Below are 64,684 nucleotides of genomic sequence, written 5' to 3'. Positions count from 1 at the left end.
GAGACTGGATGTACAGTAGGAAGGAAGGAGAGAGAAAAAAGTTGGCAATGCTAAACCACAAATCAATGTCCTCAGAGGTTGTAGTTGAGAGATCAGAGTTGAGGGAGTGGAAGGTGAGGCGTACCTGGGCCGTCCCAGCCTGCGGTAACCGCAGCGATGCAGGAGGAGGGGGTCTTGCCACCCGCAGTGTCCGGGGTGGGGAGGCAGGCAGCATTGGTGTGGGGGTCAAAAGTCAAACAGTGACCCTTGGGGCTGGGCACCCTCAGCAGGGCCAGGTCATGACCCCCAGGGCCCTGATCTGACCTGAACTTCCTGTGGACCACCACTTTCTCCAGGGTCAGAGTTCGGTCAGAACCTCCCACACGCACAACGTACTGGGACGGGTCAATACCAAACCTAGAGGATGAAGGGATGGGGATGGAGCGAGAGAGAGAGCGAGAGAGAGAGAGACGAAGGAGAGATAGGGGAGTGAGTTTTTTAAAAAGGTGTACAGATAATTGGATGGGGAGAAATGTAAGCAGAGAAAGAAGACGTGAGCAACAAAAACTAGTGAGCAAACAAATGTCAGGAAAAGAGCGGAGAAAAGACAAAGGAGAAGTGCTCTCACCTGGTGAAGCAACAACAGGCCCTCCGATTTGACATACTGAACTCTATCAGAGAAGTAGTTGGTGAACCAGTCGAGGCAATCATTTGAGAATCCAAGGCTGTTGAGTCTGCCAATAAGAATGTTTTGATTGACAGAGTCGAAAGCCTTAGCCAGGTCGATGAATACGGCTGCACAGTAATGTCTCTTATCGATGGCGGTTATGATATCGTTTAGGACCTGGAGCGTGGCTGAGGTGCACCCATGACCAGCTCTGAAACCAGATTGCATAGCGGAGAAGGTACTTTGGGATTTGAAATGGTCGGTAATCTGTTTGTTAACTTGGCTTTCGAAGACCTTAGAAAGGCAGGGTAGAGCAGATATATGTCTGTAGCAGTTTGGGTCTAGAGTGTCTCCCCCTTTGAAGAGGGGGATGACCGCGGCAACTTTCCAATCTATGGGAATCTCAGACGATACGAAAGAGAGGTTGAACAGGCTAGTAATAGGGGTTGCAACAATTTCGGCAGATAATTTTAGAAAGAGAGGGTCCAGATTGTCTAGCCCGGCTGATTTGTAGGGGTCAAGATTTTGCAGCTCTTTCAGAATATCAGCTATCTGGATTTAGGTGAAGGGGAAGTGTGGGGGGGTTTGGGCGAGTTGCTGTGGGGAGCGCAGGGCTGTTGACCGGGGTAGGGGTAGCCAGGTGGAAAGCATGGCCAGCCATAGAAAAATTTGAAATTGAAATTCTCAATTATAGTGGATTTATCGGTGGTAACAGTGTTTCCTAGCCTCAGTGCAGTGGGCAGCTGGGAGGAGGTGCTCTTATTCTCCATGGACTTTACAGTGTCCCAGAACTTTTTTGAGTTTGTGCTAAAGGATGCAAATTTTTGCTTGAAAAAACTAGCCTTAGCTTTCCTAACTGCCTGTGTATATTTGTTCCTAACTTCCCTGAAAAGTTGCATATCACGGGGGCTGTTCGATGCTAATGCAGAACGGCACAGGATGTTTTTGTGCTGGTCAAGGGCAGTCAGGTCTGGAGAGAACCAAGGGCTATATCTGTTCCTGGTTCTACATTTTTTGAACGGGGCATGCTTATTTAAGAGGGTGAGGAAGGCACTTTTAAAGAATAACCAGGCATCCTCTACTGACGGGATGAGGTCAATATCCTTCCAGGATACCCTGGCCAGGTCGATTAGAAAGTCCTGCTCGCTGAATTGTTTTAGGGAGCGTTTGACAGTGATGAGGGGTGGTCGTTTGACCGCAGACCCATTACAGATGCAGGCAATGAGGCAGTGATGGCTGAGATCTTGGTTGAAGACAGCAGAGGTGTATTTGGAGGGCAAGTTGGTTAGGATGATATCTATGAGGGTGCCTGTGTTTACAGATTTGGGGTTGTACCTGGTGGGTTCATTGATCATTTGTGTGAGATTGAGGGCATCAAGCTTAGATTGTAGGATGGCCAGGGTGTTAAGCATGTCACAGTTAAGGTCACCTAGCAGCACGACCTCCGAAGATAGATGGGGGGCAATAAATTCACATATGGTGTCCAGGGCACAGCTGGGAGCACAGGGCGGTCTATAGCAAGAGGCAATAGTGAGAGACTTGTTTCTGGAAAGATGGATTTTTAACCATAGAAGTTTGAATTGTTTGGGTACAGACCTGGATAGTAAGACAGAACTCTGCAGGCTATCTCTGCAGTAGATTGCAACACCGCCCCCTTTGGCAGTTCTATCTTGTCAGAAAGTGTTATAGTTAGGGATGGAAATTTCCTAAGCCAGGATTCAGACACGGCTAGGACATCCGGTTTGGCAGAGTGTGCTAAAGCAGTGAATAAAACAAACTTAGGGAGGAAGCTTCTAATGTTAACATGCATGAAACCAAGGCTTTTACGGTTACAGAAGTCAACAATTGAGAGTACCTGGGGAGTAGGAGTGGGGCTAGGCACTGCAGGGCCTGGATTAACCTCTACATCACCAGAGGAACAGAGGAGGAGTAGGATGAGGGTACGGCTGAAGGCTATCAGGACTGGTCGTTTAGTGCGTTCAGAGCAGAGAGTAAAAGGAGCAGGTTTCTGGGCATAAGAGAATAGATTCAAGGCATAATGTACAGACAAGGGTATGGTAGGATGTGAGTACATTGGAGGTAAACCTAAGCATTGAGTAATGATGAGAGAGATATTGTCTCTAGAAACGTTTAAACCAGGTGATGCCACGGCATATGTGGGAGGTGGAACTAAATGCTAGGTTAAGGCATATTGAGCAGGGCTAGAGGCTCTACAGTGAAATAAGACAATAATCACTAACCAGGACAGTAATGGACAAGGCATATTGATATTAGGGAGAGGCATGCGTAGCCGGGTGATCATAGGGGTCCAGTGAGTGGTTGGGCTGGCTGGAGACACGGTGATTCAGACAGCTAGCAGACCGGGGATAGCAAGCTAGCAGACCGGGACTAGCAAGCTAGCAGAAGGGCCTTAAAGGGACGTCTTGACGGAGGAAAGTCTGTTTTGGCCTCCGCGTGCGGTGACGTCGGTAGACCAGTCGTGATGGATTAGTAGGGTTCCGAGTAGCAGAGGAGTCCAAGTCCAATTGTCATAATAGTTATAGTGGCCCAAGAAATTGGCCGATGGATCTATACAGCTAACAGTCCAATATGCTCTAGACAGCTAGCAGCTAGCGGGCCACGGCTAGCGGGTAATCAGGGGTGGTCGCGATGTAGAGGCCAGTTGAGTACCCCCTCGAGCAGATTATGTCGTAGTCCATTCGTGAAGGATCGGCGGGGTTCCGTGCCCCGTACCGGCAGTAGAAGGGGTCCGGGTATTTTAGCCCAGGGGTGGCTGAAGGGCCTCTTTAGCTAACCGGGAGAAAGGGCCTAGCATGGGCTAGCTTCAGGCTAATTGATGCTTGCTCCGGTACCGACGTTAGCCAATACTCGGATAGCAGCTAGCTAGCTGCGAAGATCCAGGTGAAAATGTCTAGAGCTTGCGGTAGGAATTCGGGGATATGGAGAGAAAATAGGTCTGGTATGCTCTGGTTTGAGTCGTGTTGTACAGACTGGCGAGAGCTTTCTGAGCTAAAAGTTAGCTGCTGACTACTAGCTAGTAGCTAGTGAGCTGGCTAGCTTCTGTTGGGGGATTTCGGATTCGAGGTGAATAATAGTTTAGAAAAAAACAGATCCGCACCACATTGGGTGAGGCAGGTTTCAGAGAGTGTTTTGAAGTTGAGTTTTAGAAAGAATTTTAAAAAGATATGCGAAGAAAAAGATATATACACGGGACACGACAAGACGAGGACAAAAGACGTCTGACTGCTACGCCATCTTGGATAATTTTTTTTCTGTCATGCTTCTTACACATCCTGTCTTCCAGGTTCTCCACAGGGTCAATTAGCTTGTGTCTCTTCATGCTTGCGATTCTCTTATGAGGCTGCACGTGCATTTCACAGAAAGAGGTCAGACACTCCAGGTAGGACTTTAGGGCTTTGCACCTTGTTGCAAACGTCACAGGACACTTCTCCAGGCTTGGCAAGGCTTTGGTCCGGGCTACAGGGAGCTTTCAATTACACTTAAACTGACTTCCTGAACTGAGCAGCAATCTCAGCAAAGCAAGTATTTCCACTGAGATCAGGACCCGGTTTCCCAAAAGCATATTAAGTCTATGTTCATCTTAGAACCAAAGGATGGTTTTAACGACAAACTTAGTTTTAAGATGCTTTTGGGAAACAGGGCCCATGGTCTCTTGTTTGAAGGCCACTTACACAGTGGAGACTGGCACAAGTCAGTATCCACTAAAACAGGCCTTGCAGAAGTTGTGTCCACATGTGGTGACTGGTGACAAGTGGTGACTGGCTCAGCGAACACATCCAGACAGATGGAGCACTGGAACTGATCTTCAGACAGGAGACTGCTGGAGGACGTCATTTCTGCTGTGCAGGTTATGACCGTTGCAATAAATGTTACGTAGTCCACCTTGGTTGCTGACAAACAGTCACTGGTGTAGGCTCTACTACCATTGCGTCTTCAGCTCTACTCGCTCCTTCCACTCTTCTCACCGCCTCCAGATAGGCGACACGCTGGACAGCCCTTACTTGTGCCACCTCTGTCTTTTTTACCCTAACAGTGCAATCTGGAAATGTGTGTGCATGTTCGCAGCCACAATTGCAATATCTAACCTCCACTGGCATTCGATTCTCTTCCTGTCTGCATACACTTGACATGTCCAAATCTTTTGCATATATGGCACTGAAGGGGTTTGTGCACGGAGGCTCTTACAGGCTATCTCATTTAGCCCAACATGAGAAGGGAGAGACTCTTCATACAGTTGAAGTGGGACGTTTACATACACAGGTTGGAGTCATTAAAACTCGTTTTTCAACCACTCCACAAATTTCTTGTTAACAAACTATAGTTTTGGCAAGTCGGTTTGGACATCTACTTGTGCATGACACAAGTCATTTTTCTAACAATTCGTTACAGATATATTATTTCACTTATAATTTACTGTATCATAATTCCAGTGGGTTAGAAGTTTACATACACTAAGTTGACTGTGCCTTTAAACAGCTTGGAAAATTCCAGAAAATTATGTCATGGCTTTTGAAGCTTCTGATAGGCTAATTGACATCATTTGAGTCAATTGTACCTGTGGATGTATTTCAAGGCCTACTTTCAAAGAAAAAAAGTTGTAGACCTCCACAACTCCAAACGCCTGAAGGTACCACGTTCATCTGTACAAACAATAGTACGCAAGTATAAACACCATGGGACCACGCAGCCGTCATACCGCACAGGAAGGAGAAGCGTTCTGTCTCCTAGAGATGAACGTACTTTGGTGTGAAAAGTGCAAATCAATCACAGAACAACAGCAAAGGACCTTGTGAAGATGCTGGAGGAAACAGGTACAAAAGTATCTATATCCACAGTAAAACGAGTCCTATATCCTATATCAACAAGGAAGAAGCCACTGCTCCAAATCCACAATAAAAAAGCCAGACTACGATTTGTAACTGCACATGAGGACACAGATTGTACTTTTTGGAGATATGTCCTCTGGTCTGATGAAACAAAAATATAACTGTTTGGCCATAATGACCATCGTTATGTTTGGAGGAAAAAGGGGGACGCTTGCAAGCCGAAGAACACCATCCCAAACATGAAGCACAGGGGTGGCAGCATCATGTTGTGGGGGTGCTTTGCTGCATGAGGGACTGGGGCACTTCACAAAATAGATGGCATCATGAGGTAGGAAAATTATGTGGATATATTGAAGCAACATCTCAAGAGATCAGTCAGGAAGTTAAAGCTTGGTCGCAAATGGGTCTTCCAAATGGACAATGACCTCAAGCATACTTCCAAAGTTGTGGCAAAATGGCTTAAGACAACAAATTCAAGGTATTGGAGTGGCCATCACAAAGCCCTGACCTCAATCCTATAGAAATGTTGTGGGCAGAACTGAAAAAGTGTGTGCGAGCAAGGAGGCCTACAAACCTGACTCAGTTACACCAGCTCTGTCAGGAGGAATGGGCCACAATTCACCCAACTTATTGTGGGAAGCTTGTGGAAGGCTACCCGAAACGTTTGACCCAAGTTAAACAATTTAATGGCAATGCTACCAAATACTAATTGAGTGTATTGCAAACTTCTGATCCACTGGGAATGTGATAAAATAAATACTGAAACAGGGAATTTTTACTCGGATTAAATGTCAGGAATTGTGAAAAAACTGAGTTTACATGTATTTGGCTAAGGTGTATGTAAACTTCCGACTTCAACTGTACATGGATAAAATTAATTTATTTACTCTATCTACCATACGGGTCAGTCAGCATGCGCCAACCACTCCACCTACTTCCTTAGGTGTTTCATCTTCACATTTTATAGGCCGGCCCAGAGAGAACCCCCTTTATACGCGCTCTGCTTTGAAGAGCCATACACAAAACATTCCACTCATATATCTTCTTGAGGCCCAATGTATGATTCTTCTGCTCCGCAGACACACATAAAATCAAAATAAGCCCACTTCTTGTGACCCTCACTGACGTCACGTCACCCAATGCATCAATGACATTTAACTAGACTTCATAAGGATCTCCCAGTTTACATTGGTCCAAAACCATCACTCCGACTAAAAACGAGTCTAGGGGTTTCCTATTTTCCACCACAACTTTTCTTCTCGTTTCCTTTCTTTTTCGCCACTGTAACCCACTCATTCACACTTTTAGCTAATTGGTGTCACTCAGCTCCTGCTCTTAAAGGGACAGTTTTCCCCCCAGGTGTTACTATGAGGTAAGGAACAGTACAGCCACATACAGTTCAACACAGGACCTACCCATCAAGCAGCTGTTTTATTAAAGAAAAGTCCACATCGAGACCAACACAGGACCTGCTCTCTTTTAATAGTCCACCATGTTTCAGTACAGAGACAGACCCGTCAGAGGAACACACAGATGGCTGTAAGACAGTTTTACATTTCTACTGGGTCAGACTCTTCACAGCGTTAAACAGAGACATAAATCCTCTGGCCGGGATTCAATCAAACCCACAAAAGCATTGTTTACACAGTGTCTGCGTTTACAAACTACTGCTGCCTATGTGCGCACACACACTGTGTACAGTATGCAATGCGGGTTTGGTGGAATATGTCCAGCTATGGAAATATTTACATTGACTTAATATGATTCTCTGGACAGTGTTTTATTCAAACATCAGGGAGGAGTTTCATGAAACGATTCTATAGTATACACCACATCATGTTACTGGATAGGTAGGCGTCTGTAGAGGATTCACAAAAGAGGCATAGGAGCATTTCCTGTTTGAGAGAAACAATTAGTTATAGAATACAATATGCTACACAACACCAGGGCACAGCACACGATTGAGGAAGTCCATCCAGTAAAAAAACAAAAACAGAAAACAATCATAGTCATATACTGTCTGGGGTTGGGAGCTATTGTCCCTAACCACTGCTTCTGGGTCATATCTTTTTGTATCCTCCCTAATGGCTAAGCTTTGGAGTTGGCTAATCTGATCCTAGATCTGTGGTTAGGGACAATCTCTCCCTCAAGCGTACGATAAATTATGGCTCTGAATATACGACAATATAGCCGTCTACTGGTTAGATCACACACATTCGCTCAGAGAACAGAGACAGGAACATTCAACTACAGGAAGTCTAACTGTTTGGCCATCGGAATAAGACAATAATTAATGCAACACACAAACAATCAGAACTATTTACAGGCAATGTTAACAACTAGAACAGTTCAGGGAGATCAGTAGAAAATAATGAATATGATCCATCTATCCCTTGGCTCTATGGCTTTGACAGGAGAGAGAAGAACATAGTACATTAGGAATAGAACAGAGTAGAGTACAGTAGCATAGAATTGTATTGTCCTTTTTTTGTGATGTTGCAGTGCGGTTGAGAGGCACAGCGTATGCCACAGTGCAGAATCCCTGGAGCAATTTGATCTAACAGTAAAGTGTCCTGCTCAAGGGCACAGCGACAGATGCAATCTGGGAACAGGAACCATTAAGCTCAGGTTACTGGCCCACACTTCAAGGCTAACTGCTGTCCCCCAAAGAGTCCGGCTTTAGGCCCCCAAGAATGTCCAGTTTATTTGAAAGGAGAGAGAAGAGTTGTCCAGTTCACATTCGAAAGAAGAGAAAGTCCAGTCCATTTCCAAGGTAAATTAAATAGCATCTTCAGAAATACAACCGTGGTATTAGATAGTCCAGAACAGCATTTTTTTTTCACCACTGGTTAAGGAATAACCGATCAGTCTGGATGGACTTTACATTTAAGTAGGGCATCACAAGACCAATCATAAAAAAGCCAACCCCACTGTCAGAGAAAATACATGTTGTCTAGCTACACATGATCAATACAGCATCCCACCTCCCCTCCACACACACACATATGGCACCCATACCCGCACACACACACCCCACACCTAGTGTAACACACACACCACACAGCTAGCGTAACACACACCACACAGCTAGCGTAACACACACACCACATCTAGCGTAACACACACACCCCACAGCTAGCGTAACACACACACCCCACAGCTAGCGTAACACACACCCACAGCTAGCGTAACACACACACCACATCTAGCGTAACACACACACCCCACAGCTAGCGTAACACACACACACCACATCTAGCGTAACACACACACCCCACAGCTAGCGTAACACACACCCCACAGCTAGCGTAACACACACACCCCACAGCTAGCGTAACACACACACACCACAGCTAGCGTAACACACACACCCACAGCTAGCGTAACACACACCCCACAGCTAGCGTAACACACACACCACAGCTAGCGTAACACACACACCCCACAGCTAGCGTAACACACACACCCCACAGCTAGCGTAACACACACACCCCACAGCTAGCGTAACACACATACCCCACAGCTAGCGTAACACACACACCCCACAGCTAGCGTAACACACACACACACACCCACAGCTAGCGTAACACACACACCCCACAGCTAACGTAACACACACACCCCACAGCTAGCGTAACACACACACACACACCCACAGCTAGCGTAACACACACACCCCACAGCTAGCGTAACACACACACCCCACAGCTAGCGTACCACACACACCCCACAGCTAGCGTAACACACACACACACACCCACAGCTAGCGTAACACACACACCCCACAGCTAACGTAACACACACACCCACAGCTAACGTAACACACACACCCCATAGCTAGCGTAACACACACACCCCATAGCTAGCGTAACACACACACCCCACAGCTAGCGTAACACACACACCCCACAACTAACATAACACACACCCCACAGCTAGCGTAACACACACACCCACAGCTAGCGTAACACACACACATACCCCACAGCTAGCGTAACACACACACCCCACAGCTAGCGTAACACACACACCCCACAGCTAGCGTAACACACACACCCCACAGCTAGCGTAACACACACACCCCACAGCTAGCGTAACACACACACCCCACAGCTAGCGTAACACACACAACCCACAGCTAGCGTAACACACACACCCCACAGCTAGCGTAACACACACACCCCACAGCTAGCGTAACACACACACCCCACAGCTAGCGTAACACACACACCCCACAGCTAGCGTAACACACACACCCCCACAGCTAGCGTAACACACACCCCACAGCTAATGTAACACACACACCCCACAGCTAGCGTAACACACACACCCCACAACTAACATAACACACACACCACAGCTAGCGTAACACAGACACCCCACAACTAACGTAACACACACACCCCCACAGCTAGCGTAACACACACCACAGCTAGCGTACCACACACACCCCACAGCTAGCATAACACACACCACAGCTAGCGTAACACACACACCACAGCTAGCGTAACACACCCCACAGCTAGCGTCACACACACACACACACACACACACACACACACACACACACACACACACACACACACACACACACACACACACACACACCACAGCCATGATAATTATCAGACAGAGTTGACATGAATATTAGAGGTTTACATCGTCTGGGTCAGGAGGCAGAGGGAGAGGAGGATCTCTCCTCTTCTCTTGTTGTCTTTTTCCTCTTTCTCCCCCTCCTTCTTTTCCAACATGTCCTCCTCCTCTTCCTCCATTATCATCCATTCTTCCTCCTCTTCCTCGGAAAGTCACATGGCACAGCCGGTGAGCCAATGGCGTGTCCTCGATCAGACCAGGGCGTGTGTGTGGGTGACAGCTTCGCGGGTCTGGGAGTGTTTATCGTGAGTGTGTGTATGTGCATGCTGATTGTGTGTGTGTTTGAGCTCATTGTGAGTGTTGCTTTGCAGATCGTGAGTGTGTTTATGCTCATTGTGATTGTGTGTATGGATATTGTTGTGCTGTGTGTGTATGAATTGATCATCAGTGTGTGTGCTCTGCTCTTGGGAGTGTGTGTGTTGCAGCTTGTCATAAACGTATGTGAGTATGCTTCGCTCCTCCGTGTGTGTGAGCTCCTCGTGCTCCTGACTGTGTGTGTTCTGCTCCCGCTGTTGCGTGTGTGTGTGTGTGACCTCCTCGATCCAGCGCCGGAACCGGCCGACCCGTGTGTAGAGTGCCGGGGTTGAGGGGTCGCTGCAACCGTAACCCCCGGAGACAATCCCAGTCAACACCCATCGTCCCCCGTCTCCCTGGCACACCAGCCCGCCCCCCCAGTTGCCTTGGCAACCGTTGTTCTTGTGGAGACGGCGTGTGTCAGGGGGGCTGCCGGCACATAGCGTGCCGTGGGAAGAGTAACCATCCCCATAACGCTTCTTACACTGCCATGACGACAGGAGGGGTACCCAGGACTGTAGCACAGCATCTGTGAAGGGACAAGGGGAGTGGTTGGAGGAAGAGTAAGAGATTGTGAGTGAATGGAGAGACTGGATGTACAGTAGGAAGGAAGGAGAGAGAAAAAAGTTGGCAATGCTAAACCACAAATCAATGTCCTCAGAGGTTGTAGTTGAGAGATCAGAGTTGAGGGAGTGGAAGGTGAGGCGTACCTGGGCCGTCCCAGCCTGCGGTAACCGCAGCGATGCAGGAGGAGGGGGTCTTGCCACCCGCAGTGTCCGGGGTGGGGAGGCAGGCAGCATTGGTGTGGGGGTCAAAAGTCAAACAGTGACCCTTGGGGCTGGGCACCCTCAGCAGGGCCAGGTCATGACCCCCAGGGCCCTGATCTGACCTGAACTTCCTGTGGACCACCACTTTCTCCAGGGTCAGAGTTCGGTCAGAACCTCCCACACGCACAACGTACTGGGACGGGTCAATACCAAACCTAGAGGATGAAGGGATGGGGATGGAGCGAGAGAGAGAGCGAGAGAGCGAGAGAGAGAGAGAGAGAGAGACGAAGGAGAGATAGGGGAGTGAGTTTTTTAAAAAGGTGTACAGATAATTGGATGGGGAGAAATGTAAGCAGAGAAAGAAGACGTGAGCAACAAAAACTAGTGAGCAAACAAATGTCAGGAAAAGAGCGGAGAAAAGACAAAGGAGAAGTGCTCTCACCTGGTGAAGCAGTGAGCGGAGGCGAGGGCCCAGCAGGGAGAGATCAGAGTACCGCTGCAAATAGGGTGGCCATCTTTCCCCTCAGAACCCAACCACACTGACACCTGCCACGGCCATGACGTGCTAGAGGAGAGGGGGAGATGTGTGTATGTGTTCTCATGTATGATATACTGTACTGCACATCTGAACCGTAGGTAAAGCTTCTCTTACCCGAGTATATTCTCTCCTCCTCCCACTCCACTCTTCCCCTCGTTCCCTTCCTCCACAACCTTCCTCACTCCACAGGTGCGCTCACTTGGCCTGACTTGGCCCTCTGTTGCCTGGGGGGCGGGGTCACAGCTCACCGCTGCATCCTCTCTCTGTCTGCAGCCCTCAGGGCTGCGGCCCAGAGATGGACACTCCCCCAGGAAGTCCTCCTTCCCCCTACACCTCACCTGGTCCAGGTGGACGGGACCCTTTCCCCGACCGAACCCACCCACCACTACCGCATGACCACTGAGGGAGAGGGGGAGGAGAAAGGGTGGGAATGTGAGGATGAAAGACAGAGATAATTGATAAGAAACATTGAAAATGCTGGATAGACTGAATATACACAATTACTTCAACACACATACAGTTGAAGTCGGAAGTTTACATACACTTAGGTTAGAGTCATTAAAACTTGTTTTTCAACCACTCCACAAATTTCTTGTTAACAAACTATAGTTTTGGCAAGTCGGTTTGGACATCTACTTGTGCATGACACAAGTAATTTTTCCAACAATTGTTTACAGACAGATTGTTTCACTTATAATTCACTGTATCACAATTCCAGTGGGTTAGAAGTTTACATACACTAAGTTGACTGTGCCTTTAAACAGCTTGGAAAATTCCAGAATATTATGTCATGGCTTTAGAAGCTTCTGATAGGCCAATTGACATCATTTGAGTCAATTGTAGGTGTACCTGTGGATGTATTTCAAGGCCTAACTTCAAACTCAGTGCCTCTTTGCTTGACATCATGGGAAAATCAAAAGAAATCAGCCAAGACCTCAGAAAATAAATTGTAGACCTCCACAAGTCTGGTTCATCCTTGGGAGGAATTTCCAAGCGCCTGAAGGTACCACGTTCATCTGTACAAACAATAGTACGCAAGTATAAACACCATGGGACCACGCAGCCATCATACCGCTCAGGAAGGAGACACGTTCTGTCTCCTAGAGATGAACGTACGTTGGTGTGAAAAGTGCAAATCAATCCCAGAACAACAGCAAAGGACCTTGTGAAGATGCTGGAGGAAACAGGTACAAAAGTATCTATATCCACAGTAAAACGAGTCCTATATCGACATAAACTGAAAGGCCGCTCAGCAAGAAAGAAGCCACTGCTCCAAAACCGCCATAAAAAAGCCAGACTACGATTTGCAACTGTACATGGGGACAAAGATTGTACTTTTTGGAGAAATGTCCTCTGGTCTGATGAAACAAAAGTAGAACTGTTTGGCCATAATGACCATCGTTATGTTTGGAGGAAAAAGGGGGAGGCTGGCAAGCCGAAGAACACCATCCCAAACGTGAAGCACGGAGGTGGCAGCATCATGTTGTGGGGGTGCTTTGCTGCAGGAGGGATTGATGCACTCACAAAATAGATGGCATCACGAGGCAGGAAAATTATGTGGATATATCGAAGCAACATCTCAAGACATCAGGCAGGAAGTTAAAGCTTGGTCGCAAATGGGTCTTCCAAATGGACAATGATCCCAAGCATACTTCCAAAGTTGTGGCAAAAGGGCTTAAGGACAACAAAGTCAAGATATTGGAGAGGCCATCACAAAGCCCTGACCTCAATCCTATTGAAAATATGTGGGCAGAACTGAAAAAGCGTTTGCGAGCAAGGAGGCCTACAAACCTGCCTTAGTTACACCAGCTTTGTCAGGAGGAATGGGCCAGAATTCACCCAACTTATTGTGGGAAGCTTGTGGAAGGCTACCCGAAACGTTTGACCCAAGTTAAACAATTTAAAGGCAATGCTATCAAATACTAATTGAGTGTATGTAAACTTCTGACCCACTGGGAATGTGATGAAAGAAATAAAAGCTGAAATAAATCACTCTCTCTACTATTATTCTGACATTTCACATTCTTAAAATAAAATGGTGATCCTAACTGACCTAAGACACGCAATTTTTACTAGGATTAAATGTCAGGAATAGTGAAAAACTGAGTTTACATGTATTTGGCTAATTTGTATGTAAACTTCCCACTCCAACTGTAGGTCTATGCACACCAAAGCACACAGACACACACACTCACCTGTGGCCCAGCTGTCTGCAGACCACGGCGGCGTTCAGGTTACTCCAGCCTGAGTCACAGATACTTCCCCAGTCTCCATGGAGATACACCTCCACACGACCTTCCTTATGGCTACCACCCCCTACCAGACGCACCAGGGGACCTGCAACACACAGACATGATACAAATCACAGATTTCTTTGAAACCATACTTGTGCCCCAGAAAAAAAGGGCTGGATGGAAGTTTGTACATATTGTCAAGCTCACCTGTGGCAGGTGCAACAGCCGGGACCTCATTGGTCTCTTCTTCTTTCGCTCCGGCTCTGCAACGGATGCCCACGTCCTCTCCATGGGAACAGTCGCTACGGCCCCATATGCCATGGCGACAGTCCAGCAGGGACGACTCCGTTCCCTCACAATGAACATCGTCCAATAGGATGAGCCCAGAACCCTCGCCAAACGTTCTGTCAGCCATCACGTCAGCATGTCCCCTAGAGGTGGACCACGAAATTACTTCAACTTAAAGGTACAACTTGGTAGTTGTTGATTACCATAAAGCTCCGACATTTATGATGATGTCATATCACTGAGTCTACCTTTAAAACATGAACAGAGACTTCCTAGTTACAGGAATCAACAACAATGAAATTCAACACTGGCACTATTGTCTCTTCCAAGTGTGGTCATGTCTGCAAAGGAAAGTACACACACCCACACACCTGTATCCGAGCTGTCGACAGACCACCTGTGCGTGTTGTTGAGTCCAGTGGTCGTCGCACACCGTACCCCAGTCCCCAGAGTGAAACACCTCTACACGACCCTCCCATGGACTGTCTCCTCCTACCAACCGGACCACACCGTCTGGAACATACACACACAGTCATTTGTGTGCATGTTATATCTGTTTTCAGAATGTGTGTGTGTGTGTGTTTGTGTACCTGTGTAGGGGCTGCAGGACACCCCAGCATCTTCCATATGGTCACAGTTGTGTTGTTCCCAGTCTCCATGAAGACACTGGTCCAAGAAGAGTTCATTTCCTGTACACCTTACAGCGTCCAATTGAATGGGACCTGAGCCCTGTCCAAAGTGGGCCCATGACCAGGCCTTCGCCACACCCCTAAACACATGGGTACATCAATGTGTCAAAACCACAATAATGACTCTTCCTCGAGCTGAGTATAAATGGTACTACAGATTCCCTCTGTCTCCTCATTCTCTCTTGTATGCGCGTAAACACACACACTCACCCGAAGCCCAGCTGTCGACAGACCACCTCTGCATCTCTGTCGTCCCATTGGTCATCGCAGACAGAGCCCCACCTACCGCCATGGAACACCTCAACACGCCCCTCAAAGTCTTCCTCTCCTCCAACCAATCGTAGAGGAGGACCACTGCCTAGGGGAGGAAACAATGACCCAATATGGATGCTAAATAGGGTCAAGATGTAACAATATGCACTTTCTTTCCTTCTCTCTAGCTCCCGATGCTTTCTACTGACCTTTTGGTGGAGCACACACTACCCCTGCCTCGTTTCCATGGCTACAATCCCCGGTAACAAATGTCCTGCTCCGGCATTGGCTGATGGAGCTCTCATCACCACGGCAACCCAGCCGCTCATAGTGGAAGAGACCGGAGCCCGAGCCGAACCGGGAGTGCTGCAACGCTGTGCCGATCTCACTGAGTACACACACACACACACACACACACACACACACACACACACACACACACACACACACACACACACACACACACACACACACACACACACACACACACACACACACACACACAATCTTACAGATGAAATGGAGATGCTGCAATACTACAATGCCGATCTTGATGAGGAGGCGCGCTCAAACATATACACTCCTACCACACACATCCCTCTTACCCCAGTCCCAGCTGTCTGCAGATCACACTGGCATCTCTGTCTGTCCAATGAGAGTCACACACTGCCCCCCACTGGCCATTCAGGTACACCTCCACACGTCCACTTCCTGACAATGTCCCGCCCACCAACCGAGCTGCACCTAGGAGCGGAAGAGATGGACAGGTACATCAGCCAATCAACAATCTGGAAGAAAGACACATGACAGGTATCTCATCAAATCCAAATATTATGTACAAATGATTTGCTATTTGTCATATATGGTGCATTCGGAAAGTTTCAAAACCCCTTCAACTTTTTCACATTTTGTTACATTACAGCCTTACTCTAAATTTGATTAAATTGTTTTATCCCTCATCAATTTACACACAATAACCCATAATGACAAAGCAATAATATGTTTTTATAAACATTTACTAATTTATTAAAAATAATAAACTGAAATATCACATGTACATAATTCAGACCCTTTACTCAGTACTTTGTTGAAGCACCTTTGGCAGTGATTACAACCGTGAGTCTTCTTGAGGGCGTTTCTCTCATTCTTCTCTGCAGATCCTCTCAATCTCTGTCAGGTTGGATGGGGAGCATCGCTGCACAACTATTTTCAGGTCTCTCCAGAGATCGGGTTTGAACTCAGGCTGGGCCACTAAAAGACATTCAGACACTTGTCCCGAAGCCACTCCAGCGTTGTCTTGGCTGTTTGCTTAGGGTCGTTGTCCTGTTGGAAGATGAACCTTCGCCCCAGTCTGAGGTCCTGAGCCTTCTGGAGCAGAATTTCATCAAGGATCTCTCTGTACTTTGCTCCATTCATCTTTCCCTCGATCCTGAATAGTCTCCCAGTCCCTGCCGCTGAAAAACATGATGCTGCCACCACCATGCTTCACCGTAGGGATGGTATTGGCCAGGTGATGAGCGGTGCCTGGTTTACTCCAGACATGACGCTTGGCATTCAGGCCAAAGAGTTCAATCTTGGTTTCATCAGACCAGAGAATCTTGTTTCTCATGGTGTGGTAGTCCTTTAGGTGACTTTTGGCAAAAGTCCAAGCGGGCTGTCATGTGCCTTTTACTGAGGAGTGGCTTCCGTCTGGCCACTCTACCATAAAGGCCTGATTGGTGGAGTGCTGCAGAGATGGTTGTCCTTCTGGATGGTTCTCCCATCTCCACAGAGGAACTCTGGAGCTCTGTCAGAGTGACCATCGGGTTCAAATCAAATCACATTTTATTGGTCCCATACACGTGATTAGCAGATATTATTGCGGGTGTAGCGAAATGCTTGTGCTTCTAGCTCCAACAGTGCAGTAATATCTAACAAGTAATATCTAACAAATTACACAAACATATACCCAATACACACACATCTACGTAGGAATGAATTAAGACTTTATGCTTATGGACGAGCGATCTCAGAGTGGACTAAGATACAGTAGAATAGTATAGAAAACAGCATATACATATGAGATGAGTAATGCAAGATATGTAAACATTATTAAGTGACTGAGATACCGTTGAATAGTATAGAAAACAGTATATACACATGAGATGAGTAATGCCAGATATGTAAACATTATTAAGTGACTAAGATACCGTAGAATAGTATAGAATACAGTATATACATATGAGATAAGTAATGCAAGATATGTAAACATTAAGTGACTAAGATACCGTAAAATAGTATAGAATACAGTGTATACATTTGAGATGAGTAATGCCAGATATGTAAACATCTCCCTGACCAAGACCCTCCCTGACCAAGACCCCCGGGCGGCCAGCTCTAAGAAGAGTCTTGGTGGTTCCAAACTTCTTCCATTTAAGAATGATGGAGGCCACTGTGTTCTTGGGGACCTTCATTGCTGCAGAAATGTTTTGGTACCCTTCCCCAGACCTGTGCCTCGACACAATCCTGTTTTGTTTTGTCATTATGTGGTATTGTGTGTAAATTAATGAAGAAAATGTTCATTTATTCAATTTTAGAATAAGGCTGTAACGTAACAAAATGTGAAACAAGTGAAGGGGTCTGAATACTTTCCGAATGCACAATATATTTACACTGAGTGTACAAAACATTAAAAACACCTGCTCTTTCCATGACATAGACTGCCCAGGTGAATCCAGGTGAAAGCTATAATCCCTTATTGATGTCACATTAAATCCACTTCAATCCATGTAGATGAAGGGGAGGAGACAGGTTAAACAATTTATGTTAGACAATTGAGACATGGATTGTGTATGTGTGCCATTCAGAGGGTGAATGGGCAAGACAAAAGGTTTAAATCCCTTTGAACAGGGTATCGTAGTAGGTGCCAGGCACACTGGTTTGAGTGTGTCAAGAACTGCAACGCTGCTGGGTTTTTCCATGCTAACAGTTTCCCGTGTGTATTAAGAATGGTCCACCACCCAAAGGACACCCAGCCAAGTGTGGGAAGCATTGGAGTCAATATGGGCCAGCATCCCTGTGGAACGCTTTTGACACCTTGTAGAGTGTGTCCTGACGAATTGAGGCTGTTCTGAGGGCAAAGGGGGGGGGGGGGGTGCAACTCAATATTAGGAAGGTGTTCTTAATGTTTTGTATATATATATACACAGTTTGTACACACCTACTCATTCCAGGGTTTTTCTTTATTTTTTATTATTTTCTACATTGTAGAACATTAATGAAGACATCAAAACTATGCAGAGCTGTCATCAAGGCAAAGGGTGGATACTTTGAAGAATCTCAAATGTAAAATATATTTTGATTTGTTTAACACTTTTTTGGTTACTACATGATTCCATATGTATAATTTCATAGTTTTTACAATGTAGAGAATAGTAAAATAGTTTAAAAAAAGAAAAACCCTGGAATGAGTAGGTGTGTCCAAACTTTTGACTGGTACTGTATATACACACAAACTACTGCATTTATTTAATATGCCTATTTCACATATGTGCTGTCGACCTACCCTGGTGGCAGTCGCAGTAGGACCAGCCGATGGCCCCAGAAGTCTGTTTGAAGAAGCACCAGGGGTTGGACTCTCTGTCAGGGTTACGACAGTAGCTGTGCTCCCCAAGGCCTCGGCCAGGGTACTGCAGCACGTAGTCTGGAAACTCTGTCCACCGCAGGCAGGGGGCGCCAGAGTCCGTCTGAGACACAGAGCCGTTATAGTAACCCAGCTCTGTAAAACCCTCCGAACAGGAGAGAGGGGCTGAAGAGAGAGAGAGAGAGAGCGAGAAAGAGAATGGAAGAGAGAGAGAGAGGATAATGTTAGTAACCCAGCTTTGAAAAACCCTTGGAACAGGAGCAAGGAGCTTGGAGGAGAGATAGAGAAAGACAGTTGTGGATGGTGAGAAAAGGGACAATGTTACAGTAGAGCTGTAAACCCTTCATAGCAGGGCAGTGGACCCGGAGAGAGAGGGAGAGAGGAGGAGATGAAGAGAGAGAGGGAGATGGAGAGTCCTTATTCAAAATGGAAAACCACCTTGCTTCTCCTATATTCATGTACAGACAGTTACACGACGTATTAATATGCACTTTCCGATGAGACAGCAGGGGACCTCTGTAATACAGTTACTCAACTGATCCATGTTAAAATCCCTCCCATTCCCATTCGTACTCCAAATGAAGGAGGACACACAGCAGAGGGTCCCTAAGGAGGGTACCCTCTGTAGTCTGAGGGTCCCTAAGAGGGGGAATTAGTGGAAGAGGCATAAACAACAAAGGCTAAATAGAACTGCTGCTGACACAAAAATTATGCTGCCCCAACCCCCCAACAATATCCCAGGCAGTAATTAGTAGAGAGAGAGAGAGAGAGAGAGAGAGAGAGAGAGAGAGAGAGAGAGAGAGAGAGAGAGAGAGAGAGAGAGAGAGAGAGAGAGAGAGAGAGAGAGAGAGAGAGAGAGAGAGAGAGAGAGAGAGAGAGAGAGAGAGAGAGAGAGAGAGAGAGAGAGAGAGAGAGAGAGAGAGAGAGAGAGAGAGAGAGAGAATGTATCAGACGTTCCATTGAGTAGCAGGATCAGACTCTATAGTGACTGAACAACACACACTCTGCCAGACACAAACACACATACATGCACGCACCCACACACGCGCGCACACTTACACACACCCTGTGATTAATAGCTAGGACAGAGAGAGGAGCTGCAATAGCCAGGACCAGTGTTATCTCTCACACACAGCTTGGCCATCCTTGAACATCATCTAATCATGCCATGCGCGCACACACACACACACACACACACACACACACACACACACACACACACACACACACACACACACACACACACACACACACACACACACACACACACACACACACACACACACACACACACTCTCTCTCTCTCTCTTTCCAGAGGCTGTAGCCCTTACCCATCATACCTCATTCCAATCTGGAAGAGGAAGAGAGAAAAAAGGAGAGGGACCCACATGAAAAAATATTGTAGTGTATACTACAGTCGGAATACTATAGTATTCACTGTAGTGTTTTCTCTACAGTTTACTATTGCATAAATACTGTAGTAAAAAAGAGAGTATATAGTAATTACTGTATTGTTTTTGCGGCCTGTAGTATGGTATACTGTAGTATTTACTGTAGTGTTTTTGCAAACTGTAGTATACTGTAATATTTACTATAGTGTTTTTGAGGACATTACTGTAGTAATTACTAAAGTGATTTATTATCTTTGACATGGAAGTTTGAGGCTTTTTCCTTGAAAAAACCTACTGGAGAAAAACTATAAGAGCACATTTTCCATAACCTGTAGGTAGAACTAAACAGAGAGTTCACACTTCTGTTCTTTTCCATAACCTGTAGGTAGAACTAAACAGAGAGTTCACACTTCTGTTCTTTTCTATAACCTGTAGGTAGAACTAAACAGAGAGTTCACACTTCTGTTCTTTTCTATAACCTTAAGGTTATGTAGGTCTTTCACTTATGGGTGGCACACATTGGGATTATTGGGGAGGGGAATGGGCAGGGTATATGCAAATTAAGTACTGTAGCATTTACTAGTGATGGGGAAACAAAGCTTCCTGAACCATTTCCAGCCAATTGTGTTTGAAAATGTTTCATTGCTTGAGGCTTTGATCAACACAGTGTACACTAGCGGCACCAGCTGGTCAAAAGAATTTAGATCAGCCAAATGATTATAGATGATGTCCCACACACCGTAGCGCCTGCGCAGGGTAGCCTTTTTGTCTTCTACCAAACCAATCAGGTAGTTGTTTGACAAAAAATAAGCTTTGGATGTCATTGATCACGTGGTTCTGATAAAGTGATACAGGCATCGACACACTGCTTTGAAGTAAACTACTTAGCGATTTTGACACATTCCTCTGCGTTCCGGTATGAAATAGTGATGGGGAAATGAAGCTTCCTGAAGCATTGAGGCTTTCCAGACAATTGTGCCGTAAATAGGTTCATTACCCAAGGCTTCAATCAAGAATTTATAGCAGCAAAATTATTATATTAGATGACGTCCCATACACGGTAGAGCATGGTTTCCCAAACACGGTCCCCGGGACCACAAGGGGAGCACATTTTGGTTTTAGCCCTAGAACTACACAGCTGATTCAAATAATCAACTAATTACATTACAAAATGATGTGAGGAAAAACATCAGAAGAGACTTTAGACAGGCTGGTAAAATATCAACTCTGTCCCTTTAAGGGCAAATATTTGCAAAGAGCGGAGCAGGGTGGAGTTAAATGATGTCACTTTGCTGAAGTGAAAGTTAAATATGGAGCTTGTATCTGCACACAGAAACAAACTTTCTCCTGCAACTCACAAAAATAACACTGCAGCGAAATAAAAGGGAACAACAAACACTCTGGTGAGTAGCGAGAGAGATGGAGAAGATGCTTAATAAGGAGATAGCAAAACCTTATGAGTGAGAGTGGGAACTCAATTGAAGACACCAAGGTCACTATGAGAGTGAGAAAAAAGACACAAGTACAAAGTTTACTGTCTAAATGCTGACACATTCTAGCACCTCTTTTGATGTGTTTGTTCTGTTGTTGTGTTCCAGAAATGGCGTCCCCTAGAAGTTTCCTGTCTGAAGATCAGTTCCAGTGCTCTATTTGTCTGGATGTGTTCACTGAGCCAGTTTCCACTCCATGTGGACACAACTTCTGCAAGGTCTGTATCAGCAGATACTGGGATACCACTGACCTGTGCCAGTGTCGAATGTGTAAGCATAAGTTCTTCACGAGACCTGAGCTTCTCGTCAATACCTTCATTTCTGAGATGGCTGCTCAGTTCAGGAGGTCAGTTCAAGTGGAAGCTCCCGGCAGCCCAAACCAAAGTCTTACAGAGTCTGGAGAAGTGGCCTGTGACGTCTGCACTGGGACGAAGCTCAAGGCCCTGAAGTCCTGCCTGGAGTGTCTGACCTCTTTCTGTGAAATTCACCTGCAGCCTCATCAGAGAGTTACAGGCATGAAGAGACACAAGCTGATCGACCCTGTGGAGAACCTGGAAGACAGGTTGTGTAAGAAGCACGACAGACTCCTGGAGCTGTTCTGTTGTACTGACCAGACATGTGTGTGTCAGTTCTGTACTGAGACAGACCACAAGACTCACCACATCGTCCCTCTAGAGGAAGAGGGTGGCGAGAGGAAGGTTCAGCTTGGGAAGACGGATGCACAAGTGCAGCAGATGATCCAGGAGCGACTGCAGAAGGTTCAGAAGATCAAACACTTAGTACAGTTTAGGAAGAGAGAGACAGAGAGAGAGATAGCGGACAGCGTGCAGAGCTTCTCTAATCTGGTGTGCTCCATTGAGAGAAGACAGGCTGAGGTCATTGAATTGGTTGAGGAGAAGCAGAAAGCAGCAGAGATGCGGGCTGACAGGCTCATTAAAGAGCTGGAGCAGGAAATCACTGAGCTAAAGAGGAGACGCACTGAGCTGAAGCAGCTCTCACACACTGAGGATCACCTCCACCTCCTCCAAAGCTCCCTATCCCTGAGCCCCCCCACCAACACCAAGGACTGGTCTGAGATCAGTGTTCACAGTGCGCTGTGTGCAGGGATCATGAGGAGAACTTTGTCTCAGCTGGAGGAGACAGTTATCAAAGAGATGGAGAAGTCGTGTGATGCTGAGCTGATGAGGATGCAGAGGTGTGCAGTGGATGTGACTCTAGACCCTGATACAGCACATCGCTGTCTGAGGACGGGAAACAAGTGAGATATGAAGAAGGACCACAGCTTCTCACTGACAACCCAAAGAGGTTTGATTGTTTATACTCTGTCCTGGGAAAGGAGGGTTTCTCCTCAGGGGGATTCTACTATGAGGTGCAGGTAAAGGGGAAGATTGAGTGGATTTTTGGAGTGGCCAAAGAGTCCATCATGAGAAAAGAACCTGCAACTGAGAGCCCTGAGGGTGGACTGTGGACTGTGTATATGAGAGGTAAAAATAAGTATCAGGCCTGCAACTATACTCGTGTCCCCATTTCCCTGAGAGAGAAGCCCCAGAAGGTGGGGGTGTTTGTGGATTATGAGGAGGGTCAGATCTCCTTCTACAATGTGGAGGCCAGGTCTCATATCTACTCTTTCACTGGCAACACCTTCACTGAGAAACTCTATCCGTATTTCAACCCTTGTAATAATTCTGAGGGTCCAAACTCAGCCCCATTGGTCATCTGTCCTGTCAATCACACAGACTGAATAAAATGACGTAATTTAGCACATTTTATGTGCAATTAGTTTGTAGATTTAATTTTATCATGCAATGATGAGTAAATAATATAATGTATTATAGTGTTGGTTATGTATGTGCTGTGTAAGATAATGGGGGTGTACTGTGTTGGAATATTGGGTGTACTGAAACGTTTTTTTATTTTTTTTATTGGTTTACTGCCAGACAACCTTAAAAGACTCAATAAATCCACTAAATGCCAAAACTGACCTATCATCTCTGAGGAATATCACAGCCGATAGTAGAGGCCTGTATAAAACTGACCGATCATCTCTGGGGAATATCAGCCGATAGTAGAGGCCTGTATAAAACTGACCTATCATCTCTGGGGAATATCACAGCCGATAGTAGAGGCCTGTATAAAACTGACCGATCATCTCTGGGGAATATCACAGCCGATAGTAGAGGCCTGTATAAAACAAACTAATGTGCTATACTTCCTCCTACGGTACACACCGTCTCTTCCTTCTGCTCATCTCATTACACTTCCCTCTCCTTCTTTCTCTTCATCCCCCCATTCCATTGTACTCCACGAGTTAATGAGCATTTTCTGAACCCGTTTTTGTTTTCCAGTATACTTTCAAGCAAATAACTATGGACGATTAAAGCTAATGACACGCCTTCCCTACTATAGGGAAGTAGGAGCAGGGAGGAGTTACGAGATGACACTTTGCTGAAGTCAGAGTTAAATTGAGAGCAGGAAACTGCACACGGTAATGAACACGTTCCTGCTGTTCGCGAAGATTGCAACACAGCTGCAGCCTGCACAGAGTCCACCTTTCATGGAGAAATAGAAGGCACAAGCAAACTCAAGTAAGTACTGATCGAGTTGGAGGGAGGGTTTACCTGAACAGGTAATGGCTTCTTTCTACCAGAATCGCTGTTCTTCCTGTTTTTCTCAGCTGTATTCACCTGCTACGCCCTTGGCTAAAAGCCATGATCTCTGTCGACAATATTAAAGGAATTTTATGAAGATGATTTGTTATATCCGTTTATTACATTTTTCTAGAATTATATTTCATTGACCACAGAAGTCACTTTTGTTTTGTACATGTCTCAGGAAAAGACACGCAAAAACAGATAGTCACAACGGTAACATTACACGTCGATCAGCAACAGAGTATGACAACCATTTCGTTCACAACCACAAAACACAGTCTACAAACAGGAGAACAGAACAGTTCTGACAAACATCCACTACAGCATATAGTTTATAAATCACTACTGGGTCACTTCTTTAAACCGGAATATCTGATGGAAATGTGTAAATCTGACTGATTCATTTATCTGTATTATATTATATACTGTTGGTTAGTGTAAAGTATATTCTTTCTGAATCCATCATATTTTTATAACCTCTTCCTTGTCTGGATAAAAGGAGAATGAATTGTGGTTGTACTCTTTCCAGAACATAATTATATGGTTGCTCTTGCTCTTTGTGTTGCAGAAATGGCGTCCTCCAGCAGTTTCCTGTCTGAAGATCAGTTCCAGTGCTCTATTTGTCTGGATGTGTTCACTGAGCCAGTCTCCATTCCATGTGGACACAACTTCTGCAAGGCCTGTATCAGCAGATATTGGAACACCACTGCCCGGTGCCGGTGTCCACTGTGTAAGCATATTTTCTACAAAAGACCAGAGTTAAAGACCAACACAACACTGAGAAATGTTGCAGATCATTTCAAAAGAATGAGTGACAGAGACAGAGATTTGTCCCCTGCCAAGCCTGGAGAAGTGGCCTGTGATCTCTGCACTGGGAGAAAGCTCAAAGCCCTGAAGTCCTGCCTGGAGTGTCTGACCTCTTACTGTGAGATTCACTTGCAGCCTCATCAGAGAGTTGCAGGCCTGAAAAGACACAAGCTGATCGACCCTGTGGAGAACCTGGAAGCCATGATGTGTAAGAAGCACGACAGACTCCTGGAGCTGTTCTGTAGGACTGACCAAACGTGTGTGTGTCAGTTCTGCACTGAGACAGACCACAAGACTCACCACACCGTCCCTCTAGAGGAAGAGTTTGGAAAGAAGAAGGCTCAACTGCGGAACTCCATAGCACAAATGCGGCAGATGATCCATGACCGCTGGCAGAAGGTTAGGGAGATCAAAGACTCAGTAGAGCTCAGCAAGAGAGTTGCAGAGAGAGAGAGAGCAGACAGTGTGGAGGTCTTCAATGCTCTGGTGCGTTCCATTGAAAGAAGCCAGGCTGAGCTCATTGTGGAGATTGAGGAGAAGCAGAAAGCCGAAGACAGGCGGGCTAAAGGGCTGATTAACGAGCTGGAGCTAGAAATTACCGCGCTTAAGAGGAGACGCACTGAGCTGGAGCAGCTCTCACACACTGAGGACCACCTCCACCTCCTCCAGAGCTCCCCATCCCTGTGCACCCCCACATTCACCAAGGACTGGTCTGAGATCAGTGTTCACTACTACCTACATGTGAAGAATGTGAGGAGAGTTGTGTCTCAACTAGAGGAGACACTTCATAATGAGATGGAGAAGTTGCCTGACATCAAGCTGAAGAGGATGCAGCAGTATGCAGTGGATGTGACTCTGGACCCTGATACAGCATTTCCATACCTCAACGTGTCTGAGGACAGAAAACAAGTGACACTGGGAGACGTACTAAAGACACTTCCTAACAACCCAGAGAGGTTTGATTATAATCCCTCTATCCTGGGAAAGAATGAATTCTCCTCTGGGAGATTCTACTATGAGGTGCAGGTAGAGGGGAAGACTTGGTGGAGGTTAGGGGTGGCTAGAAAGTCCGCCAACAGGAAGGGCTGGCTTCCACTGACCCCTGAGAATGGATTCTGGACTCTGGGTCTGAAGAGTGGGTACCACCAGTACCACCGGCATTGGTATTGTGCAAACATGTACGATAACCTCTTCTTCCTGCCCTTCTTCTCCGGCGAGCCCCCGACACCCCAAAAAGTGGGGGTGTTTGTGGATTATGAGGAGGGTCTAGTCTCCTTTTATGATGTAAAGGCCAGATCTCACATCCACTCTTTCACTAGCTGCAACTTCACCGAGAAGCTCTATACATACTTCAACTCGGGTGGTAATGCTGGTGGTAAAAACACTGCCCCATTGGTCATCTCTACTGTCAATCACACAGAATAAATAGTGATCCAATAAGGTCACAGAGCTTATAGTGCCATATGTATTCATAATGCTGTCAGTCAGAGATGTGACAGTATAACCTAATGATGATTTGGTCATTTGTCAGACGGTGTTATTCAATTAGGCACCTGAAAGAAAACATACATACATGAATGGAATTGTAAAATGTGTTGATGGGAGTAATGTCTTTGATATAATATGATGTTGTTGCATGTAATGGTGTGTTAAATTGTAGTGGCGTGAGGTGTGTCTAAGTGTTTGTTACATACTGAAAGTACAGAGGAGTTGTAATTTACTTTCACCTTATCTTTTACATCCGATGTTTATGATGTGTTTTAACTTGATCATTTTGGTTATTTGATCATTTTTCCTTTTTTCTATCAAGTGTGATGAGACCATGTGTGAAATACATTTTAGAACAAACTTGCGTATGATTTGGGAATATGTGCTGTTTCGAAGGAAATCATGTTTTTTAGTTGCCTTCTTGTTTGATGGACCCTGACAGATCTCAAAAGATTTGACCTAAACCCAAATTAACTCAAAACATTCTGGTCACACACTGATTGCTAGGGCAACCAACACTCTGTGTTGCTACGACAACCAGTCTCCTCCATCGCTATGGGAACCATCACCACGGGAACACTCATTCTCTCAGCTCCCATAATCCATTTCCCCGCCACAATGAGTATTTGACACGGTTCACACGTACAGAGCTGAGCCATGCGGGGGTGGGTATGTGTCTGTGCTCACACACATGCCGGCAGTGCATACAAACACGAGACACACTCATACCTACAACATCAGCTACACAATAATAAAGCACACTGATGTACTGTTCGCTAACAAAGCCAAGGAGGGCCTTACAGATTATCATATTAATCTCAGACGAAACCTCAGACACATTTCACCCAGAACCTTCCCCTCCCCAGTCTGCTGTCTGATTGGCCAGACGTTGTGGCAGGGTTTCTTTTCCTTGATGTGGCAGCATTCAAAGGCCTCAATTAATCAGCAGCACTGTAGAGATTTGGGTGCGTGTGTGTGTGTGCTTCTGTGGATTTTGAGCACTTGGATTGAGGCCAGAAATGATGAATCGGCTGGTCTTTGCTAGTGAGAGAGAGAGAGAGCCCCACCCAGATCACAACCACCAGCCACACAGCGAGAGAGAGAGAGAGAGAGAGAGAGAGAGAGAGAGAGGGAATAGAGATGGGGGATATAGGAGGAGGGGAAAATAGGTTATAAGAACATGTGGAGTGAGAGTAGGAATGGAGAGAATATGAGTGGGGGAAGAAGGGATGGCACATTTTATAGAACACAAAGAATTGGATCAGGGAACTGGAAGAAGATGAGAGGTGACTGTTAGCCTACCTGTGTTTTGCACCTCGTTTAAATAACTGTCATCAGCTACCACCTGCGAGAAGAGGAACACATCAGACATAGTTTCAGATAACACAACCTACTGTCAATGTTTCACATCATCTCTGTTACAGAACAAATCAATTCTATATAGACCCCCATGACCTTGCCTAAGACCCAAAGCCTGTTACAGGCTTTAGCTCAGTGGGCTTGTCTTGTGGCGTGCCGACGATGCAGGTGAAATCCCTACCAGTCACATAGACAAACATTACAGACACACAAGCATACAGAACACAGAGACCTGGGTACTGAACAGTGGAGGCGGGTGTGAGGAGCTTTAGGAGTACCGCCTCATTGTAATTGCTGTAATGGAATAAATGGAACCATATGTTCACATGTTCCATATGTTTGATGGATTTTTTTATACCGTTCCATTAATTCCATTCCAGCTGATACAATGAGCCCATCCTCCTATAGCTCCTTCCACCAGCCTCCTCTGGTACTGAAGAACTGAGTTTTAGACAGTTTCAGATGATATCTGACAGAATGCTGTGTAGTGCAGTCTCTTAGAGTCACAGAAACCAGGTCAGAGTCGAGAGGAGAGAAGGAAATGGAGGACATTCTCTGACTGTTTCTGCTGATACTATATATATATATATATATATATATATATATATATATATATATATATATAGTATTTTACACCATTTTTCTCCCCAATTTCGTGATATCCAATTGCAATCCAATTACGATCTTGTCTCATCGCTCCCCAACGGGCTCGTGAGAGGTGATGGTCGAGTCATGCGTCCTTCGAAACATTACCCGCCAAACCACGCTTTTTTAACACCTGCAGCTTAACCCGGAAGCCAACCGCACCAATGTGTCGGAGGGAACACTGTTCAACTGACGACCGAAGTCAGCCTGCATGCGCCCAGGCCCGCCACAAGAAGTCGCTAGAGCGCGATGAACCAAGTAAAGTCCCCCCCGGGCCAAATCCTCCACTAAACCAGACGACGCTGGGCCAATTGTGCGCCACCCTATAGGACACCCGGTCACGATCAAACCCGGGTCTGTAGTGACACCTCAAGCACTGCGATGCAGTGCCTTAGACTGCTGCGAGACTCGGGAGGCCCCTGTTTCTGCTGATACTGAATAAAAGAGGACTCAGATAACATCTATAAATGTTTCACTCTCTTCACCTCGACTTCCATTGTAGCTTACTTTGAATCAAACACATATAGGCCTGGACTACCAAGTTTGGCATGAAAACACTAGGCTAAATCATAAATAAACAGTATACAGGCTTATCTTTCTTGTGTTTTTCATGTTTTACAGCACAAGGCATAGACGCATACACACTAAAAACAAATGATTCTTTCAAATCCCAAATCCCAATAAAGGGTTAATTGGTTTCTAACCCTTTTTGGTGCTATATGGAACCGTTTTATGAAGGTTCTATAAAGAACCATGCTCATAAGGTTCTAAATGAAACCTGAATTGTGCTATAAAGAACCCTTTCCTAAGGTTCTATATAGAACCAAAAAAAGGGTTCCGCTATGGTTACAACCCTTTTTAGGGCAATATAGAACCATTTTCTATGGTTCTTAATAAAACCTGTATGGAGAATGGTTCTATAAAGAACCTTTCTCAATATCATAGGTTCTTTGTAAAACCATACAGGTTTTGTTGTTGTGGTTTAATAGCCATATTATATTGTTAAAATTCCATAGGTTTTAAATTGTGTTTATTAACAAGTTGCTCTGGAATGGCTGGGGGTCCCTAGTGATGTCATATTTGATGCCGGAGCTCCGAGGCATGCGTCGAAATTGCTAAGCAGTGTACTTCAAAGCAGTGTCCCGATGCCTGTATCACTTTATCAGAAGCACGTGATCAATGACGTCCGAAGTTTCGTTTTGTCAAACAACCACCTGATTGGTTTGGTATTGGTTTGGTAGAAGACAAAAAGGCTACGCTGCACACATGCGCTACGGGGTGTGTGTTATGAGAACTTTGTTTTCAATGTTCTTAAACTGAACTTTAATTAATCTACTCAGTCTGCAACCCAGAGTTCTGGTTTAAATGAAGCAGACGGAGACCAAGCTTTCAAGAGTCAGATTCTTCATTCAAGAGAGCTCTGAATATCATACAATGCACATAGCCTTTTATACCTCACACATTTGGTTATGACATACACTTTATAAATGCCTCTCCTCTCATCTAACACTGTCACAATGTTCACCTTCGATAGCTCCTTCTGTCTAACTGGGTTCCTCTATCTACATCTCTGCAACTGACAAGTCGAGCTCAAACAGGAAACCTCTGTGGTTTCCCAGTGCCTGACTTACTTCTCTTCTTGGAGCACAGTCTAGTCTATAATGTCAGAGTAATAGACCAAATTGTTTCCTGCAAATCCACACAGACATGTTCCATCCTATAATTGTCAATATTTCTCTAACCTACTTTGAAACACACACACACACATGTTAAATGACCGCTTCTATTATTTGGCATTAACTCAATAAATGAATGCTATGTATAAGTCTTCTCCAAATGGTCATTGCTTATCATATCCTGCAACATGTTACATAATCTACTGCAAGCCTAACGGTTTCTCCCCTCCCTGGGTGGGGAGACCTCCTTCCTGTTATGTTTCACAGGTGTCACAATACATTGAGTGTTTTTTTTTTACTTTTAGCCCTTAATTTATATAATTTCTATATCAGTGTGGGACATCATCTATAACACCAGCAGGTGCCACTAGTGTACACTGTGTCGCTCAAAGCCTCGCGTAATTAACCTATTTTCGACACAATTGGCTGGAAAACCTCAATGCTTCAGGAAGCTTAATTTCCCCATCACTAGGGGTCCCCAAGGAGAGAATTAAGAAATACTGACTTAATCAACTGTTCTCAATTGACATGAGTCTGTCACAAGGCACCATCACCAGCCATTGTCATATATAACATGTAATAGCATAACACAGCAGATTAGATCAACTGGGATGGTATTCACTCACAGTTGCACAAAAAGGGCAGACTACAAACCGTGCCCCCAAAAATTCTAATTAGCCACCGCCCCTACCATTTAATAAAATCAAACCCAATTTTATTGGTTGCGATACACTTACTTAGTAGATGTTATTGCGGGTGTAGCTAAATGCTTGTGTTCCTAGCTCCAACAGTGCAGTAGTATCTAACAATTCACAACAATTCATACAATCTAAAAGTAAAAGAATGGAATTAAGAAATATATAAATATTAGGATGAGCAATGTCGGAGTGGCATTAACTGGAATACGGTAGAATACATTATATACATATGAAATTAGTAAAACAGTATGTAAACATTTTTAAAGTGACCAGTGATTCCATGTCTATCTACATAGGGCAGCAGTGTTTATTAAGGTGCAGGGTTGAGTGACCCGGGTGGTAGCCGGCTAGTGACAGTGACTAAGTTCATGGCAGGGTACTGGGTGGAGGCCGGCTAGTGATTGCTATTTAACAGTCTGATGGCCTTGAGATAGAAGCTGTTTTTCAGTCTCTCAGCCCCAGCTTTGATGCACCTTGATGCACCTGACCTTGTCTTCTGGATGATAGTAGGGGGAACATGCCGTGGCACGGGTGGTTGATGCCCTTGATGATCTTTTTGGCCTTCCTGTGACATCGGGTGCTGTAGGTGTCCTGGAGGGCAGGCAGTGTGCCCCCGGTGATGTGTTGGGCAGACTGCACCACCCTCTGGAGAACCCTGCGGTTGCGGGCAGTGCAGTTGCCATACCAGGCGGTGATACATCCCAACAGGATGCTCTCAATGGTGCATCTGTAAGAGTTTGTGAGGGTCTTAGGGGCCTTTTTGCGCCTTTTTGCGCCTTCTTTACAACACTATCTGTGTGGGTGGACAATTTCAGATTGTCCGTGATGTGTATGCCAAGGAACTTTAAGCTTTTCACCTTCTCCACTGTGGTCCCGTTAATGTGGATGGGGGCGTGCTCCCTCTGCTGTCTCCTGAAGTCCACGATCAGCTCTTTCATTTTGCTGACAATGAAATTATTTTCCTGGCACCACTCCGCCAGGGACCTCACCTCCTCCCTGTAGGCTATCTCGTCATTGTTGGTAATCAGGCCTACTACTGTTGTGTTGTCTGCAAACTTGATGATTGAGTTGGAAAAGTGCGTGGCCATGCAGTCATGGGTGAACAGGGAGTACAGGATGGGTCCGAGCACGCACCCTTGTGGGGCCCCTGTGTTGAGGATCAGCGTAGTAGAGGTGTTGTTTCCTACCTTCAGCACCTTGGGGCGGCCCGTCAGGAAGTCCAGAACCCAGTTGCACAGGGCGGGGTTCAGACCCAGGGCCCCAAACTTAATGATGAGATTGGAGGGTACTATGGTGTTGAAGGCTGAGCGAAGTCAATGAACAGCATTCGTACATAGGTATTCCTCTCGTCCAGATGGCATAGGGCAGTGTGCAGTGCAATTTTGTGGCCCCCTTTCACCCTGCATTGGTATCAGAAGTGTAATGGTACTACGGTGTGATGAGAGCAGCTGATAAATTAACTAAATATACAGTGCATTCCGAAAGAATTCAGACCCCTTGACTTTTTCTTACATTTTGTCACGTTACAGCCTTATTCTAAAATGGATAAAATTATTTTCCCCCTCATCAATCTACACACAATACGACATAATGACAAGGTAATTCTTTTTTGGTAAAAAACAACAACAACAAAACACTGAAATACCTTATTTATATACAGTTGAAGTCGGAAGTTTACATACAGTACACCTTAGCCAAATACATTTCAACTCAGTTTTACACAATTCCTGACATTTAATCTTAGTAAAAATTCCCTGTCTTAGGTCAGTTAGGATCACCACTATTTGAAGAATGTAAATTCTTCAAAAAAATAATAGTAGGGAGAATGATTTATTTCAGCATTTCTTTCTTTCATCACATTCCCAGTGGGTCAGAAGTTTACATTCACTCAATTAGTATTTGGTAGCATTGCCTTTAAATTGTTTAACTTGGGTCAAACAGTTCGGGTAGCCTTCCACAAGCTTCCCACAATAAATTGGTTGAATTTTGGCCCATTCCTCCTAACAGAGCTGGTGTAATTGAGTAAGGTTTGTAGGCCTCCTAGCTCGCACACAGTTTTTCAGTTCTGCCCACATATTTTCTATAGGATTGAGGTCAGGGCTTTGTGATGGCCTCTCCAAAATGGAAGACCCATTTGCCACCAAGCTTTAACTTCCTGACTGATCTCTTGAGATGTTGCTTCAATATATCCACATGATTTTCCTACCTCATGATGCCATCTATTTTGTGAAGTGCCCCAGTCCCTCCTGCAGCAAAGCACCCCCACAACATGATGCTGCCACCCCCGTGCTTCACGGTTGGGATGGTGTTCTTCTGCTTGAAGCCTCCCCCTTTTTCCTCCATACATAACGATGGTCATTATGGCCAAACAGTTCTATTTTTGTTTCATCAGACCAGAGGACATTTCTCCAAAAAGTACGATCTTTGTCCCCATGTGCAGCTGCATACCGTAGTCTGGCTTTTTTATGGCGGTTTTGGAGCAGTGGCTTCTTCCTTGCTGAGCGGCCTTTCAGGTTATGTCGATATAGGACTTGTTTTACTGTGGATATAGATACTTTTGTACCTGTTTCCTCCAGCATCTTCACAAGGTCCTATGCTGTTTTTCTGGGATTGATTAGCACTTTTCGCACCAAAGTACATTCATCTCTAGGAGACAGAACATGTCTCCTTCCTGAGCGGTATGATGGCTGCGTGGTCCCATGGTGTTTATACTTGCGTACTATTGTTTGTACAGATGAACGTGGTACCTTCAGGTGTTTGGAAATTGCTCCCAAGGATGAACCAGACTTGTGGAGGTCTACAATTTTTTTCTGAGGTCTTGGCTGATTTTTTTAGATTTTCCCATGTCAAGCAAAGAGGCAATGAGTTTGAAGGTAGGCCTTGAAATACATCCAGAGGTACACCTCCAATTGACTCAAATGATGTCAATTCGCCTATCAGAAGCTTCTAAAGCCATGACATAATTTTCTGGAATTTTCCAAGCTGTTTAAAGGCACAGTCAACTTAGTGTATGTAAACTTCTAACCCACTGGAATTGTGATACAGTGAATTATAAGTGAAATAATCTGTCTGTAAACAATTGTTGGAATAATTACTTGTGTCATGCACAAGTAGATGTCCAAACCGACTTGCCAAAACTATATTTTGTTAACAAGACATTTGTGGAGTGGTTGAAAAACGAGTTTTAATGACTCCAACCTAAGTGCATGTAAACTTCCGACTTCAACTGTAAGTATTCAGACCCTTTGCTATGAGACTTGAAATTGAGCTCTGGTCCTGTTGTCATTGATAATCCTTGAGATGTTTCTACAACTTGATTGGAGTCCACCTGTGGTAAATTCAATTGATTGGACATGATTTAGAAAAGCACACATCCGTCTATATAGGGTCCCACAGTTGACAGTGCATGTCAGAGCAAAAACCGAGCCATGAGGTTGAAGGAATTGTCCGTAGAGCTCTGAGACAGGATTGTGTCGAGGCACAGACTTGGGGAAGGATACCAAAAAAGGTCTGTAGCCTTGAAGGTCCCCAAGAATACATTCGCCTCCATCATTTTTAAAGGAAGAAGTTTGGAACCACCAAGACTCTTCCTAGAGCTGGCCGTCTGGCCAAACTGAGCAATCGTGGGAGAAGGACCTTGGTCAGGGAGGTGACCAAGAACCTGATGGTCACTCTGACAGAGCTCCAGAGTTCCTCTGTGGAGATGGGAGAACCTTCCAGAAGGACAACCCATCTTTGCAGCACTCCACCAATCAGACCTTTATGTAAGCCACTCCTCAGTAAAAGGCACATGACAGACTACTTGGAGTTTGCCAAAAGGAACCTAAAGGACTCACAGACCATGAGAAACAAGATTCTCTGGTCTGATGAAACCAAGATTGAACTCTTTGGCCTGAATGCAAAGCGTCACGTCTGGAGGAAACTAGGCACCATCCCTACGGTGAAGCATGGTGGTAGCAGCATGGAGGTGGCAGGATCATGCTGTGGGGAGGTTTTTCAGCTGCAGGGACTTGGAGATTAGTCAGGATTGAGGGTAAGATGAACGGAGCAAAGTACAGAGAGATCCTTGATGAAAACATGCTCCAGAGCGCTCAGGACCTCAGACTGGGGCGAAGGTTCATCTTCCAACAGGACAATGACCCTAAGCACACTTCCAAGACAATGCAGGAGTGGCTTTGGGACAAGTCTCTGAATTTCCTTGAGTAGCCCAGCCAAAGCCCGGACTTAAACCCGATCGAACATCTCTGGAGAGACCTGAAAATAGCGGTTCAGCAACGCTCCCCATCTAACCTGACAGAGAGAGGATCTGAGAGGATCTGCAGAGAAGAATGGGAGAAACTCCACAAATACAGGTGTGCCAAGCTTGTAGCATCATACCCAAGAAGCCTCGATGCTGTAATCGCTGCCAAAAGTACTTCAACAAAGTACTGAGTAAAGGGTCTGAATACTTGTGTAAATGTGACATTTCAGGGGGTTTTTTTCATTACATTTGCAAAAATGTCTAAAAACCTGTTTTTGTTTCGTCATTATGGGGTATTGTGTGTAGATTGATGAGGGGGAAAAACACTTTTATAATTTTTAGAATATGGCTGTAAGGTAACAAAATGTGAAAAAGTCAAGGGGTCTGAATACTTTCTGAGCGCACCTAAATGTATATGTAAAAATGATACTCAGTATTATCCTAGTTAGCTCAGTCCCGAAATAAGGCCAATAATAATACCCAGTGTGCTTTGCAGTTCATTTTGGTATGTTAATTTGCACATATAGATTTGATCATTTATCAGACACACTTATCCAGCGTAACTTCAGTTCATTCAATAAGGTAGATAAACAACATGTCACAGTCATAGCAAGTAGAATATGTTGGGAAAGGGGTCAAAACGACAGTTGTTTGGGAAAGTTTAAAAAACACATGGTAGTGCATTTAGTAAAACTGCTGTAACGTAAGTTCCATACTGAATAAACCTTCTCCGCATTTGACATGCGGTTTCTGGAACTTTCTGGAACTGTTTCTGTGAATGTTTTGGAAGGCTACTTGCAAATGTATTTCTGCATTTTAAAATACATTTCAAAATATAAGTATTTTGTAGTTTATTTTGATACATTGATCTTTATGGTATTTGCTCCTCTCATTATTCCATATGTATCCTCTTGGAACCGGGTGTGCAGCTCAGTCAACTGTCTGTCCAGAATGTCAACCCACATGGTGTCTAGTTCCAGTGGTTCAATCACTTGTAAAAATCCTCTCAGAAATGGCGTTTGCGTTTGAATCTTGTGTCTAAAAACCCAATTGCCATTTTTGTTACCACCCCCCTGTGGACATCTGATACAAACTGTGACAAGTTCAGGTTTCGATTCATCCTTGTACTCGTCTACCATAATAGCATATTAGGTGCTTGGCCATTCACAGAGCTCTGCTTTGATTTTACACATTAGTAGGGAGGCTGCTTACTCAAGCAGCCTGTCTTGAATGTCTGGACTCAGGAGTCTAGCGTTTTTGGGCAGTTGCTCTAGACGGTTTTGCATTTTTGGATCATATTTGGAAATTAATTAAATAAATAAAAACATTGCCCTTATTAAGAGCCTCTTCACTTTCCCTATATCCACGTAGTGCTGTGTCCTGTTTAGCACATAGCATTATAATGTCCAGAACCAGATGGTTCCTCTCTACATATAAATAGCCCATGGCCTCGCAGTTAAATTGATTTAAAACATTACCCTGGCTTTGATTGCGATGGCTTGTGCTGTAGCCGTGAAGTTTATCCAGTGCAAATGTAGGATTTGCTAGCCTGGTGCTTAACACATGCCTCGCGAAGGCACTTCCAATCCTTATATAAGTCCTGCAACAAATTAGCCTTCAATAGTGGCCTCTGGGAAATGTCTACACATTTTACAGAAAACAGCGTCCCTTGTCGTATGCTATTCCAGCCAAGAAAACTGCTGGACCCCAGGAAGAGTAGCTGCTGCCTTAGCTAATGTGGATCCATAATAAATACAAAATACAAATACCACTTCCATGAGATTGTAACGACCGTCGTCGGGAGAAGGAGAAGAGGACCAAGGTGCAGCGTGGTAAGTGTTCATATTACCTTTAATAAAATACGAAACACTTGATGAAACAACAAAAACGACAAACGAACAGTCCTGTAAGGTGAACACACAAAACAGAAAACAACCATCCACAAACACAGGTGGGAACAGGCTACCTAAGTATGATTCTCAATCAGAGACAACGATAGACAGCTGCCTCTGATTGGGAACCATACCAGGCCAAACACATAGAAATACAAAACAAGGACAACATAGAACACCAGACATAGAATGCCCACTCAAACTCACACCCTGACCAACCAAAATAGAGACATAAAAAGGATCTCTACGGTCAGGGCGTGACAGTACCCTACCCCAAATGTGCGGACTTCGGCCGCAAAACCTGAACCTATAGGGAAGGGTCTGGGTGGGCATTTCACCGCGGTGGCGGCTCTGGTGCGGGACGTGGACCCCGCTCCACCTTAGTCTTGGCCCACTTAGGTGGCGCCTCTGGAGCGGGGACCCTTACTGCCGACCCCGGACCGGGGACCCTCGCAGCGGGCCCCAGACAGGAGGGAGACTCTGGCTGCTCCGGACAGGAGGGAGACTCTGGCTGCTCCGGACAGGAGGGAGACTCTGGCTGCTCCGGACAGGAGGGAGACTCTGGCTGCTCCGGACAAGAGGGAGACTCTGGCTGCTCCGGACAGGAGGGAGACCCTGGTTGCTCCTGACTGAAGCCCGTCCCTGGAGGCTCCGGACTAGAGGGCGTCGCTGGAGGCTCCGGACTAGAGGGCGTCGCTGGAGGCTCCGGACTAGAGGGCGTCGCTGGAGGCTCCGGACTATAGGGCGTCGCTGGAGGCTCTGGACTAGAGGGCGTCGCTGGAGGCTCAGGACTGACATCCTTCGATGGGGGCCTCGTGCCATAACTCCTCACTGGAGGTTTCGTGCCATGGATCCTCACTGGAGGCTTCGTGCCATGGATCCTCACTGGAGGCTTCGTGGCATGGATCATCACTGGAGGCTTCGTGCCATGGATCCTCACTGGAGGCTTCGTGCCATGGATCATCACAGGAGGCTTCATGCCATGGATCATCACTGGAGGCTTCGTGCCATGGATCATCACAGGAGGCTTCGTGCCATGTATCATCACAGGAGGCTTCGTGCCATGGATCATCACTGGAGGCTTCGTGCCATGGATCATCACTGGAGGCTTCGTGCCATGGATCATCACTGGAGGCTTCGTGCCATGGATCATCACTGGAGGCTTCGTGCCATGGATCATCACTGTAGGCTTCGTGCCATGGATCATCACTGGAGGCTTCGTGCCATGGATCATCACTGGAGGCTTCGTGCCATGGATCATCACTGGAGGCTTCGTGCCATGGATCATCACTGTAGGCTTCGTGCCATGGATCATCATCATCATGTCCAGGAGTCCATTTTCCCACGCTGCTTGGTCCTTTGGTGGTGGGTAGTTCTGTAACGACTGTCGTCGGGAGAAGGAGAAGAGGACCAAGGTGCAGCGTGGTAAGTGTTCATATTACCTTTAATAAAATATGAAACACTTGATGAAACAACAAAAACGACAAACGAACAGTCCTGTAAGGTGAACACACAAAACAGAAAACAACCACCCACAAACACAGGTGGGAACAGGCTACCTAAGTATGATTCTCGATAGACAGCGATAGACAGCTGCCTCTGATTGGGAACCATACCAGGCCAAACACATAGAAATACAAAACAAGGACAACATAGAACACCAGACATAGAATGCCCACCCAAACTCACACCCTGACCAACCAAAATAGAGACATAAAAAAGATCTCTACGGTCAGGGCGTGACAGAGAATCAGTGCAGTTTTCCGTTGTTCACTGTAGTGGGGCACAGTCACATTTTTGATTGTGTCATATCCGCAATGTGGACTCGTGATGACACGCTCACCGTGAAGAGGAGTGGCTAGGTGATGGTGAACTAGATGGGCAGTGGAAGTCAAAGCAGTATTCATGATAACCTCCTCATGAGCTGACATGTTAGCCTCTTCATGGACTAACGATGACTCTGACAGATTGGGCTCGACCGATGGAGGTAGTGGAGCACTATCTTCATCCTCCATCCGAGGCTTTTTGAAAAAGCGCATGAGTGAACTTTAATTCGGGCATAACTTGAAAATAGCTAGCTAGTGCTATTTCACGTTAGCAAATAATCACTGCTGGGCGGCGAAAACAATTTGCGCATAATTAGCTAGCAAAGTATATAGGCTAGGAATGTGTGTGGGGATGAGTGGTACTTAGGGTGACCACATGTCCCGGATTGTGCGGGACAGTCCCGCATTTTGGCCCTTTGTCCAGCATCCCGCAACCAAACAATCATGTCCCCCATTATATCAACATATTCAAACCACTCATTTAGAAAAAAACGTTGATTTGTCCTGTATTTCAGTCAGACATTCCAACCTGTCTATTGCAGTCACATTGCACTTGTGAAAATATACAGTGCCTTAGGAAAGAATTCAGACTCCTTGACTTTTTCCACATTTTGTTACGTTATAGTCTTATTCTGAAATTGATTAAATAGTTTTTTCCCCCCTCATCAATCTACACACAATACCCCATAATGGCAAAGCAAAAATAGGTTTTTAGAAATAGCACATTTACATAAGTATTCAGACCTTTTACTCAGTACTTTGTTGAAGCAACTTTGGCAGCGATTACAGCATCAAGTCTTCTTGGGTATGATGCTACAAGCTTGGCACACCTGTATTTGGGGAGTTTCTCCCATTCTTCTCTGCAGATCCTATCAAGGTGTGTGAGGTTGGATGGGGAGCGTTGCTGAACAGCTATTTTCAGGTCTCTCCAGAGATGTTCGATCAAGTTAAAGTCTGGCTGGGCCACTCAAGGACATTGAGACTTGTCCCTAAGCCACACCTGCGTTGCCTTGGCTGTGTGCTTTGGGTCATTGTCCTGTTGGAAGGTGAACCTTTGCCCCCAGTCTGAGGTCCTGAGCACTCTGGAGCAGGTTTTCATCAAGGATCTCTCTGTGCTTTGCTCCGTTCATCTTTGCCTCGATCCTGACTAGTCTCCCAGTCCCTGCTGCTGAAAAACATCCCCACAGCATGATCCTGCCACCTCCATGCTGCTACCACCATGCTTCACCGTAGGGATGGTGCCAAGTTTCCTCCAGATGTGACGCTTTGCATTCAGGCCAAAGAGTTCAATCTTGGTTTCATCAGACCAGAGAATCTTGTTTCTCATGGTCTGAGAGTCTTTCGGTGCATTTTTGTCAAACTCCAAGTGGGCTGTCATGTGCTTTTTACTGAGTAGTGACTTCCGTCTGGCCACTCTACCATAAAGGCCTGATTGGTGGAGTGCTCCAGAGATGGTTGTCTTTTTGGAAGGTTCTCCCATCTTCACAGAGGAACTCTAGAGCTCTGTTAGAGTGACTATAGGTTTATATGTCACTTCCCTACCAAGGCCCTTCTCACCTGATTGCTCTGTTTGGCCAGGCAGCCAGCTCTAGGAAGAGTCTTGGTGGTTCCAAACTTCTTCCATTTAAGAATTATGGAGGCCACTGTGTTCTTGGGGACCTTAAATGCTGCAGACATTTTTTGGAACCCTTCCTCAGATCTGTGCCTTGACACAATCCTGTTCCAAAACTCTAAATCAAATCAAATCAAATTTGATTGGTCATATACACATGGTTAGCAGATCTTATTGCGAGTGTAGCGAAATGCTTGTGCTTCTAGTTTCCCGACAGTGCAGCAATATCTAACATGTAATCTAACAATTCCACAACAACTACCTAATACACACAAATCTAAGTAAAGGAATGGAATAATAATATATACATATAAATATAAGGATGAGCAATGACAGAGTGGCATAGGCAAGATGCAATAGATGGTATAAAATACAATATATACATATGAGATGAGTAATTCAAGATATGTAAGCATTATTAAAGTGACTAGTGATCCATTTATTTAAGTGGCCAATGATTTCAAGTCTGTATGTAGGCAGCAGCCTCTCTGTTTAACAGTCTGATTGCCTTGAGATAGAAACTGTTTTTCAGTCTCTCGGTCCCAGCTTTGATGCACCTGTACTGACCTCGCCTTTTGGATGGTAGCGGGGTGAACAAGCCGTGGCTCGGGTGGTTGTTGTCCTTGATGAACTTTTTGGCCTTCCTGTGACATCAGGTGCTGTAGGTTGGAGGGCAGGTAGTTTGGAGGGCAGGTAGTTTGCCCCCGGTGATGCGTTGTGCAGACCGCACCACCCTCTGGAGAGCCTTGCGGTTGAGGATGGTGCAGTTGCCATACCAAGCGGTGATTCAGCCCGACAGGATGCTCTCAATTGTGCATCTGTAAATGTTTGTGAAGGTTATAGGTGACAAGCCACATTTCTTCAGCCTCCTGAGGTTGAAGGCACTGTTGCGCCTTCTTCACCACACTGTCTGTGTGGGTGGACCATTTCAGTTTGTCCGTGATGTGTACGCCAAGGAACTTAAAACTTTCCACCTTCTCCACTGCTGTCCCGGGGGTGCTCCCTCTGCTGTTTCCTGAAGTCCATGATCATCTCCTTTGTTTTTTTGACGTTGAGTGAGAGGTTGTTTTGCTGACACCACACTCCGAGTGCCCGCAGCTCCTCCCTATAGGCTGTCTCGTCGTTGTTGGTAATCAAGCCTACTATTGTTGTGTCGTCTGCAAACTTGATGATTGAGTTGGAGGCATGCATGGCCACGCAGTCATGGTGAACAGGGAGTACAGAAGGGGGCTGAGCACACACCCTTGTGGGGCCCCAGTGTTGAGGATCAGCGAATTGGAGATGTTGTTTCCTACCTTCACCACCTGAGGGCGGCCCGTCAGGAAGTCCAGGACCCAGTTGCACAGGGTGGGGTTGAGACCCAGGGCCTCTAGCTTAATGATGAGCTTGGAGGGTACTATGGTGTTGAATGGTGAGCTATAGTCAATGAACAGCATTCTTACATAGGTATTCCTCTTGTCCAGATGAGATGTGAAGTGCAGTGTGATGGCAATTGCATCGTCTGTGGATCTATTGGGGCAGTAAGCAAATTGAAATGGGTCTAGGGTGACAGGTAAGGTGGAAGCGATATAATCCTTCACTAGCCTCTCAAAGCACTTCATGATGACAGTAGTGAGTGCTACGGGGCTATAGTCATTTAGTTCAGTTACCTTTGCCTTCTTGGGTACAGTAACAATGGTGGTCATCTTGAAGCATGTGGGGACAGCAGACTGGGATAGAGATTTGTTGAATATGTCTGTAAACACACCAGCCAGCTGGTCTGCGCATGCTCTGAGGACGCGGCTACGGATGCCGTCTGGGCCGGCAGCCTTGCAAGGGTTAACATGCTTAAATGTCTTCCTCACGTCGGCCATGGAGAAGGAGAGCCCACAGTCCTTGGTAGTGGACCGCGTCGGTGGCACTGTATTATCCTCAAAGCAGGCAAAGAAGGTGTTTTTCTGGAAGCAAGACATCGGTGTCCGTGACGTGGCTGGTTCTCTTTTTGTAGTCCATGATTGTGTGCAGACTTTTCCACATACGTCTCGTGTCTGAGCCGTTGAATTGTGACTCCACTTTGTCTCAATACTGACATTTCGCTTGTTTGATTGCCCTGTGGAGGGAATAACTACACTGTTTGTATTCGGCCATAATCCCAGTCACCTTTCCATGGTTAAATGTGGTGGTTTGCGCTTTCAGCTTTGCGCGAATGCTGCCATCTATCCACGGTTTCTGGTTTGTGTAGGTTTTAATAGTCACAGTGGGAACAACATCTCCTATGCACTTCCTTATAAACTCACTCACTGAATCACCGTATACGTCGATATTATTCTCTAACCGGAACATGTCCCAGTCCACGTGATCAAAACAATCTTGAAGTGTGGATTCCGATTGGTCAGACCAGCATTGAAATGTTCTTAACACGGATACATCCTGTTTGAGTTTCTTCCTATAAGATGGGAGGAGCAAAATGGAGTCGTGATCAGATTTGCCAAAAGGGGGGTGGGGGAGGGCCTTGTATGCAGTTAGAGTAGCAGTGATACAGAGTTTTTCCAGCATGAGTACTACAGTCTTTATGCTGATGGAATTTAGGTAGCCTTGTTCTCAAATTTGCTTTGTTAAAATCCCCAGCTACAATAAATGCAGGATCAGGATATATGGTTTGAATATGAAGAATTATCATTCATGATGGACAGTGATGATGCCATGGCCTATTTTGAAATTAGGTATGCCTAACTTGGTGTTTGAGGGTATTAAAAATATAGTTCTATGTGGGCATAGGCAGACGTTGCAATTGGAGGATGCATTTTATGCATATTCTATAATGAATTTCAATAGGCTACATCTGTCGGTACAAACAAACATAATTTAAATGTGTATTGCACTCCAGCACCTTAGAAATTAGCACTACATCAATTAGACTCATGTAGGCTACATTGTCCCGTAAATGTCCCGCAAAATCATCCTGTTGTCCCGCATTTGGGTATTTTAAATGTGGTTACCTATGTGGTTACCCTAGGGCTACCATATGGTTGCTATATAACCAATTAGATCCCAGGAACCTTCTACCTCATTTTTCAAAATTTTTAATTAGTCAGGAGACAATATTTTTTTATAGATTTTAAGCCAGCCTGATTGGGCTGGCCAGTATTCAATCTGGCAGGGCCTGGGCAAGGCCCTGTCGTTGCTTTGCCTCTGACACACACAGATTTACATTAAGCTTTTAGTCATTTCGCACAGAGTTTCCCCAAAGTCAGTCCTGGGTCCTTTGGCATTGCTCTGGTTAATCATATTACACAGTGAACAGTAGTCTCTGATGAAAATCTAACATGCTGATATCTCCACTCATATCAATGTCACGGTTATCATACTGATATAGAAGCATTCAGATGTTACCGCACCACAGCTCGATCTGTTCCAATATCCACACTAGCACACCACTTTGAATGAATCAGTATATTGAGCATGCATTCTAAACGGTAAAATTGTGTTGGTATTGGAACATACTGGTAGCCTTCAATCTGCATAGCACAGGTGACTGCACAGCCACACAGAGACGGGGTCACAGAACCGGTACAGACACACACACAGAGATATGCACCACAAGACTGTCAGCCAAGCCCACTGAGCTCAAGTAATAGCTCTGGGAATTAACCAGTCTTCAGGTCTCAGGGCAAGGTTTCTCTTCACATGGGTGTGTTCACTTGATTCACGATTCACCAAACCAGCTCTGTTGCATTACCACGACACGCAACACTCACGTATCTACATGGTTTCATAAATAATACATTACAAACCTTCTGATTTATTCAGAAAAAAAATTAAAAAGTTAAAATAGATGAATTCACTGATTAATTGATGGATCATTTAATTGATATATGCCTCATAGGGTTTGAGGAACCAAAGGGGTTTATAATTCCTCAGCATTGATGATTAGAGAGAATTGCAATCTACAATATTGACAAATAATCAGTGTCTTGTAACATATGGTTTACACAGCTGATCTGGCCTCTGATGTGATCTACTTCTAATGTCCCTGGTCTGGATGAAACATGGCTTCACCCATGGCCTATACACACCACACAGGTTTTGACTATGGTATACAGCTACGGACTAAAGTGACTTTTCGTAGCAGGTTAGCAGAATTAACATCGCAGGTTAGGATAATTAGTCTACCTGGGGTGGCAGGTAGCCTAGTGGTTAGAGCGTTAGCCTAGTAATTGAAAGGTTGCTAGATCAAATCCCCGAGCTGACAAGGTAAAAAATCTGTTGTTCTGCAGTCAACCAAGGCAGTTGGTCATAGGCCATCATTGTAAATAAGAATTTGTTCCTAACTGACTTGCCTAGTTAAATAAAGGGTTTGCTAAGCAGAACCCTTTTTGGTGCTTTATGTGTAACCTTTTTTTGAAGGTCTATAAAGAACCAAGCTCATTAGGTTCTAAGTGGAATATTTGTTTACCATTATTTATCCAGGTAAGTCAATTAAGAACAAATTCGTATACAATGACAGCTTGTGGACTATAGGATTTATGGTGCTATAAAGAACTCTTTCCTAAGATTATATAAATAACCATTAATAAAAGGTTATATATAGCACCCCAAAAAAGGTTTGCTATGGTTACAACCCTTTTTGGGGATAAAGAGAACCCTTTCTGATGGTTCATTATATAATCTCTATGGATAATTATCCTATAAAGATTTTTTGTTAATCTCAAAGTTTATTTTTCAATCCTTTTGAAGAACCATCATTCCTTTTAATCTTGGTTAGCCATATTATACTGTAAAAATTCCTAAAGGGTTATTATTGTTTTAATTGACAAATTGAGTTAGATGTGCTAACTGTACAACAGCGGTGGGTCCCTGAGGAGAGACTTGAGAACCACTGATTCAGTCAACTGTTCTCAGTTGACACAAGGCAATACATGAAACTGTCACTGGCCATAGTCTTATTAAACGTAAATTCGCGTAACTCAACACATGATATCAACTGTAAAGACACGCACTCTCGGTTGCACAAAAAGAGCTGCGCGCAAACCACGCCCCAAAATATTCTAATGCACCCCATACATTTTAATTGTCGCTAAAAGAGCAAAGAACACTTTTCTTAACGGCAAAGAACCATTGAAGGGCTCAAATAGTCAGAACCATCACCCGCCCTTCCCAAATAACCCTTTTAGTATACATTCTAACAACAATCCACCTCACATCACCCCCCCATTTCCATCCAATCTCCTTATTTAAAAGATGCACGTTGAGAGAGCCATTCGACAGTAATATAATACCCACTCTGAATGATCTGCATGAAAGGATCACCTCGCATATGGCCCAACAGTTAAGCCTATCCTATAAGCAATAGGGCTACATTGCGTCTCATTAAGGCTTTATGGTTATAATATAAACAGGCCACAACCCAACATCATACATATTGTAGATGCAAATGATGTAGATGCCCTGTTGGAAGGCTGAGGGAGGTTGATTGAATTGCTGCGACAAAGGGCAATAGCGCGTGGTGTTACCGTTCATCACCCGGGCGAAAAAGCAGGGGCTGGTTCCTGTGGTAGCCCGTTAGGAGGGAACCGTGTGTGTGTGTGTGTGTGTGTGTGTGTGTGCGTGCGCCAATAAGGAATACGTGTACCTACATTCAAACTGCTTTGTCCAGCACAATTAGTCTCTACCCCTTAACGTAGCCGAGCTATAGGCAAAAATAAAGTATTGTTGAAATACAAAAATCATAAAAAACGCTAATAAACGTATACGATATTCCATTATAGTGAGGTCTGTGATTCCAACCATGATAACATGTAGGCTACACATTGAAAAATCAGGGTTCCTCAAGGGTTCTTTGGGAACGGTGCTGGTTATATATGGAACCATACTGACCCAAACAACCCTTTAAGCCCTTCAATGGTTATTTGCAGTACAAAAAGGGTTATTTACCCTTTTGGTGATAATTAACATGTAGGGGTGGTGACTCATTAGAATATTTTGGACCGAGTGAGAATGGTTGACTAAGTCAGAAGTTGTCAATTAGACACCCAGCTGTTCCAGAGCTTTATAGAACCTTCAAAAAAGGTTCCATATAGAACCAAAAGGGTTTTGCTATGTTTATAAGCAAAGGACCTTTACTTGGCCCTATATAGAACCATTTGTTTTTAGTGTGTAGCACCTAGCCTTATGTCGGTGGAGAAAAAATGGGGCGCACCTTGAAAAGAAAAAGGAGCATTGTTGCTTTATTTAACGTAAGCTATTTCTCCAGGTTCATTTCATTTAGATTAAATCAGTTTTGTAAGTTCGACCCGGCCCAAGATAACCGCAAGAGTAAACATAGGCTGCATGCTGGCCATGAAATGGTGAGAAAATAGGGAGCACCTTGAAAATGAACGCAATTATAGCCACTAAACACATACAGCAAGTGATCATAGTAGCTTACCTTTGAAAGCACTTGGAGCCAGAGGCAGCTGAGACCGATCAGAAGCATAATTTTCCGGGTGGTTAGATCCATCCTGGCCGCTGTGTCAGTGTCATAGGCTGATAAAGAAACGACACACCTCTCCCATCTCTGTCCCATAAGACCGCTATTCTCAGCCGCGCACGGACTCGACAGAGGATGCCAAGAGAGCTCTGTCTCTGGCTCGTTCGCTCTCTCTCTCGCCCTCTCTCTCCCTCTTGCTAGCGCGTTCTCTATCTCTCTCGATGTGATGGAAGAACACACACATCTCTTCTACTGAACAGAAACAAACACATACACACCACCCCTGCGCCTTGAGGGAAGGAAAACCGCTTTAGGTTGGGATCTACACTATATATACAAAAGTATGTGGACACCTCTTCAAATGAGTGGATTCAGCTTTCAGCCACAACCGTTGCTGACAAGTGTATAAAATCGAGCCCACAGCCATGCAATATCCATAGACATACATTGGCAGTAGAAGAGCTCAGTCACTTTCAACGTGGCACTCTCATAGGATGCCACCTTTTCAACAAGTCAGTTCAAATTTCTGCCCTGCTAGAGCTGCCCTGGTCAACTGTAAGTGTTGTTATTGTGAAGTGGAAACATCTAGGAGCAACAACGGCTCAGCTGTGAAGTGGTAGGCCACATAAGCTCACAGAATGGGATCGCCGAGTGCTGAAGCTCATAGCGAGTAAACATTGTCTGTCCTCGGTTGCAACACTCACTACCGAATTCCAAACTGCCACTGGAAGCAACTTCAGCAGAAGAACTGTTTGAATGAGGAGTTTCATGAAATGGGTTTCCATGGCCAAGCAGCTACACACAAGCCTAAGATCACCATGCGCAATGCCAAGCCGTTGGCTGGAGTGGTGTAAAGCTCACCGCCATTGGTTTCTGGAGCAGTGGAAACGCGTTCTCTGGAGTGTTGAAGTACGCTTCACCATCTGGCAGCCCGACGGACAAATATGGGTTTGGAGGATACCAGGAGAATGCTACTTGCCCCAATGCACAGTGTCAACTGTAAAATTTTGTGGAGGAGGAATAATGATCTGGGGCTGTTTTTCCAACCATGTCTCTGTAACTCCAAGAATTGAAAAACTGTAAATAATGCTAGATAATTCAAGGATAAGATTATTTAAAAATGGAGGCATTTATATGCAAAAGAGATAAGGCAGTCTGTCAAAGTATATTTGTCTGGTTGATGTCAGCAATTAAATCTTTCTCAAGATAATACTTACAGTTAGACAAAAGACTGCTTTATTCCAGAAAAACGATTTATGTTAGGATCACTTCCAGATCGAAAAGTATTTCTATGGGAGTCATTTTCTCTTATCAAATCAATCTTAAATTGGTCAATGGAATGTGTAGCATTTGGTGTAATTTATATTCCAGCTAGACGTTTCAGACATTGCTATACCGAGCTCGTCCTCATTGAGAAGATGGGAAATGGTTCAATACACATAGATTGTAGAAACATTAATTATAAATCACATCATTAATGGGAAGAAATGAGTAGCGATTTGTCAGACACGATCAAGAGTTAATGTTGTAGATATCAGTTATGATGAAATGAAGTGACTGATACAATCACTGACAATGAGATAGACCGTCAGAATACAGAGTCATGTTTCCATGAACACTGTTGAGATGGGGATCCATGATCTCGCCACTCTCTGTGAATCCTCATCATTCCGGGCCTCACATCAAGGCGATCCGCGCTGATGACAGCTGGCCTCCCTCATAGCAGGGAGCAGCTCTACTCTCTTCTTATGCAGTCTGTCGGAGAAGTCCTTGTTGATGTGTACGGATGTGTTTTTCAGGAATGTTCTGGCCTCGGAGAGGATTAGCTGCTTGTCCTTGAACCTCAGCAGTTTGACCGTCACCAGCAGTGGTCTTTCAGCCTTCCATCGGAATTTTCCATTCCTCTATGCATGTTCAATTTCAATGGTTTTTGAGTCCAGCTTCAGATTGCTTGTAAACATCTCCCGCACTTTGCGCTCGGTGTCAGCCCATGTTTCAGCCACGTGATCAGACACGATTCACTCCATTATAATATTGTTGCGCCTGCTTTGATTCTCCATGTAACGTCTCTCAAGGCAGTCAGACATGTCGGGGACACCTTTCAGGTGTCGAGACACGACTGTGAACTTGAGTTTCATTGTAATTTAGCTTTTTTCCCGTTGTTTTTTAGCTCATTAATGGCTTTTTGGGAGTTTGCAAACTGGTCTTTAGGTCTTGTAGTTCGCTGACTAGCACATCAATCTGGTTGTTTGCAGAATCTGCAGAATCTGCATAAAAGATTGGAAGTTGGCCTCCTGTCTGTTGAGCATTTCTTCATAGTATTTTGTTGGGCAAGGGTCTCTCATAAGGTTTCAGCAGTAACATAGTTCTCCTCAGAAAGATTTTTTCTACGAGTACTGGGCGGCGCCATATTGAGGTTAGGAATGGAATTCAAGTTCTTTCACTTATGTCGTGATCACACACACATTAATTCACAATTTGCCAGTGATGATCTGGTGTAGTGTGGTAATCCTTGTTGTGGCAATCCTTACAGTTATCACTTCAGTACAAATTAGATTTGTATGTTTGTAAGAGTGATGGTATCCGCAAGACAACAAAGCACAACACACAATGTCGGTGCGAGGATGTCAAGTGTGCCTTACTTGATCAATCTCAAGTGTGTCTTGCTTGATAAAGGTTGCCATTGACCAGAGGGGTATCCTAAGAAGCAAGCTATATCTCCTCAGGGTTTTCTTAAACTAAACAGCTTCAGTTAGCTTCACATTACAGCTCAGGCTTAATCCGTATTGCGACTGTGGATATTGTTCGTCTGCCTGCCGCTAACTCTAGGAGGCTTGTAACCACGTGTGCATGTCACACATGGCTAGTCGAACGCCAAACTCTTCATTGGTGAGTCCGTGCCACGTTTTCATATGTGCCGAAATCAAAATGAAATACATTTTATATTGAAAATTGAGCAGGCTATGGTGTGAAATAGGCTTTTAGAAGTGCCATCTTTTTTTTATTACTTCTCGTTTATTTGTGTTTTTATTTAACTAGGCAGTCAGTTTAAGAACAAGTTCTTATTTACAATGACGGCCTACCAAGAGGCAAATGGCCTCTTTCGGGGATGGGGATTAAAAGACATGTTGACAAGAGAGACACCACAACACTACACAATGAGAGACGTAAGACAACAACACAGCTTGGTAGCAACACAACATGACAACAACATGGTAGCAACACAACATGGCAGCAGCACAACATGCTAGCAGCACAAACATTGTTAGGCCCAGGCAAAAAGGTAGAGATAACAATACATCACTCGAAGCAGCCACAAGTGTCAGTAAGTGTCCATGGTTGAGTCTTTGAATGTAGAGATGAAGATAAAACTGTCCAGTTTGAGTGTTTTTTGCAGCTTGTTCCAGTCAATAGCTGCAGCCAACTGAAAAGAGGAGTGACCCAGGGATGTGTGTGCTTTGGGGGCCTTTAGCAGAATGTGACTGGCAGAACGGGTGTTGAATGTACCAAACCACCTGACCTTTGTTTTGGAGGTGTTCAGAACAAGATTTTAAGGGCAGAGAAAGCTTGGACACTAAGAAAGCTTTGTTGTAGAGCGTTTCACACACAAGAGGCCAGCTGAGTACAAGACTGTATCATCTACATATCAATGTATGAGAGAGCGTCCTACTGCATGAGCTATGTTGCTGATGTAAATTGAGAAGAGCGTGGGGCCTAGGATTGTGCCTTGGGGTGCTCCCTTGGTGACAGGCAGTGGCTGAGACAGCAGATGTTCTGACTTGACACATTGTATTCTTTGAGAGAGGTAGTTATCAAACCAGGCCAAAGACCCCATAGAGACACCAATACTCCTTAGCTGACCCAAAAGGATGGAATGGTCTACCTTATCAAAAGCGTTGGCCAAGTCAATAAAAATAGCAGCACAACATTGCTTAGACTCAAGGGCAGTGGTGACGTAATTTAGGACCATTAAACTTCTTAAGGCTAGGGTCTATTTTTCTCCACTTCCTGTCTGACTGACATGCCCAAAATAAACTGCCTGTTACTCAGGCCCAGAAGCCAGGATAGGCATATAATTGGTAATAACACAATAGATATGGTAGGAGAAAATCCAAAGAAAAAACAACCAGAATTATTTTTTGGGGAAGCCCATGTTCTTACAATGGAAAGTATAGGGGCATATCCAAATCCAGCTCCCATATTGCAATTCCTATGGCTTCCACTAGATGTCAACAGTCTTTGTTCAAGGTTTCAGGGTTGTTTCTTCCAAAAGGAGGAAGAATTATGAGTTTTAGTTCTGGGACTCAGAGTTATACCCTGACTACATCGCTCGCGTCACGTGTGCGAGCATTACAAAATACATTTTGAAATCTATATAATTAAATTATTGCACCCACACTGATCGTGCGTGTCAACGAGCATCTGCGTTGCCAAGGGCTAAAATAGAAGTCAGTTCTATTTGTGACGCAGATCGCAGTGGAAGTTCTGCCTCTCCCATCTCCTCATTGGTTTATAGAAGCAGATACTCACGTACCATCTCCTCATTGGTTATACCCACGTGGGGGATTGAAAGACGAACTGTGTTGTCGGTCGTCGTGGTAATACTATGAAAGTTTAGATGCCAATCACCATATAAGTTCAAAGAAGAAAAAGCCTGGAAGGAGGAGAGATGACTAGAAACGATTCTGTTGACCATTTTATGTGTGGATTAATTATCGGAGTAGAGGACCTTGCGCATTTCAGGTAAAATAATAACTCAATGTTTATATCCCAGGACAAATTGCCATAAATGTTTAATGCTTTTTGACCTGTCCCAAAATTAATGTAATTGGTTCAGAGATTGTTTGATATTTTAACCTGCGTGTCGTGATCGCGTTTGGTGTGGGGGGACAAAATAAAGTTATGCACGATGGTGCACGTGCGCAGCCGGTTTGGGTTCCGTGTCAGAGTTGGAAATCAGTCTGTGCTCACACGACAAAGAGGATGCGCACCTGCTAATATCGTTTTCCTATTGAACATGCTTCTTTCCGTATGAAATATTATAGTTTAATTACATTTTAGGGTACCTGAGGATTAAGTAGAAAGTTATTTTGACTTGTTTAAACAAAGTTTAGCGGTAGCTTTTTGGATTCCTTTCTCTGCATGTTGAACGAGTGGATTACTCAAATTGATGGCGCAAACTAAACTGATATTTTGGGATATAAAGAAGGATTTTATCTAACAAAATGACACTACATATTGTAGCTGGGACCCTTTGGATTGCAAATCAGAGGAAGATTTTCAAAAAGTAAGTGAATATTTAATCGCTATTTGTGATTTTATGAAGCCTGTACCGGTGGAAACATATGTTGATGTGGGGCGCCGTCCTCAAACAATCGCATGGAATGCTTTAGCTGTAAAGCCTATTGTAAATCGGACAGTGCAGTTAGATTAACAATAATTTAAGCTTTTAACCGATATAAGACACTTGTATGTACCTAAATGTTTAATATCCATAATTGTTATGATTATTTATTTGAATTGCGCGCCCTCCAATTTCACCGGAAGTTGTTGACAGGTGTCCCGCCTAGCCCTAATTAAAGTTGCAGTGACACATCCATAACCTGAGCGGAAACCAGATTGACCCAGATGTCTTTTTGGGGTCAAGTTTAAGGAGCATCTCAAACTCGGTGACTACCTGCAGGCAGAAGCTGTGTAGTGGGGCAGGGTAAAAAGAGGGAGGAGCATCAGGGCTAGTCACATTAGAAGGGCTGGAAGATGAGGAAGTGTTGGATGGGCAAGGAGACATGGCGGAGTCAAATAGGAACCCTGACTTAATGAAGTGGTGATTAAAGAGCTCAGCCATACGCTCCTTGTCAGTAACAACCACATCATCATCAACATTAAGGGACATGGGCAGCTGTGAGGACGAGGGATTATTCTCCAGTACTTTCATCGTTTTCCAGAACTTCTTGGGGTTAGACTATCCTTTGCCTGAACAACATCCAGTCATCGTGAGTATTTGTGTGCCGAGCCTTTCACCAAATTGTGTTCTTGAGGTGGAATAACTCTGACAGATCACGGTCGAACCAAGGGCTGTTTTTAAATTTTATTTTCTTCATGGGGGAGTGCTTATTAACAATACCACTGAAAATATTTTTAAAAGCCAAGCGTCTTCGACAGAGGGGATCAAGCTGAGTCTATACAAATTTACAGAGGCCAGGTCATGAAGGAAGGCTTGCTCATTCATTTTCTGCAAGTGTCTATGACAAATCAGGACAGGTCGTTTAACTGAGCAGCCATTACGAACACAGGCCGTAAAACAGTGATCACTAAGGTCATTACAGAAAACATCAGACTAATACCTGTCAGGATTATTTGTGAGGATAACATCAAAGAGAGTAGCCTTTTCTGAGTATTTCGAGTCATACCTTGTGGGATTGGTAATACTCTGAGAGAGATTTAGGGAGTCCCAGTTTAGGTCACCTAGCAGGAAAAATTCCGACTTGGTGTAAGGGGACAGGAGAGAACATAGGGCAGGTAGGGTACAGGCTAGTGCTGATGGTGGATGATGCATCAGTCAACAAATAGCTATTTGAAAGCTTAATGCTTAAAGCCAGCTAATCACATTTTTGGGGGACAGAATTGGTGTAGACAACTGAACTAAAGGTGTTCCTTCGTAAAGATTGCCACTCCACCACCTTTGGAAGATCTGTCTTGCCGAAAAAGGTTATAACCAGAAAGGTTAACATCAGTGTTCAGAACACTCTTTCTTAACCATGTCTCAGTAATGACCAACACATCTGGATTGGAGCTGTGAACCCACACATTCAATTGATACATTTTAGGTAATACGCTTCTAGTGTTAATGTGCAGAAAACCCAAGTTCTTACGAGAGCACAAGTCAGAGCACAAGTCAGAATTGGGGCTAGCAATATTAGTCTGGCCAGGTTGTACATACACATTTCCAGATACTGTATCATCAGCAGTAATAGAATCAGGGCACGGCAGAGGACAGTGAGCGCTTTGCAGTGTTGATATTTTATGACATTTGAATGTGCATCAGATGGCAACAAGAACATATTGTAACAGCAATTTCTTCAGACAACAAAAATACAAATGGTTAATGTTGACTTTGGTGTGCTTTTTCCCCACTCGCATCGAGTAAATAATTGTATTAGCTCATCCAAAAGTGTTACTGTGTGTGAAGTTTAAGATGCATTTAGTCATTACTAAATGTGTAATGTGATATATTTTAACATTACTATTTTTGAACATACAAAAAACTTTAGATTAATAAAACATTTAATCAATCGTCTTCCTCAAATGAAGGGGATGATTACTCAATCTTTGCAAGAGGGAGGGAATCGGATTTCATTGGTCCTCAACTAGTGGCTCAGCCATTACACTCAGGGTAAGTGGAGTTAGCCTGCCCCTGAGCAGATTAGTTCTGAAGGATTATTTGCCATAGAAATGTACCTGGCTATAAGGTGAGTCACTTTCATATGACCGGTTATACCGAGTTCAACTCAGAGTTCAACATACTTCCATGTCGTCTTAATTAACAAACTACATCATACCTAAAAACACTTTCATTCGAAACGTAAAAATGTTAGCATGAGCAGATAGACTGTCGCATGGAATGTACGTCAAGAGCCGATTCCAATGGACTTTCTTCAACTAGCTAACTAACCCTGCTTTTAAGATGCTGAAAAGCTGTTGAGTACCATTTTGTTTAAACAATAGTAGGAAAAAAGACCACCAAATTAAGTTTTATCAACTGCGCTAGGATCAGGTCAAGCTAACATAATTTCAGGCTATTACGCTGCGATGATGATGGAAAGCTTTGGGCTCTGGTTACGCGATACATTTATGTATGTTCAAAGCACTTCATCACTGGTAAGTCACAAACATTTGTTTGTATCTAACTAGCTATGTGTATTGCATCAAGCTAGCTAGTTAGCTTGTTTTAAGGACTAGTGAGCTACCATTTGGACCTCAAAACTTTTTGGTGAAAAAAGTATATATACAGTATATACAATACCAGTCAAAAGTTTGGACACACCTAATCATTCAAGGGTTTTTCTTTATTTCTACTATTTTCTACATTGTATAATAATAGTGAAGACGTCAAAACTATGAAATAACACATATGGAATCATGTAGTAACCCAAAAAGTGTTCAACAAGTCAAAATATATTTGGTATTTTATATTCTTCAAAGTAGCCACCCTTTGCCTTGATGACAGCTTGGCACACTCTTGGCATTCTTTCAACCAGCTTCTTTCAACCAACATATTGGTAAATGTTTTGGGTGCATTTCCAATTTGTAAGGTGCATAATCCTAACAGGGTGGAATCTAACAAGGTGGACATTTTGAGCCTAAATTAGCCATAGCTCTGTGAGTGAGCAAGATTGAGCTAGCATAATGGTGAACACCTGAACACGATTTTAACTTCTCTAAGCACATTTTAACATTTGGATTACTTTTTTCTACATAATTTAATGTCACAGGGTGGAAATGTATGTGTGTTTAAAAAGTGTTTATAATGCATAAAATTCCCTTTCAGGATCCATATTTTGGTGTTTTTAAGGTAAAGGACACCTGACCTTTATATTTAAGCCTTTTGGAATTCAAATTTGACACTAAATAAGAACTGATATTTCCTGGGGACAGAAAATGCACTGCATAGTAACAAAAATAATGTTTACAATGCCATGGCTGAATGCCTCATGATTCAACTTCCCAGAATTATTTTAATCAGAACATTGCATTTAGCCTCTGTTTTTGTTGTAGTTCTCAGGTCAAAATATTTAGGCAAATTATTCCAATTGTAGTAGTAACGGCTTGTGACTAGTTCATGTTGAACAACATGGATAAGTAGCATACTGTAGGTTAGATCTAATTGCTGTCATACATTTTGCATGAAATCAGACCTGGCTGATCTGTTGTTTTGGCTTCTGTGGAATTCATAACATTGTTGGACAGGTTTAAAAGCTCTTTGTTCTTTGTATCCATAGAGACAGCTCTTTTTTTTCCAGAAACTGAGAGAACACTCATTTCGAATGCCTGAAGCTCTAACCGTACTGGTGTGTGTGTGTGTGTGTGTGTGTGTGTGTGTGTGTGTGTGTGTGTGTGTGTGTGTGTGTGTGTGTGTGTGTGTGTGTGTGTGTGTGTGTGTGTGTGTGTGTGTGTGTGTGTGTGTGTGTGTGTGTGTGTGTGTGTGTGTGTGTGTGTGTGTGTGTGTGTGTTAAACTTCAAAAACATTAATAAGAGGGAGTAGGCCTACTTTAACATTGGGAGCATTAATGTTACAGTGACTTTTGTGTTGTTTACGATGAAAATGCCATTAAAAACATTCTGATACAGATGATTTAGGGCTTTTTCCCCTTACAATCTAAACATAGTATGCCTATATCTCAATGCACTGCTTTTTAAACGTATTTGTTTTTATTTAGGGGCAAATTTGAACAAAGTCTAAAATCACGATTAACTAATGCCATTAACTCGATGAATTATTGTAATTGTTTGACGGCCCTAGTTATATTATAGCTACTAAATAACCACATCATTAATGGATCACTAGATTAAAGAATTGCAGGTCTCTCGTCTGCCCCTGAAAACCGGTCGGCCTACGCTTCATCACACTCCCTCATCTGATTAGTAATTTCCCACTAATCCAGAAAATTGACTACTGGAATGTGTGTTAGAGTAATTCTGTTGCATCCATGCTTGGTATCTATCTGAACCTTGTTATCTGAAGATAACTTTGATGCCATCTATACGGATGTATTATGTTTAATATATCTCTGTGGTGATTTGAATGTGTTCAGAGTGAGCTCTAACAACCATATGCAAGAGGTTTTATTGTCCTTAGGAGTTCTGCCTCATCTGCATTGGTCTCAACCCCCATACAAACCTTTGGATGCTGTGACCTGTGTGGAGATTGGGCTAGTTTGATGTTACTGTAACTAGGAATGGTCTGATTGGTCCGTTTTGGTTTGAAAAAGTCAGACCTTCAGATGAGTATAAATTGAAGGAAAAGTAATTGTCTCTTTGTCTTGCGCACTTGTCCTGCTACCACTCTACGGAGTGGTTGTATGAGAATTCATATTTTCTAGTCTTTTTGGCCTCTGGACTATTAGGCCCACTTTAATTGTCCAGTGTTAAATTTTTAAAATACAACACTGAGAGTTTTAAAACAACACTGAAAGTGTGGAGTCTGTGGACTCATATACTGTATACACCGGAACTGTGTTAAATGAACACACTGCTTAGTGTAAAGCCTTATTCAAATATTTCCCAGAGTGCTTTGCCTTTAGAGTTACTACCCATGACTGTATTTATTAGTTTTGTCATTGTTGCAGTCATCCATATTTGTCCTGTAGATTTTGCCACATGAGATCTTAAGCGGATGTTATAAAAAATATTTTAACACAATACCACACATATTTCTCTAAGGCCTTATTTCCAGGGCCTAGTTTTACCCTATAATACAGGGCCTGAAACTCACAGGCATCACTTTGAAACAAAACCACACCCATTATTATCATATTTCCCAGCATGCTCTATGGTAGGTCGATTTTTTTGAATAGTTTGATTCAACATCTATGTTTGTGCATGTACATTGATTGATTGATTAATTAATTAATCTTATGCTAATCAAATACATTGATTCATCTTATGCTAATCAAGTACATCTAACAAACATTTTCTATACTAAGACAATATATTACTTGGACTTCTTGCACCCACTACTGAAATGGTTGGTCCAATTTACATGGTTTAAGTTATTCTTTCTAACCTGTCAATTTGAGAACAGGTTACAGGTAATAAAAATATCAGAAAGTTAGATATCCCCACACTGTCTGGATTCTAATAGGAATCACACATCACCTTACAAGCATAATGCAGTTGTGGAAAAAGTACCCAGTTGTAATACTTGGGTAAAAGTAAAGATACCTTAGAAAGACATCTTAAAATGACTCAAGCGAAAGTCACACAGTAAAATACTACTTCAGTAAAAGTATTTGGTTTTAAATATACTCAAGTATCAAAAGTAAATGTAATTGCTAAAATATACTTAAGTATGATAAGTAAAAGTATAAATCTTTTCAGATTCATTATATAAAGCAAACTAGACGGCACCATTTTCAGTTTTTTTTTATTTACGGATAGCCAGTGGGACGCTCCAACACTCAGACATAATTAACAAATATAGTAAGTGAACTGCTACTATGTTTTACATAAAATTAATAAAATATTTCATGGCTGTTTAAATTTCCCACAATGCGATGTAATTTACGGTAATCTACTGTATTCAGTTGATACAGTATTTTACTGTTGATTATACAGTGACAATTACAAGATATTTTTTTTACAGTGTACCTATGTCCTTGTTCCTATAGCATGTACCCTGTCTAATATTGGTGCTACTCATCAAAAGAGGGACACCACACACGAACACACACACAACCTGTCCGTGTCTCTTTGTTCCAGTTGTTACATACAGTTGAAGTCGGAAGTTTACATACACTTAGGTTGGAGTCATTAAAACTTGTTTTTCAACCACTCCACAAATTTCTTGTTAACAAAATATAGTTTTGGCAAGTCGGTTAGGACATCTACTTTGTGCATGACACAAGTAATTTTTACAACAATTGTTTACAGACTGATTATTTCACTTATAATTCAATGTATCACAATTCCAGTAGGTCAGAAGTTTACATACACTTAGTTGACTGTGCCTTTTAACAGCTTGGAAAATTCCAGAAAATGATGTCATGGCTTTAGAAGCTTATGATAGGCATGCCATCATTTGAGTCAATTGGAGATGTACCTGTGGATGTATTTCAAGGCCTACCTTCAAACTCAGTGCCTCTTTGCTTGACATCATGGGAAAATCAAAAGAAATCAGCCAAGACCTCAGAAAAGAATTGTAGACCTCCACAAGTCTGTTTCATCCTTGGGAGCAATTTACAAACACCTGAAGGTACCACGTTCATCTGTACAAACAATAGTACGCAAGTATAAACACCATGGGACCACGCAGCCTTCATACCGCTCAGGAAGGAGACGTGTTCTGTCTCCTAGAGATGAATGTACTTTGGTGCGAAAAGTGCAAATCAATCCCAGAACAACAGCAAAGGCCCTTGTGAAGATGCTGGAGGAAACAAGTACAAAAGTATCTATATCCACAGTAAAACAAGTCCTATATCGACATAACCTGAAAGGCTGCTCAGCACGGAAGAAGCCACTGCTCCAAAACCGCCATAAAAAAGCCAGACTACGGTATGCAACTGCACATGGGGACAAAGATCGTACTTTTTGGAGAAATGTCCTCTGGTCTGATAAAACAAAAATGGAACTGTTTGACCATAATGACCATCGTTATGTTTGGAGGGAAAAGGGGGATGCATGCAAGCCGAAGAACACCATCCCAACCGTGAAGCACGGGGTGGCAGCATCATGTTGCGGGAGTGCTTTGCTGCAGGAGGGGCTGGTGCACTTCACAAAATAGATGGCATCATTATGTGGATATATTGAAGCAACATCTCAAGACATCAGTCAGGAAGTTAAAGCTTGGTCACAAATGGGTCTTCCAAATGGACAATGACCCCAAGCATACTTCCAAAGTTGGGGCAAAATGGCTTAAGACAACAAAGTCAAGGTATTGGAGTGGTCATCACAAAGCCCTGACCTCAATCCTATAGAAGATTTGTGGGCAGAACTGAAAAAGTGTTTGCGAGCAAGGAGGCCTACAAACCTGACTCAGTTACACCAGCTCTGTCAGGAGGAATGGGCCACAATTCAACCAACTTATTGTGGGAAGCTTGTGGAAGGCTACCCAAAACATTTGACCCAAGTTAAACAATTTAAAGGCAATGCTACCAAATACTAATTGAGTGTATGTAAACTTCTGACCCACTGGGAATGTGATGAAAGAAATAAAAGCTGAAATAAACAATTCTCTCTACTATTATTCTGGATTAAAAGGAATTGTGAAAAACAGAGTTTAAATGTATTTGGCTAAGGTGCAGGTAAACTTCCGACTTCAACTTTACCTGCTGCACAAGAGCCACAAGTTGCAGTGCTGATTTAACAAATGCCCGGTTGTCACGGCAACACGGGCTTTACTTCATATCTGAGTGGTTGACGGATCTATCGCCAGTTCCTATTGTTAATTTGAGATCCTAAAACCGAACGATATCACTCATAGTGTTAGACAGGGAAGGATGTGACCAGGGTTAATCACCTGTGTAGAATATGTCATTTTAATTATATTTTTGAATTAGACTGTAGAACCTAAAGTTAGGTGGGTAAAATCAGGCCACGAGTAGGCTTATTTTATATTCTGATGGACATATTCACCGGGTAATAAAAGGAAGAGCTTTGAAGATTAGCTTCACTTAACACACACACACACACACACACACACACACACACACACACACACACACACACACACACACACACACACACACACACACACACACACACACACACACAAACACACACACACACACACACACACACACACACACACACACACACACACACACACACACACACACTGAAGCTTTTATGAGGTTTGATGGTGTTGTTGTAGGGTGTGTGTCACAGTTCTACCCAGAGGCTCTGGCTCCAATCCCCCCTCCCTCCTTCCCCTGCTCACACTCCCCTTCCCCAAACCATCGAAATGAAACAATCCCCACGGATAAAGCAGTTGGTATGGTAACGGATTGGTAAAGCTCCAAATCTCTTATTTTTAACAACCCATTACTGGCACGCACGCACGCACACACAGCCCATTACTGGCTGCTGTCTGCCATCCTATAATATCCCCACTTTCCTGACACAGACAGAACTCTAAAACTAGCAAAGATGCCACTCTGGAACTTTGTATGGCTATAGAGTATATTACAGTAGATCCCTTGACTTTCTCCACATTTTGTTAAATTACAGCCACCTTTTCAAATGGATAAAAAAAATCCTCATCAATCTATACACAATACCACATAACATCAAAGCAAAAACAGGTTTTAAGATTAAAGAAAATTCTGAAAAATCACATTAACCTGTTTGGGCTGCAGGGGCAGTATTGAGTAGCCGGATAAAAGGTGCCCATTTCAAACGGCCTTTGTACTCAATTCTTGCTCGTACAATATGCATATTATTATTACTATTGGATAGAAAACACTCTCTAGTTTCTAAAACCGTTTGAATTATATCTGTGAGTAAAACAGAACTCATTTTGCAGCAAACTTCCTGAAAGGAAGTGGAAAATCTGAAATCGATGCTCTGTTCTAGGGCCTGCCTATTAATGTCCTTGATATTTATTAGTATAGATGCACTTCATACGTCTTCCACTAGATGTCGACAGGCAGTGAGAGAAGAAATGGAGTGTGTAACTTGATCTGGGGTCGAATAAAAGCTCTCGGCATGACGTGTCACCAGTTTCCTGTTTTCTGGAGAGCGCGTGAAGGGACCTGGATTTGCCTTCTGATAAGCTGTCGTTATGGACAACTAATATCTCCGGCTTTGATTTTATTTGATACATGTGACAATATCATCGTAAAGTATGTTTTTTCAATATAGTTTTATTAGATTATTGAAATTTATTCGGGACGTTAGGCGTGTTGCGTTGTGTGCCTTTGTTCAGGAAGGAGAGCTTAGCGCCACTTTGCTAGCTTTCCGTGCTAATTGACTGGAGAAGAGGACATTCTAAATCCAAACAACGATTGTTCCCGACAAAGGACCCCTTGTACAACATTCTGATGAAAGATCATCAAAAGTAGGACCCATTTTATGATGCTATTTCATATATCTGTCGAACATGTGAAATAGTCGTTTGCGCCCAGATTTTGGGTACTCTCTCGCTATACCTAAGCTGGATGTCGTAATGAAGTTATTTTTAGAATTCTAACACGGCGATTGCATTAAGAACTAGTGTATCTATCATTTCCTATACAACATGTATTTTTTAGGAACGTTTATGTATAGTTATTTGGTCAGAATAGTTGAGTGCCATAAAAATATCCGCACATTCTGGGAAAAAGATGTTACGTTAGCACAATGTATAACCACTGATTTCAGCTCTAAATATGCACATTTTCGAACAAAACATAAGTGTATGTATAACCTGATGTTATAGGACTGTCATCTGATGATGCTTATCAAGGTTAGTCAAAAATTATATATCTTTTGCTGGTTTATTCGCTATCGCTAACGTGCCTATTGCTATCGCTAACGTGCCTTGATGAATGAATGCGGTAGTGTGGTAGGCTATTGTAGTAAGCTAATATAATGCTATATTGTGTTTTCGCTGTAAAACACTTAAAAAATCGGAAATATTGGCTGGATTCACAAGATGTTTGTCTTTAATTTGCTATACACCATCGATTTTTCAGAAATGTTTTATGATGAGTATTTAGGTATTTGACGTTGGTGTCTGTAATTACTCTGGCTGCTTCGGTCCTATTTGTGACGGTAGCTGTGATGGTAGCTGCAATGTAAAACTGATTTATACCTCAAATATGCACATTTTTTGAACAAAACATAGATTTATTGTATAACATGTTATAAGACTGTCATCTGATGAAGTTGTTTCTTGGTTAGTTTGGTTGGTTCTTGGTTAGTTAGGTTGGCTTTGCGCTTGCTACCTGTGCTGTGAAAAATGTCTGTCCTTTTTTGTATTTGGTGGTGAGCTAACATAAATATATGTGGTGTTTTCGCTGTAAAACATTTTAAAAATCAGACATGTTGGCTGGATTCACAAGATGTTTATCTTTCATATGCTGTATTGGACTTGTTAATGTGTGAAAGTTAAATATTTCTAAAAAATATATTTTGAATTTCGCGCCCTGCACTTGAAGTGGCTGTTGTCATATTGTGCCCGGCTTCGGGCTTGCAGCCAGAAGAAGTTTTAACATAAGTATTCGGAACTTTTACTCAGCACTTCGTTGAATGAAGCACCTTTGGCAGCGATTACAGCTTCGAGTATTCTTGGGTATGATGCTACAAGCTTGGGACACCTGTATTTGGGGAGTTTCTCCCATTATTTTCTGCAGATCCTCTCAAGCTCTATCAGGCTGGATTGGGAGCATCGCTGCACAGCTATTTTCAGGTCTCTTCAGAGATTTTCAATTGGGTTCAATTCCGGGCTCTGGCTGGGCCACTCAGGGACATTCAGAGACTTGTCCCGAAGCCACTCCTGCGCTGTCTTGGCTGCGTTGTCCTGTTTGAAGGAGAACCTTCAGCCCAATCTGAGGTCCTGAGCACTCTGGTGCAGATTTTCAGCAAGGATCTCTCTGTACTTTGTTCCGTTCATCTTTCCCTTGATCCTTGCTAGTCTCCCAGTCCCTGCTGCTGAAAAACATCCCACAGCATGATGCTGCCACCCCCATGCTTCACTGCAGGGATGGTGCCAGGTTTCCTCCAGATGTGACACTTCAGGCCAAATAGTTCAATCTTGGTTTCATCAGACCAGAGAATCTTGTTTCTCATGGTCTGAGAGTCTTTAGGTGCCTTTTGGAAAACTCTGTCATGTGCCTTGTACTGAGGAGTGGCTTCCGTCTGGCCACTCTACCGTAAAGGCCTGATTGGTGGAGTTCTGCAGAGATGGTTGTCCTTCTGGAAGGTTCTCCCATCTCCACAGAGGAACTCTAGCGCTCTGTCAGAGTGACCATCGGGTTCATGGTCACCTCCCTGACCAAGGTCCTTCTCCCCCGATTGCTCAGTTTGGCCAGGCGGCCAGGTCTGCCCGTTCCAAACTACTTCCATTTAGGAATGATGGAGGCCAATGTGTTCTTGGGGACCTTCAATGCTGCAGAAATGTTTTGGTACCCTTCCCCAGATCTCTGCCTCGACACAATCCTGTCTTGACGGTCTATGGACAATTCCTTCGACCTCATGGCTTGATTTTTGCTCTGACGTGCACTGTCAACTGTGGGACCTTATATACAGTCGTGGCCAAAAGTTTTGAGAATGACACAAATATTAATTTTCACAAATTCTGCTGCCTCAGTTTGTATGATGGCAATTTATATATACTCCAGAATGTTATGAAGAGTAATCAGATGAATTGCAAATAATTGCAAAGTCCTTATTTGCCATGCAAATGAACTGAATCCCCCCAAAAACATTTCCACTGCATTTCAGCCCTGCCACAAAAGGACCAGCTGACATCATGTCAGTGATTCTCTCGTTAACACAGGTGTGAGTGTTGACGAGAACAAGGCTGGAGATCACTCTGTCATGCTGATTGAGTTTGAATAACAGACTGGAAGCTTCAAAAGGAGGGTGGTGCTTGGAATCATTGTTCTTCCTCTGTCATCAATGGTTACCTGCAAGGAAACACGTGCCGTCATCATTGCTTTGCACAAAAAGGGCTTCACAGGCAAGGATATTGCTGGCAGTAAGATTGCACCTAAATCAACCATTTATCGGATCATCAAGAACTTCAAGGAGAGCGGTTCAATTGTTGTGAAGAAGGCTTCAGGGCGCCCAAGAAAGTCCAGCAAGCGCCAGGACCATCTCCTAAAGTTAATTCAGCTGTGGGATCGGGGCACCATCAGTACAGAGCTTGCTCAGGAAAGGCAGCAGGCAGGTGTGAGTGCATCTGCACGCACAGTGAGGCAACGACTTTTGGAG

General features: G+C 43.9%; 1 protein-coding gene, 1 non-coding gene and 2 pseudogenes across 2 annotated transcripts; 2 read left to right on the top strand and 2 right to left on the bottom strand.

Moving 5' to 3' along the window:
• Positions 1–10,307: 10,307 nt before the first annotated feature.
• On the bottom strand, positions 10,308–20,165 carry LOC120029664 (annotated as a pseudogene).
• Positions 20,166–20,489: 324 nt separating this feature from the next.
• Positions 20,490–20,542, bottom strand: LOC120030117. Its single transcript, XR_005473626.1, has one exon. It is a non-coding gene; the product is annotated as a U7 small nuclear RNA (small nuclear RNA).
• A 1,092-nt stretch (positions 20,543–21,634) lies between these two features.
• Positions 21,635–23,692, top strand: LOC120029871 (annotated as a pseudogene).
• Positions 23,693–23,801: 109 nt separating this feature from the next.
• LOC120029870 (E3 ubiquitin-protein ligase TRIM21-like) lies at positions 23,802–26,983 on the top strand. The gene is made up of 2 exons (XM_038975177.1): positions 23,802–24,296; positions 24,931–26,983. Exon 2 carries the CDS (start codon positions 24,933–24,935, stop codon positions 26,592–26,594), a length of 1,662 nt encoding a protein of 553 aa, XP_038831105.1. The 5' UTR covers positions 23,802–24,296; positions 24,931–24,932; the 3' UTR covers positions 26,595–26,983.
• The last annotated feature ends 37,701 nt before the right edge of the window (positions 26,984–64,684 follow it).

Source organism: Salvelinus namaycush, chromosome 35 (genome assembly GCF_016432855.1).
Source record: "Salvelinus namaycush isolate Seneca chromosome 35, SaNama_1.0, whole genome shotgun sequence".
Classification (NCBI taxonomy): domain Eukaryota; kingdom Metazoa; phylum Chordata; class Actinopteri; order Salmoniformes; family Salmonidae; genus Salvelinus; species Salvelinus namaycush.
The sequence above is the reverse complement of the archived record's forward strand: the minus strand, read 5'-3'. Positions and strand labels throughout refer to the sequence as shown.

Bases quoted from the DNA above. Each gene is read 5' to 3' on its own strand.
- LOC120029870 (XM_038975177.1), top strand. From the start codon at position 24,933: ATGGCGTCCTCCAGCAGTTTCCTGTCTGAAGATCAGTTCCAGTGCTCT.